This window comes from Dipteris shenzhenensis, chromosome 5 (genome assembly GCF_047967505.1).
Source record: "Dipteris shenzhenensis isolate YYH24624 ecotype China chromosome 5, Dip_SZ_1.0, whole genome shotgun sequence".
NCBI classification, from domain to species: Eukaryota; Viridiplantae; Streptophyta; class Polypodiopsida; order Gleicheniales; family Dipteridaceae; genus Dipteris; species Dipteris shenzhenensis.
The window spans coordinates 1,498,866-1,559,813 of record NC_141600.1 but is presented as its reverse complement, the minus strand read 5'-3'; the positions used below and the strand labels follow the sequence as shown (position 1 = coordinate 1,559,813).

The following is a 60,948-nucleotide window of genomic DNA, read 5'->3' as shown; positions in this document are numbered from 1 at the left end:
CACAATGATGCACAACAGTGCCAGCATTCACCAAAGCGAGCACCTTTTTTTGAGCCGCATCCCTCTCCTGCTTGGAATACTTGAGCTTCACCTCAAGCAGATCATTCTCACCTCGTAGAGCAAACAGATCTGCTCTCAGAGCCATACATGGCAGCCAACCAACTATGGACACAACATCGGTTGATGGATTGAATGCAACACAGGCTCCCCACACCCACGACTCATAGCGCCTCCATAACGGCTTCAATTGACTCCCCAAAGGAGCTCTCTAGCCACGATCCCTCTACGACAAATGGGAGACATCATGCGAGATTCCTCTCCATCGCCATGAGCAGACCTCCTTTCACAGATTCTCCTATTCATTGTCACTCCACGTGGCAGATAGCATCTAACCAGGGTTAGGTGAAGTTAGCCCATGGTTCAGAGGCTTGGTCAGTTTCTTGCCATGTGGTAGATAGATTCTAACCTTGGTTCGCATAGTGGTTAAGTTAACTCACCAGCAATAACCATGGTTAGAGTAAGATTAGTTAAGTGCCACCTAAGCACATAGCCCCTACCAAGCACAGTTTGGAATTCAGCATATGAATCCCTGTGCCACATCATCAAGCCACCTCTTCTTCAGAGAATCTTCGACAAGCCGTAACTTGCAATCCAAGAGGAATTTGCACACGCTCCAAAAAGGAAAAGTGATCGTCTTTTCGAGCTCTACACGCCTGTCAAGTCAAAATCATTGTTAGAAATTAGACATTGCTAATATTGAAGAAATCGATTGGTAATACCTTTGCAACAAATGACAAATCAAAGCATGAATGCACACATCATTGTCATAAGCATGCCGAAAGCACAAGTGCATGAGATGACCATATCACAAAACATGGCATCCACACATAAAGCATTAAGGCACATGGAAGAACAAAGCATCATGCATCATGCTACATCAAGCAAAGAAGAGAACGCCATCAACATCAAGTATTGAGAAGCAAAACCTTGCTACCTTTAGCCCACATGTTTGTAAATCAAACTTGACCACCTGAGAGTAGCTATGAAAGCACCTAGGGGAGGTATTGACATGTAGAAACCACACTTGACCACCTTAAGTAGCAATGCATGTACTAAGGGGAGGTGATGGAATGTAAACTCACATCTGATCACCTTGCAGTAGCCAATGGATCATGGCACCAAGGGTAGGTGTTGAGATATGGTGCCATGTGCACATGAATTAGAGGCTAAGGTATGGTATAAGAAAGAATTAAAGTAGTCACCCTAGGATGTGGGCTACATGATGTGGAGATGTGGATCAAGGATATCCACAAAGAGAGATGTGGATCCGAGGATCCCACAAGTGTTGACTATTCAAAGGGCACTCTTTATATAAGAGGCCTATCACGTATTGTTGAATACACATTGCAAGAGATATATATTTGCTATCTTCCTCTCATGTCTTATTCAGTGTGCTTTGAGCCTCCATAGTTCTTATGCTCATCTAGTCACAATAGGCTTAGTGAAGATCACATGTCTCTTTAACACGTAGTATTGTGGTGTTGTTATTGGGTCTTGCCGGATCAAGTTTCTTTTTTTTGTGTTTCATTATTTTTTTCTTCGTTATCTAATTTATGTTCAATTGCTTCGAAGCATTGAATCAAAGGTGCCCATTGTTTTTCTGCAACTGATAGAGTTATGAAGAATATGGGAGCACCTACTTGGTGAACCATGGCAAAGAGGTTTTTTTTAAGTTTCAATTTGTAGTCTGATGATGTTCGTAGATAGGATAAGTCACAGTACCCAATGTTTGAATCTATGTTAGTGTTCTCAAGGGCATGTCTTGCTTTCAATGTATGACCATGCAATTGTGCTTTACGCATACGCACCCATGTTGAAGACAAAATTTGGCGTACCATTATCTTCATTATTTTAAAGAAGATGTTTTCAATTGACATTGCAAATTTTTAATCCTTGTTAGTGAGTTCCCACTGCGCTATTTCTTCATATGAAGTATGCTCTGGTAAATTGTATTTGCATGTGTGGCCATAGAAGGTATTTGAAAAAGCTAGTTCTATGCAATACTCATCTTTGAAAATGCCTAGAGGAGAGAATCCTTCCGAAGGTGCAATAGCAATGGCTCGATCTTCGAAGTCAATTACTTGTTGTCCCATATAAAGACCATCATGTACAAGTGTGTCAGTTGCAATGTCATCAATGTTTTCTTGTGAATTGTCTAAGCCAATGAAGTCTTCATTTGAAATGTCTGTTTGTAAAAGAATGAATGTGCTCCAACCACATAGAATTCATTTGAATGTTATTCTGTTCATACAATGGGGCTTGCAAAAATTCTTTCAAAGCACACATTGTTAGTGTGGGGTGTACCAAGCCAGTCATGTAATTATGTGTCTATTCTAATTTCCTTTTTATGGCAACTATAGTTGTAGCACCATCGGTGATGAATCTCGGCAGAACTTTTTGAGCTCTATCAACATCTGCAAATATGTTCACAATGCTACCTTTAATGCCATATTGACCATCAAAGCTAAGCTCTCGTATTTGTGCGAATGGGATTTGTTTTGATATTAGACATGCTTCAATATCATTCAAGGCTGTTGTGAATGGTGTTTTCTTTGCTAGAACCATGTTTTTATGACAATATTTAGGAATGAGATTTTGTTTAAGAACTTTGAAGCAAATAGCACAAACTTTTTTGCCTAGGAGAGATTTCATTGGTAACAACGTTGTTTTGAATCATTAGAGTACACACTTGTGGTTTGGGTATCTTGAGCTTTGATAGAAATGTCAGAGTGTTAGAACATAGGCAAAGATGTTGTGGTGAGTCTTGGATTGCTTTTGCATACTTTGTGAGAGCTTTACTTGTTTCTCTTTTTCTCGGTTCTTAGAAGTGTTTTGTTGTGCTATTTGTTGTTCACTAATCTTGGCAATGTTCCCTTGCAAATGAAGTTGTTCTTCATGAGCATTAAGAGGTGTTGATGTTTGATTTGTGTTCGCAAGTATTGCATCTTTCATTCTCTAAACCTTGCGTATCAGTGATTGAATAGGATACTTTTGATTGCCATGGTTTGCAAAGAATATAATCCCTACTTGTTTGGCACTAAGACGGGTTAAGTTGAAGAAGGAGTGTAAGGTCTACTTCATGCTCTTTTTTCCAAGAGAAATATTAGTGTTTTTGTTTTATTTCAAGCAACGGGGATATTTCTATTGGACTTGTTGTTTCATAAAGGAGAATTGTATGCTCTTGTAGACTTTCGGCACATACTACATGATAGGTTTTGTGCAAATCAGTTGTTGTACAGCAAATAACCTTGAATGAGTGTTGCAATTCTTGGCATGTGTTATTTAAAGAGCTATATAATAGCGCTTTAGAACTAGAAATGTTGCTAACATGCTTCCAATGTACTTTATACCAATGCTCTCATCATGTTTATCAAAGTCAACACTTGTAAGGGCATTCCATGGACAACTACTTGTGTTTACTTCTTGGAAAATTGAACATGAAAGCTTGTTTAATAAAGAAGAGTACGTTTGCAAAGGTAGCAATTGAATTAAACACTTAATAATGTCTACGTTTTGTGGATTCTCATCTAGGAACCTCCTATTTGCAAGAAGATCGAATTCATCTAAAGCTCTTGTCTGCTCTTGAACTTGCTGGATAGTTGGATGTTGAATGAGGGCTGGAGGACCTCCTTTTATAGGGCACAATTCTTGCCCCAAAAAACTGACCAACAACTGGTCGACCAGGCTACTATAAAACTGCCTTAAAAGGGCTCACTTAACCAGGGCCACTGGCCCACAAAACTAGGGCTTTGGCCCTCACTTCAAGGCCTGATGCCCTCCTATATATGCAAGGTCCAGCCCCCTTTTGCCCTGCCATTTCTGGGCATGCTAGGCTGGCTGGAATCAGCCCTACCAGCCCTACACTTGGCCGACCAAGCTGCTAGTAACCCCTGCCACAGCAGGCAGTAAATAGTAAGTGGAAGAGCATTTCCATGGACTCTATTGTAGGTCTGCCTACGACACAAGGTGGATATGATTCTATCCTTGTGATAGTTGATCGTCTTACCAAGATGGCTCACTTCATTCCAACTAGGGAGTCAATCAGTGCCCTGTAAGTGGCGGATTTGTTTATTAGACATATATTTCGTCTACATGGATTACCCAGATCAATAGTGTCAGACAGAGATGTCAAATTTACTGGTCATTTTTGGACTACGGTATTTGAGACACTAAGGACTGAGTTGGGAATGAGTAGTGGGGATCATCCAGAAACGGATGGTCAGACAGAAAGAATCAACCAAATTTTAGAGGATATGCTTAGAGCATATGTGTCATTGAGGCAACATACATGGGACAAGTGGTTGCCATTGTTGGAGTTTGCCTACAATGATAGAAAATATTCCTCTACAGGGTTCAGTCCGTTTGAACTGAACTATGGTTATAGACCAGCGAATCCAACTATAGTTGGAGTACCTCCTGGAGATTTCTTTAGAGAGGAGAGTGTTGAAGCAGAGGAGCAGCAAGGTAGCGAACTGGAAGGGTAGGAGAGAAGGGCTGTTCCGAACTTAGAAGTGCGAGATAGCAGCCTGAGCTAACGGGTGGTACTAGGTGAGGGCGGGTGGAGGGTTGGCTATGCACACTCATGAACTGTGAAGTAGAGCATGCGAGATGGCTGCCTGAGCAAAGAGACCTTACTACAGGCTTATAGCAGCCTACAGGCCAAAAATAAAACAGACCTCTACTTTTGTAAGGGCTTTTGCATTTTTAAGCTGTCTAAGCCTAATTTGGACGCAGCTCTGGCACACAAAAAAAAAACAGTCCCCTACTTTTGGTAGGGCTTTTGCTTTTTTAAGCTGTCCAAGCCTAATTTAGACGCAGCTCTGGCACGCCAAAAAAAATAGTCCCCTACTTTTGGTAGGGCTTTTGCTTTTTTTAGCTGTCCAAGCCTAATTTGGATGCAGCTCTGGCATGCCAAAAAAAATAGTCCCCTACTTTTGGTAGGGCTTTTGCTTTTTTTAGCTGTCCAAGCCTAATTTGGACGCAGCTTTCCCCTGCCTGATTCACAATCCAACTAGTCCATCGAGACTGTCATTGCTGCGCACCTCCATCCTCACTCCAGCCATCAATACCCGCTCCCTAACTCTCATCTTGAAAGTTGCCCGTGGCCTTCCATCACGTCCTTGCTCTCTGCTTTTATTCTAAAACACGCTCCTACAACTAACGAACTGCTCCCAAGCTCTTCCCCTTATAGACTACCTTTCTCATGGCCTCTCTTCCACTCCACCTTGCTTCTTGCGAATTCACCTTTTCTCTCTGTCTCTCCTTCCTTCTTTCCACCATCTATCCGCCACCCTTAATGTTGAACCAATAAAACACGTGCAGGGTAATAAACATGAATTTCAAAATTAGGGCATACCTGGAGGAACAAATCATCCAAAATTCTTGGAATAGAAGCTCCTACCTCAGGAGTTAGCTCTGATACCAACTGACACGTCCCAACACTCCAAAAACCTCTAATCTGCAAGCAAACACAAGAACACACACAATGTGAGAAAATTGAGCAGGCTGCTCACCACCCAACCATGACATCTACGGGATGTGATCCTGAATCAGGAGATGTCCCCTCTGAGCCACGAGCTAAGCTACTGGCACGAACTCCCAACCAAATCCTAACCAGCCTGGTGACCCATACCACCAGGTGGTGCTGTGAAGCCTAGGATCTGCTGCTGGGCCTTCGGCTACACTAAGATGCAGGCACGCGTCCGCGACTCAATCCAGGATCAGACCTAGCACTTGGGAACGAAACTTGCTCCCGTCGGCTCTTTAAGAACTGAACCTCTGGGCCCCTTATATAGACTCGGGTCCCAAGTGCCAAAAATAGTAAAGACCTCTAACTGGTTCGTACCCTTGCCACTCAACCCGAGAATCAAGCCTGCCTAACTCTAAGCCTCCCCAGGCTACCTGAGCTAGTCTCGTGTACCCAGTACACGTCAGATACCAATCCGTGCACATGACACATAGCAGGGTGATCTTGTGTTTTGAGGTTTAGTTCTTGTGTTGGCTCTGGAACCCCAATTGTTCAGCACCGAGTCGAGTCATAGTCACTGGTATTTGAGCAATCTCTCATTCCCTTTCAATATCCTTAGTAAAGTTACTCGGGAAGAGATCTTTATGCTTGGCAATCTGCTCGTCCCTCAACTTGTTGGAAAGATCACATCCCCATCTGTAAGCCCACGTATGAGAAGAGCATGGGCGATGGATATGGCATGTAAGGGCAGGATCAGCGCTTGGAATATGAGCCAAGAGGTGCCACATGGTGGGTGTTCGTGGATAGGCACGTGGCCTGCATCAAGCCTAGAAACAGACACAACAATGGGGCTGGCAGAAGCACATGGTGGAGATATGGCACAATAGGGTCGGCCATAGACTAGCCTGGTTAGGGCTGGTTGGAGCCAGCCGACCACGGCAAGCTATGGGCAAACAAAGGGGCTGTGCCCTTGCAAAGTTATGGGCCAATTGGCCCTGGTTTTATACCCCGAGAGAGGCCAGAACAGGTCAGCCAGGAAGGGGAAAACTGACCGACTAGGTCAGCCAATCTGTGGCACCTGGGTTGGCTGGTATTCCCAGCCCTTGGGCCTATAAACAGAGGGCCTTTGTTCCCTCATAACTCATCTTTGGAGTAGCCTTTTGAGGAGCAAAAAGCAGCAGCACCATGAGCCATAGTCGGGCCTTAACTTGAAGGTGAACTAAGGCAGAAGGGCTGCAGACTTAGTACACTCATTGGTAGCCCACCTAGGCTAGTTTGCAGACAACAAGGTGGAGATATCTTTTCTCTGGTGGGACTTTGAATCTATCTCTCTTTTGTATTGTGTCCATAGCTTTGGACGGAAATATATATTCTTTTGGTAGCTTCTATATCTGGCTGGATCATTGTCTAGTGATGAGTCTGCACATCTATTTGATGCACATTAAGTAAAAAAGTTTGTGATTCCACTCCCCCTACACACTGTGTGAGCTCTTGGGCTATTCTATTAGTCTTCCGCTGTGTGTACCCTCTATTGGTCAATTTCTAACACAACTTCTGTTTTATGTCTGCAACCAAGTGAAAAATGTATCTCACCTACAGGCATGATCTGTAGCTCCATCAATCGTGACTCAACATCCTGAGGAAATGGATCTATGACCTCCAAATTCTTTGGTCGGCAACAACTCGGAACCTTCCGAGGGTTGGTTGGTATGACTCTCCGTTTTGATAATCATCTCTTCTGAACCCCAGTCATGGAGTACTTTTGCACTCTTCAGCCAAGGTCGTCCCAATAGCATAGTACCAACATTTTGCATTTTTTGCATTTGCATTGGTGTGGATGCTCATTTAGTAGCTCCACCACCACAACTCATTTGTATCAGGTTTTTCACAGTCGCATAGACCCATCAGTCTTCCGAAGACTTTAATAAACTTTCTTTCTTTCTTTTTGTTGAAGGCAGTTATGTAGTAGCAGCACATGGGATGCAGATGGTGGCGATGAAATGCTCTGAAATAGGCTTGAAGGTCCACACGTGCAGGTGCAATGATCCGACCAACAAGGAAGGATGCAATTTTGTCAAGCAAATGTGTTGGCATAAACAAAATATGGAAATTGCTTGGGTCAAAGGAACTTGCCAATGTGGAAGTGCCTAGAGCCGAGCCATAAGGCCCTGAAATGATCCCAAGTTTGGATTCCCCCACCTACTTGGGAGAGGATCACAGTATGCCACACCACCCTGACTTGAGTACGTCAAGGCATAGGGTTTGCTACTTGCTCAGGTCAATTTACAAGAAATTGAGCAAATTTTGTCTCCAAAGCCTAGGAATGTGCTTCGAGGGAAAGAGTTAACATACTTGAGCCAAAGCTACTTGAGTAGGCAGCACAAAATGCACATAGCAAGAAGCAATGGATTCAACGTAAATCCACCTTTAGAAAAGTCTTGTGACTTTTGTCACAAAACAAATGTTGTGGGTATTGAAGGGATCTAAGTGGTTAAACAAAAATCAGACCAGACATCAGATAAATTACAAGGCCAAAGGATATTCACAAACGATAATACCTTTGACCCGGCTGCTGTTTTGACCGCACAGGGCTTGTCATCTTTGGACATGGATGTAAAGTCCACCCTCCTTAATAGATATCTAGAGGGGGAGGGGAGGGAAAGGGAGGAGGGGCGGGGTGGGGTGGGGTGGGGCAGGGAAAAAATATTACTAAATATTGTTATTTAGATGGGATAACTAGGGACCACCACGACTCGACACTTGATACAGCCAAGTCAATAATTTTGGATGACAGACCACTACCAAATGTTTGTCAAAGACAAGACAGCATCCCACATCCGAGAAGTATGCTCAGGAGGTCGTCAAGTGTCGCATAGGGGATAGTATGCTAGTGCATATGCCATGAAGGCCAACTTGAAGGTGTTTGCTCAAGACATCTCAAACCTCATTCATCCCATACTTTGCAGGAGGAACTTGGTACAAATCTGTATAGCTTCATGATGGGACATGTGAGCCCATTCTAAATAGAACCTAGAGAGGCAAAATAGACCGCTCCTAAGAGGATATTGTACTATGTTTATAGCCCAAAGGATCATGGAAGTAACTTGCTTGACTTTAAGAGCTATTGGGTTGGACTTAAGATCAAGTATCCTAAATCTTAGTGATTTCTTTCGTGATGGAGCACATCAACATAGCCTTCTATCAACAAATATGCAGAAATATACCTCGTAAGAGGAGAGTCAGTTCCACTCGTCCCGCCCAAATTGGTTTTTTCCTTGGCACTTTGACCTTCCTTGTTTATGACACAAACAGCCCAAAACGTAATTGCTGCTGAGTATTACCTTCAAGATCTAATACACATTGCCAAAGGCATACACATCTCGAGATGAAAGCTCACTACATTTGTTATTTCGGTGGAAGCATTTGAGGATTACCTGACGATTTTCATTGGACGTTTGAATTGGGGCCATACGGTTATCATTTTGCTTTTCCACAAGTTGTTGCAAAAATACTTATTGTTGAGAAAACTGAGCACAATAATTCCGATCCCTCTGAGCCTCCACTTCCATAATCTACAAGCAAAATCAAGAAAGAAAGATTGACCAGTATCACCTACTCCATTACTCGGCGTTCAATCTTTGCTCTGAGTGCAGCAAGTGCAAATGAATCGTGTCAAAGATTCGACTTCTTAGACTTTGAAGACAATTCCACTCAGGCAAACACACATGTTTGGTACGAGGAGACTACCTCACTTGCTAGAATTTTCATGGCATATTTTGGTACGGAAGCAATGTCTACAATAGTCTCGCGCTTTAATCGTTGAAATACTTCTATATTCTTAGATTCATCTATCAAAGGTCTATTTTCTCCTCCCTGCAAGATTGGACTGTCTTCCCCTTTTGTCTTCTGCGAATTTAACTTTTGCAAACCGTCCGATTCTAATTCAATGAGCAATGGACCTGCTTCCATGGCAAGCCTCACAATATTTTCTAACGAGCTATGCTCTCTTTGAAGACATTGGAAGCAATAATCAACAGGAACCCGTTTTAGCAGTGGGACAATTGCCTTCGCCTCCGAGACCATTTTTTCCATATATTATGTTCTCCTTGAGATGCATGGCATTAAATGCGCAAGCTCAGAACAAGTGCTTACTTTGAAGGTCGCAATAAGGTGGGCGGTCACACCCCCATCGCTCCCAATGGCTCTCTCAGCGCTTTGTTTGAGCAGATTCACTCGATCATACAATCTGTCCACTTGATCCCTCATGTCGGGACCAATGCCATGGTTAGAGAAATTGACTGAATCTTTGAGCTGTAGAGAATTGCTCACAAGCACTAAAATGTCCTTCATTATCACGATGAGGAAAAGAAGGAACGAACACACTCTTCTTGAACGATGATCACGATGAGGAAAAGAAGGAACGAACAGTTACATTGAAGGTGGGAGATTTTCTTGTCCTTTAGAAAACAAAGAGAAAATTTCAAAAATAAATGTAAAATAATAACACGTGGCTTCATGAGAGGCCAGATTTCTCTTTTATGTCACAATGCTACCTGCCTAAACATTTTAACTTTCCTTTGAGCACGACCATCACTATACGAAAGGAGAGCAACGAATGAGAACGTGGATTGTTGTTGTGTCCTTGGAAGAAACATCCATCCGCATGGGGAGGTCTAGATTCTAGACTCGAGTGCCAAGGCCAATCAAGAAAAGGACCTACTCTTACGGCGAAGGGACACGTGCCAATCTCACGAGGCTACATTCTTCCACTCCACTCCCCATATTCTCTTCCTGCCTCCCTTCAACGCACTCACCAGCTCGATTTCTACTACACCACATCCACAGTCCCTCGCCCTGCACCTTCGCTCGCTCCTGTTGATCATCTATCGACTTTGCTCCCTGCCTCTCCTCACATTGAAACCTGATTCTCACTCTCACGTCGCTGCTCGCCTCGTTGCTTCTCCCTGCCTCGCTCCTCTCCCTCAAGTCCCTCACGCACCTCCTTCAACTGCCCACTTCCCGTACGTACTCTTTTCCGGGGCACCCCCCCTCATCTTGCACCCCGGGCCAAGGACAATGAACATCTTACGACGACGAAGGGTGAATGACAAGCACCGGGCAGCGTCTCAAGATGCACCCTCAGCTGGAAAGCCCATCCAGGAGAAAGCTGCGCCGGTGTCGTCTGTGGAACCGACCAGTGAGAGCGAGTCCAGTCAGAGAGGCCTTGACGAAGTCTCGAGCTCGCCTCCCACCGATTCTGCGGAGTCTAAGGCGTCAGCTTCTGGAAAGCCGCACTCCTCCAAGTCCAAGAAGACTGGAAAATCTCGCGGGTGGAGCTGCGTGGACACTTGTTGCTGGCTGATCGGCTACATATGCTGCTTCTGGTGGATGCTATTGGTGCTTTACAAGGCCCTGCCTTCGCTGTCCGAGGCAATCTCAGGACCACTGCCAGATCCTCCAGGTGTAATGTTGAAGAAAGAGGGTTTAAAGGCTCTGCATCCGGTTGTATTCGTGCCTGGGATTGTTACTGGAGGTTTGGAGCTGTGGGAAGGTCATCCTTGTGCTGACGGATTGTTCCGCAAGCGGTTGTGGGGTGGAACATTTGGAGAGGTCTATAAGCGGTGATTACCTTCCTATTTAAATTGCAACTTAGAAACCACATATATTCTATGTAATCCAGGAAGGGGACAGCTTCCTGGGTCGTTTCTGTTTTTTTTTTTTTTTTTGGGTCCCTCTTTTTATGCTATAATAAACTCGATTACAGCTTTTGGACAGGGTCATCTAATTCCTTGCTGGCCTCTCTGCATCTTACCCTTCTCAGGAAAATAGGGGAAGGTCATAACTTAGGCACGTTGGCCCTCTGGGTTACAACTCTTGGCGAAGTTACTTGCCAAGTCAAGCTCTTGAAATTTGTAAGTTTGTCAAAGAATCCATAAGATTATGAAGGACTCATCGTAAGCTCAATGCAGGGCAGTTTTTCAGATTAAGAGTGAGGAACTTGCCCACGGTGGATTTTTGCTCACAAGTCATCTTTTGATAAAACGAGCAAGTCAGCAGGCTTCAAGCTTCAATTGAGGTTTTGAAAGGGGTTGAAGTCCCATAGAATGCCACCCAATAGGGCAAGTCCAGTACCAATTCGTCCAACAATATGAGGGGAACGGCAAAGATACAGCCACTCATATTTTTCTCTGACAATTACTGACAGATTGTCATGCACTCAGAGATGAATAACTGGAAAGTGTTTGAAACATCATATCATAGTCTCTACATTGAGACTACATACAGTTTGTATGGTGTATATAACAGCTCACAAGGATCAATCAACTATGTCTGGGTTCCCGCACTAGCAATCTATTGACCCATCCGGATCTCCAGCAGCATCAGACAATAGGTGCAGCAGAACACTAGGAGACCCCCTTTAGATCTGCCAAGTCATAACTTTCAAACAAAATAGGAACTGGTAACAAACTGCCACTTGAGTCAACGGGAACAACTCCTCGTTGCTTGAGGTCCGCCTGAAAGCCTTACCTCGATAAATGACTCCCTTCTCGGTGCACTTGATTGGCAGGTCCAGCTGCCACAAACAAGCAAGCAATCCTGCATCTGGATCCGGAAAGCCTGCTGGCAGCTCCTGTAAAGTGCTACTAAAAGGATGGAGTAATCGTGGTCGCAGCAGTCACACTATTGACTACCTGGTTACTGGACCCCTCTTCGTTCCTTTGGGAACACTGATGCTAATAATAACCTTTCTGACCACATCGGTTACACGTACGGGATGCCTTGAGAGCTTCTCGTTCCTCAGCTGTCGACTGTTGTCTACCTTTTTGATCAACTGTCAAAGCCTCAGGCTGACTGCCGTAGGTACTATTGACGAAGCGCTCCTCTTGGTCAAGCAACATGGGGACTAGTTCCTCCCAGGTCAACTCATTCACCCTACCACTGGTGATTAGGGATGAATAGAAGGCCCCGTACTGAGAGGATAATTGGGACAGGAGAGTTATGGCCATGTCCGAGGATGAAATCTGCTTCCCTGCATGGAGGATCTCCTGCTGAAGTTCCTGTAACTTGTTGATGTGTTCCCGCATCGATGGAGATTTCTTGGGATCCAACAACCTCATCTGGACCTCCAGTGAAACGCTCTTCATGGGAGAGGTTCGGTTATACATAGACACCAAATGCTCCCAAATACTTTTGGTCACTGTCATGTGCTTCACGTGATGAATCACCTGAGGAGTACAGTTAAGAAATATAAAGGAGCATTAACACAATCCCACAACTGGGACAGAGGCTTTGCCTCCTTCCGAGCAAGGATGCCAAGGTCCGCTGCTAGGGGATCTGGTCGGGCAACAGCTATCAAGACGAAATCTGCCATGTCGTATGACTCTAGCACAGATTCCATTATCATCTGCCAAACGCTGTATTTGAGTCCATCTAACTGCCGGTCAACCAGAAATGTGGCCAACACTAGAATTCTAGTCTTGTTCTCTGCCATCTCGGACAAAGTTGCCATGTTGGTGTGAAGAGGACAATATACTGAAAGAGAAGGTGGATGGGATGGAAGGGAACTGAGGATTGAAGAAAGGAGAAGGCGGAAGAAGAGGATGAAGGGGCTGACAGCCCAATGTACCTTCACACCTCGCTTTCCGTCCCTTGGAAACACCTCCTCTCTGATCTGAAAACAACCTTCAACGTCACCCCTTTTCTGGTCACCCGAACAGTCCACTCCTCGAATACGCTCCTCCTCAAGGACACCTCCGAACAGCACCCTAATCCTCCTCTCTAACACTCCCTCTGCTCCTCAGGTCTCAAGCCAATGGCTCTGATACAATATGAGAAGTGCAGTGGAAATGAACGGAAGAGAAAGAAAGAAAGAAAGAAAGAAAGTGTATTATTGTCCACTAGAGGCCAAAATGGGCCCATGGGACATCAAGAACTCTGCATACAAGATAGCACAAAATCAACGTGCCCCAAAGAAGAGGCATCGTCGAATATCATCTAAGTGCTACGCAATATAATGCTAGTGAAAGCACATAATGTCAAATCTGAGCCTAAATACAGAGTAAACTAGACCGCCCCCGGATGCAAAATGGGGGGGATGAGCACAATATGCCAATGCAAAGATACAAGTCTAGGTGTCAATGGGTCTGAGAACCAAAATAATACTGGAAATCCTGTCCATCGACTGTGCCTCCTGCTATGAGAGTACAAATCTGGGCAAAGGTGAGGTGAGCGGCTGGTGGGGCGAGATCTCCATGAGTAAGTCTCCTCCGAAATGCTGCCATCATCCTGGATCGTCTGGAGATGAAGCGGCGAGTACGTCCCCTATGTAACAAGATCCTGCGGCGTCTACAAACCATCTCATATGTACATCCACATGGTGGAGGCATGTGTCCTGTGTGGGCTCTGCCGTCCTCGTGCTCCTCCTGGTCTCTGTCCTCTGGTATGGCGTGTGTCTGAGCTCTATGAGACTGGGCTCTATCACGCTCCGGTCTGTGCTCTCTGAGGTAGTCTCGCCGAAGCATAGTGACCTCCCTGACATAAAGGGCTAGGCAATGCTGATCCTCGTAGTCCATCACTCGTGAGAGAGGTCCAAAGCCATCCGTGAAGAGACAGTGGAATCTACCTCTGATCTCATAATATAGCGGGCATCTGCAAATGAAGTGCTCCTCTGACTCCACCTCTCCCATGGTGCAACAAGGGCAGATCCTGGTCTCTCGGCCTGGTCGCCGTCCATCCTCCATGCGTCGCATCCTACCAGCCTCTATCTCGAGCTGATGCGAAGAGACTCTAAGCTGGCCGAGGGCAATCCTCAGTGAGTGGGACATGTGGGTACCTGTATAGCCTGGTGGGATGACAAATCCATCCTCTGAGATCCGAAGGAAGTGGTCACGATATGTGGCCATCTTCACCGGAAGCTGCGTGGGATAAACCCAAGTGCGATACGTATGAAGCTGCAGCAAGTCTGCTCTCGTGACCTGGCTAAGCTCGTGGCGAGTCAACTCAAGATGAGGGGCATCTATGCTGTATCGGAACGGAGGCAGTCTATCCATGTCTAGTCCAAGGGATGTGAGCCACCTAGTGAGTCTGAAGTACCAGCAGTATCGGGTCCCTGATCGTGCCAACTCCATAGAAGATGCAAGTGCTAGCCATGGCAACCGAGCTCTGCCTGCTGCTGAGTCTCCAAACTCCCTGACCCTGTGCAGATACATGACCGACTGAAACGCTGCATCCAATGCAAGGGGAGTAGCTCCAAACTCTGCTAGTATGATCTCGTGCGGAACTGTAGCCTTGGCCCTAATGAGCCGAGAGAACATGATGATCTGTAACCTCTCTACTCGTCTCCAATCTGCAGCGCCGAGGTCTCCTGCCCAGAAAGGAGCTGCATACATCGCAGCTGGTCTCACCAATGTATCAAAAAGCAAGGATTTCGTATCGGGATGCTGAAAGTGGGACTGAAAACACTGACGCTCAAGATGAGCCAACGAAGCATACCCTTTACTAATCCTATCTCGTGCTGCATATGTCATGGTGAAGACCGGTCCCCTGAAAACTGCCCCCAAATAAGTGTACTCTCTAACAAGCTCAATGGGCTGTCCGTCATAAGTGAAGTGAAACTCATCCATGCTGTAAATACGATCAGAGGTGTTGAAAACCATAACCTTGGTCTTGCCAAGGTTTACGGTCAACCCCCTATCATGGCAAAACCTGTGGAGTGCCTCAATATGTGCCTGGAGGCCCTGAGCAGTAGAGGAAATGAGAACCACATCGTCCGCATATAGGAGGATAGGAATGGAGGATCCTGAGAGAGTAGAGCCCACACCACCTGTCATCTGTACAAACATCTCTAGCTCATCAATGTATAATCCAAAGAGAGTGGGAGAGAGCGGGCAGCCCTGCTTCACCCCAATCGTGCTGCATACCTCCTCTGAGAGCCCCTCACGTGTCCGAGCTCGACCAGTGACCCTCTCATACAAAGCCATGATAGCCCACTGTATCTCTCCACTAAAGCCCATCTGGCGAATCCTCTGAAACAATCTGAATCGCGGAACTGTGTCGAATGCCTTCCTGAAGTCCACGAAGCAACAATAAAGCCGTTGCCTTCGTGACTTCGCCTCCTCCACCAGTGCCCTAAGTGTGAGGATGTGGTCAAGTGTCGAATGATCCCTACGGAATCCAGCCTGCCCTCTGGCTCTGAGTCCTGTCGTCTCGGCATGGTCATTTATACGGCTTTCCAAAACTGATGCAAAGATCTTGGCCATAACGTGGCCGATCATGATGGTCCTGTAATTCGACGGCTCCATAGGGTCCCCCGACTTGTGGATAGGTACTATGGTATTGCCTAACCAGGACTGTGGTAGGCCTGTACAAACAGACTCATTGAAGAGTTGGGAAAGAACAAAATCTAAGGCATCAATCCCATGGATTACATACTCCGCTTGCAATCCATCATGATCCTTAGCTCTCCCGTTCTTCAATCGGTGGACTGCTGCACGGACACTCTCTGGTGTGAAAAGAATAGATGAAGCTGGCCTAGGGGAATGGGATAAATCGATGGGTGGCTGATCTGGAACATCATATAGAGCTGAAGTATATGCAGACCAGACACGTGGATCTGTAAGGGGGCTCTGAGACTTCGAGCGGAGGAATTTTCGCCAGAATTCCTTGGAGTCACAGCTGAAAAGCAAGCTTCTCAGCTCCTCCTCATTCTGGGCTAGAAATTGGCGTTTCTTGCGCCTAACCAACCACTTGTAGTCTCTCTTGGTTTCGGTAAGGAGGGGAGACTTCTCCTTGGTCTCAAGGTGAAGTTTCCTGCGGAGTTCCTTACACTCCTCGTCATACCAACCGTTGCAAGGAACAAGACCAACCGGTGGGGGACTAGACGAATGACACGTGGCAGGGAAGGACATGTGGGCAGCAGAAACGAGTGAAGAATGTACAAGTTCCCACCGGTCCTGCGTGGATGGTAGAGCATCTAATATATGAGAAAGAGAGAGAGAGACAGTATGCCTCACACACACACTCTGAGAAGGCGAGAAAGGAGAGAGAGGCACACGAGAACTGCAAGTGATCTCTGGAGAAAACCCTGCTACAATTGGGGGAAAACCACGGAAACAACGGGCTGCTCGAGAGCTCGGAGCACACAGCTCAATAACCAAGTGGAAGGGGAGCACGAGGGAGTGGATGAACTGCTCCACTACCCTGCTCCACAAGTGCACAGCAGGGCTGGCTCTGCTCCTCTGCCAGGCCCTCCAAGAGATGATGAAATGCTCAGGTGGGGGGGGGCCTATAAATAGCCACCCAGCCTCCAAGTCGGCCAGCAAGGAGCTGGGGCGACTAGCAGCCTACAGGGCGGACCCAACAGCCTACAGGGCCGACCAACCAGCCTCCTATAAAGGGCTGTGCAAGGCCCTAAAGTGGGGGCCTGCCAGCCGACCAGCAGGGCCCCAGGGCCGACTGCCCCTAGACCTACATAGGGAGCTGTACCAGCTAACCAACCTCTGCCCTCCTGGTCACAACGGGCCTGCAACAGCCAACTCCCTAGGCTCCTCAATAGGGGCTACCACACAGCAACAAAGCAGGCCTCAGGAAGGCCCTGAACAGCCTCCACATGGCCAGATCACCCTCCGGCATTGAGCATCCTGCCAAACCCTACTCTTCCTATGTCTCACAAGAGGGGCGGGCACACCCACAACACTGGCCCTCTCTCATCTACCCTAGACTCACTCACTGGGCGGGCACACCCACAATCAAGGCCCTCTCTCTAGGTTACATCAGGAGATGTTGACCTCCAACAAATAAAGGATAGACCTTTTTACATTTTGGTAGACAATGCCAGCTCTCTAGCTGTATCTGTGTGGACAACTTGCTGACTGTAAGGCTCGCAGCCAAAAAATGTGGCCACAGGCTGCTGCCAATGGACAACATATGATCAGCAATAGGTATCACAGAGTCATCTGTCAGGTGACTAGTCATGTGCAGGAGATTTGTTTGCCTTGGCCATGGGACTGACTGATATGACCTTGGGATGCAATTGTATGAGATTTTTAGAGGCGTTTTGTATGAACTTGAGTGTAGGGTTCCCACACAAAAGAAACACAATGGTGCTAAGGCAATTGGCTAGAGAGCTTAAGTTAACATAATGGTTTATTATCTACACTATAGTAGACAGACCCATACATAGGGGATACATCATACGCCTCATAAGATCTTCAAGTACTCATAGATTATGCATATTTTTCCTAATCATTCTCTTCAATTATACCCGAAGGCCAACCATTATTTTGAGATGTCTCAAGGATGGAGAAGGGAAAAGTAGCACAGAGGGTGAAGTTATTTGTCGAGAAGGTTTCAAATCATGGCTTTTGGCAAGAAGAAGGATCGCTGATACTGCATGTACACAGAATGCAGAGATCTCAAACAAGAACAGATTAGGGGAGTGAGTCCTTTGATAAGATAGACATAAGGTATACGTACCGGCAACTCTTTGTCAAGGAAGGTGATTAGCCTGAAACAACCTTCCACGTACAGAGAGGCTTGTATGAATTGAAAGGGTGCCCCTTTGATTAATTCATGCACTGGCCAATGTGAATTAGATACTGCAGCCACTTGTCTTTCAATTTGTGTTTGTTTGCCTTGACCTTCATTTTCTGTCACAGAACAGCCCTACATCATGCATGCCAAGCAGGTATTGAAAGTCAGAGGTTGCTCAGGCTATTGTAAGGCCAAAAAATGTATTTTTTTGGTAGAAAAGGTCATCCTTTGCATGTTTTGGGGCTGTTAACAGGATTAGAATTGAGTTTTTATTGTAAAATCTGAGCATTGTGGCTCCAGCCTCCAAGGCCTCTCAACTTAGCGGTTTTTGTGTCTTGCCTTATTTCACAAAAGATTCATAATTCATTTTGCCAAGTAGGCTGCAGAGAAGCACATTATAGCTGCCTGGACTAATACTCCAGGTCCAGTTCAGTGTGTTTTGACTTTTAGGCCATTCGTTGTGGAGACAGATAAGGGATTGGAAGGATATCTTTAGTCAGGAACATGGAGTAGTATCTTTTGAAAGCAGAGATTTTGATGTTAAGGAAACTGGAGTTCATGTCTATGATCAGAGATCCTACATGCTGTCTCTCACAAAAGACATTCGCTTGCTGTAGAATTCCCTTGCACCAGAAAAGTTTGTGAGAGATCACATGTCGTCACAGCAAACACCAGCTCACTCCGTGTGCATGCATGTATGGAAAGAACACTTCAGATCTAGAGAGAGAATGCTCAGATGTACAGCCAAAGAAGATGATTTGATGTAGAGAACCGAGTACAAAAAATGCCAATACCTACAGCATACTGTTGCGAAGGTAAGGTTCCCAAATCGGCCCTGTATGCTGTATCTACTGATGTGTTGATTCTTCCTCTGCCATGCACCTTCTAGGCTTCAGGAGCTGTGAATGATGAGTCCTCCTGCTCACCATCCTTGCAACACAACATGGCTGTTCTACCCGTGTGTATATGCCTAGGCCTTTGTATGCTCTTGGAAAGCCAAAACCCTAGAGACTGAACTGCCCCTAAAGGGCGCCTTTTATAAGGCCTAGTCTGCCTTAGACTTGGCAGACCAGCTCACAGATCAGCCTATCCAAACAGGGCAGACTGGCCCACAGACTGCTGACCCAGTCTGTTAACCTGCCGACTGGCAGGCTGACAGGTCTGTGGCCCTTTTTCGGTAGTGGACCTCGATGTGCTTCATCCGTGCGTGAAACATGGGATTGTTGGCGATCGCTATGCTAATCTGGCTGTCGCACATAACCACAATCGCATCTTCTTGGGCCACATTCATGTCCTCCAAGATCCACCTGAGCCACAATGCTTCCCATGCCGTTGTATAGGCAGCCATGTACTCCGTCTTTGTAGATGAAAGGGCGACAGTAGGTTGTTTCTTACTCAGCCATGACACAGCTCCTGATGAGAGTAAGAAACAATAGCCAGAGGTCAATCTCCGGGTATCAATGTCACCTGCCCAATCACTATCACAAAAACCTCCCAACTCAATGCCTCTCGTATAAGTGATGCCGTAGGTGCATGTACCCTTAAAGTACCTTAGCACCCTCATACCTGCGTCCCAATGGGCCTTCTTGGGTGTGGCGGAGAACTGATAGAGCAATCCAATTGCGTAGGAAATACTTGGTCAGGTATTGGTGAGGTAAAGCAAACTCCCCACCAAGCGTCGATACAGTGATGAATCAACCGGCTGAGATGGATCATGTACACTCAGCTTCAGACCAGTTTCCATGGGAGTCACTACTGTTTGCATTTTTCCACCTGGAAGCGTTTGAGCAGTTGCCTGCAATATTTCTCCTGTGAAATAAAGATATTGCTCTTTCCCTGCTTCACCTCAATCCCAAGAAAGTAGTGAAGTATGCCTAAGTCAGTCATCTCGAACTCCTCCATGAGAAGTCTCTTGACCTGAGCAATCTTCTTCGTATGATCCTTATCAATGATGAAGTCATCCACATATAGAATCAATACTAGCTGCAAATCCCCCTCTGTGTTGAGATAAAGATTTGCCTCTGATGGACTCCGCTGAAGCTCGATCTCATGAAAGAACATCTATCTGCTAGTACCAAGTTGTAGGGGCCTGTTTCAGCCCGTATAAGGCCTTCTTTAGTTTGCAGACTTTTGATGGGGATCCTGGAATCTGAATTCCTGGTGGGTGTGCCACGTATACCTCCTTCTCCAGCGTACCATTAAAAAATGTAGACTTGACGTCCATCTGAAAAATAGGCCAACTATGATGAGTAGCCAAGGCAATGACTGTACGAATAGTGAAGGTCTCGTTAAAGTCAAGTCCTTCTGACTGTGCATAGCCTTTCACCACCAATTTTGCTTTGTACTTGCCCAAGCTCCCATCTGACTTGAACTTAAGCTTGTACACCCATTTAGTTCCAATGACCTTCCGTTTGGTTGGTTTGGGCACTAAATCTGAGGTTTCTTTTTTCAAAATGGCATCCATCTTTGCCTGCATGGCTTCTTGCTATTCAGGAAGATCCTTCGCTTCCTAGAAAGAACGGGGCTCTATAAGTTGAGCCACCAAAGCGTAGTTCACGAAGGGAGTCTTCATGTTTTGTTTAGACCGCTACGCTCCGAAACTGCTCTCGGGAATGTCCGTGACCCGTGAGTCTGGTAAAGTCTTTAAATACCATTGAGGTAGCTTCTTCCTGATGGAGGTGCTTTTGATGGAGTAGACTTGGGAGCTGGCTCTGGAATGGCATGCTCCTTCTCCTCCTCGGGGTCTTTAGTTGGCTCCACCTCTTGGATGGTGACCTTGGGTGGGGGTAATGTCAGAAGTTCAGGAACCTCTTCTGTAGGCTGTGGCTCGGTCTCCTCAAAGATCACTTCCCGACTGATAAGGATCTTCTTCTTTTCCGGGTCAAAAAGGCGATAGGCCTTGGATTCTTCACTGTGTCCCACAAAGATACATCTTTGGCTATGGGAATCAAGCTTTGTCCGCTCATCTTTATGCACATGCACAAATGCTTTAGAACCGAAAACCCGTAAATGAGATATTGTGGGCTTCTTACCATAGTAAGCTTCATATGGAGTCTTGTCATCGACAACCTTGGTCTTGGTTTTGTTGAGGATGTGAACTGCAGTGTTCACGGCTACACCCCAGTAAGCTTTCGAGAGATTTCTCCCTTGCAACATGGTCAACCTTGTCTTTGTGCCGGTCTGTGCTTCCTCTCAGCAACTCCATTCTGCTGAGATGTGCGAGCTGTCTCTTGATCCCGTGCTTCTTGCAGAATCCATTGAACTCGGTAGAAGTGTACTCCCCCCCTCTGCCGGTGCGGAAGGCTTTGATTACCTCCTCGCTTTCCTTCTCTACCTGGGTCTTCCAGTCTTTGAATTTCTCATAACCGTGAGACTTCTTGGCTAGGCAAAATACCCATGTCATGCGACTGAAATCATCCACAAATAAAAGAGAATACCGCGATCTTGCGAATGAATTTGTTGACATTGGGCCGCAGATGTCGGTGTGAACCAACTCGAGTGGCTTCTTGGCCTGTGATGAGGCCTTCTATGGGAACTTGTCCCTGTGTTGCTTGCCTTCCACGCAAGCCCTGCAAACACGATCATTGCCTGCAATTGGTGGAAGTCCATCCATCATCTTTGTCTTCTGCATCTCGGCGAGAGTGCCATAGTTAACGTGACCGGACCGTTCATGCCACAATTAGGATCTGCCATGGTCCCCGTGACCAAGAGAGCGTAGAGCCGATATAGCCCATGCTCCTTGACACCTTTAGCCACCACTCGTTCGTTTGCCTTGGATGTGACAATTGTTAGAATTATTATTATATTCTAGCAGTGACCAATGTAATGTAATAAGTAGGTTAGGGGCACTTTTCCCTCATTTGTAGAGGTTTTTTCCCATAACCATAGTTAGTTCACTAACTACGGTTAGTGAAGGATAAGGTTTTGTCACTTAGACAAAACCTATCCCACTTCTTGTACTACTCACTTCATCTACTGCAAGCACAATGGGCAGCTCTCTAGCTCTCTCTCTTTTTCTAACATTTGGTATCAGAGCAGACACTGCTTCCTGGACCTGCACCTTGCTCCTAGCTTCCTTGCTCGCAAGCTCCCTGCTCTTCTTGCTCGTCGTCAGCAGCTGGTCGTCCGTACAGTTCTCCGTCCGTACAGTTCTCCATCCGTACAATGCACGTACTACATGCATTACTTCTTCCGTACTCGTCGGCACGTTTCTCTTGCGCTGCTGTCCGTACATCTGTCGTACGCTCGTCCGTACTGCCATACATCAAGCGCCGTATAGGTTTCGTACCTTCCGTAGTCGCCGTACAGGTTCCGCACACTCCGTAACATCGGCCGTACATATGTACACATGTCGTCCGTACTTTTGTACTCCTTGCGTACGTCCGTACAAGTTCTGTGGGATCCGTACAGGGCAGAGCGTGTACCTTCCATACACTTCTGTTGCAGAACCTTCTGTGCAAGCTCTATCCTTGTAGGTATTCTAGCAATTTTGTTTTTTTTTGGCATGCATTGTTTGCAGATAGCCATTTTTTGGCTTAGATCTTGCAAAAATTTGGGGCATTCCGTATTTGTGGATAGACATTGTAGTTGGTTTGCAGGTTGTCCATGAAATTGGGGCTTTTGCAATTACACTGCAATTTTGCAGTGAAATTTGGGGCTTTTGCAGGCAGAGTGAAATTTGTGCAACAGTTGGGGCTTTCAGACCATTTGCCCTCTTTTGACCATTTGCCCTCTTTTGTATGCAATCTCCCACAAGAAATTGGGGCTTTTGCATTTGAGTTGCAATTTTGCAGATAAAAGAGCATTGTGGAAGTTTGCAAACAGTGTTGGACTCAGTACGAGTAAAATTGCAGACTTTTGCCACTTTTTGCAGATTCTATTTGCAGATTTTTGGGCATTGAGTAGAGCTTTGTGGTGCATTTTGAGCCTTTGACAAGTTGTGACAGTATTTGTCACTTTGGGCATATTTTTCTTTGCAGATTTTACTTGTGCATTTCATATCCCAGGAAGGGATTTCACTTGGTCAGTTTGCTGTATTTTTTGAGATTATCTAGTGCAAATGGCTTAGAACAACTCAAATGAGGTGTTCGGGGTTCTCACACAGGAGGATAAGTTGGATGGCACCAACCACTCCTTGTGGAGTTTCATGGTTCGCAATATCTTGGTTGGCAGACATCTTTGGGATTATGTCGATGGAGATGAAGAAAGACCAGATACAACGCCTATACCTGCCACTCCTACTGTTGGAGGCAGGGGAAGAGATACAAATACAGCACAAGTGATTGGAGCAGCCGCTCCAGGAGCTCCCACAACAGAGCAGAAAAGATGGGACTGTAGAGATGCACAAGCTCTTTCAGTAATTTCTCTTTTTGTCAAGAGGTTCATTATACCTCATATTCGGTCATGCAAGACATCTATGGCAGCTTGGGAGATACTTGAAAGTATGTTTGCAGCAAGAAATGATGCCAGGGTTTCCTTTTTGAAGCGATAACTTTCTCATACAAATATGGAAGAGGGAGATTTCATGAATTCTCACCTCGCAAAGCTTCAGGACCTCAGGGAACAATTGCTGAATATTGATGAAGTCATTCCGCATTTAGAGATGATCACCACCACTTTGAACTCTCTTCCAGAGTCCTATCTCGGTTTCCACACATCGCTGAATCTGTCATTGAGGGAGGGCAGCAATCCTCTCCCCTTTCATGAGTTGGTAGGACTTCTGTTGCAGGAGGAACAAACACGTAGAAATATGGCAACCCGGGTTGGCGAGCATGCTATGCTCTCCAAGTTCAAACCCAAGGGTAAAGGGCAGCATAAGCCACATGCCAATCAGCCCACACATCAGCATAAAGCTGATTCTGGACAACCCTCTTATAAGGCACATGGTGACACAAATAAGCAGAAAAAGAAGGGCATCTATCATTATTGCAAGAAGCCAGGTCATTATATTGGAGAGTGCAAGAAACGCATAGCCAAAGAGAAGAAAAGGGATTCCGGTATGGCTGTGTCAGATGCATTAGTTCCACATTCTCATGATGGAGGAGATGTTGCAGCCAACTTGGTTAAAGAGCACTATGCCTTTCTATCTTGCACTTCTGATTTTGCAGTGGGTAGTTCAGATACTACAGCCACTAATGACGATGATCTATATGCTTTCTTAACTTGCAGTTACAAAGTTTTGATGAGACACTACATACTTGGTATTTTGATAGTGGTGCTTCAAAGCACATCATATCCAAGAAAAGTCTGTTTGTGACTCTGTATTCTTCACCCACCAAGAAGAAGGTGACTTGTGCAAATAATTCTTCTTATTCAGTGTGTGGAGTGGGAGACATTATTCTCACATTCACTGATGGCACAGATTTCAGAATTTCAGATGTACTCTTTGTGCCAGGCATTAAGAAGAATTTGCTTTCAGTGTCCTCTCTCAATAGAGGAGGATTTCAGGTTGTTTTTGATGATGACAAGTGTGCAGTCAGAGACAAAGAAAATGACTATGCTTTGAGGTTGTCTGGCACTTTGTATCGGGGTCTTTTTCAGCTTGATTTATATGAAAAAAGATCCCATCTTGCATTATCAGTTAGCACCCCACTGTTGCGATGCAGAATGCAGAGTTATGGCATGCCAGGTATGGGCACATGAGCTATGGCAGCTTAATGACACTTCAGAGGCATGATATGGTTGATGCATTATCTCCTTTGGAGTCGCCTCCTCCTCATGCATGTAAAGGTTGCATTCTTGGCAAAATGCATAGGCTTCCCTTCAAAAAGGATGGTTCAGTAAAAGCTACAAGGAAATTACAGCTTATTCACAGCGATGTCTGTGGTCCCATGAGGACACCTGCTTTTGGGGGTTATCTCTATTTTGTTACATTCATAGATGACCTTACCAACTACACTTGGGTCTATGGTCTCAAGGCAAAATCAAAAGTGTTTATGCATTTCAAACACTTTGTGGCTATGGTTGAGAATGAGACAGGACTCAAGGTGCAGACACTTCGCACAGATCAAGGGGGGGAGTATATGTCTCATGAATTTGAGACATTTCTGAAAGAAAAAGGCATTATGCATCAGCTTATAGTGAGGCTTACACCTCAATAGAATGGCAAAGCTGAACGGAAGAATCGCACCGCCATGGAAATGGATAGATGCATGCTTACAAGTAAGAAGTTGCCTCATAGGTTTTGGTTGGAAGGCCTCATGTGTGCCAACTATATTTTAAATCGGGCTCCTATAAAGGCTTTGAAGACAATCACTCCCTATGAGGCATGGCATGGGGGAAAGCCTTCAGTGGACCATTTGAGAGTTTTTGGCTGTGTTGCATATGCCCACGTGCCTGTGGAGTTCAGACACAAGTTGTTAGATAAGGCACACAAATGCATTTTTGTGGGATATAGCTCACAAAGCAAAGGCTATTGTCTCTACAATCCTGCTACACGTAAGATTTTTGTTAGTAGAGTTGTTATATTCTTTGAAAATTCTGCACATACACATGCTGAATTTCAGATTCCGGCCTCTTCAGATGATGTGTTTGAGGGGATGCTTCCTAGGTTCTCCCGTTGAAACTCAGAATTTACAGCAACCTCCACCAGCTCCACAAGTATAGATTCAGCCCCCAGCTGAATTGGTACAACCTCAGGGTGTGGATGAAGTTGTCAGGCAAAAAATTCAAGACATACACGCAGCCAAAACAGTCCCGCATTAGTTGCTTCAGACTCTCAGGGAGAGTAGGCTTGAAGCTCCATTGCCTGGCAGAACTCGTAGTGCAGTAAGGCACATGGAGGGAGCTCATTCAGTTGAATCAGCTTATGCAGGTACTCTTCTTGATGAGGAGGAGCCTGAGACATTTGAAGAAGCAAAGGATAATGTGCATTGGATGAATGCCATGCACGATGAGTTGCAGTCCATTCATAAAAATCAGACTTGGGATGTTGTGGATTTGCCACCAGGTAAGAATGCCATAGGTACACGGTGGGTTTTCAAAGTCAAAAGAAAGCCAAATGGGTCCATTGATCGGTACAAGGCAAGGCTGGATGCAAAGGGATATGCTCAGAAAAAGGGCATAGATTATGAGGAGACTTTTGCTCCTACATCTAGTATGACCACCATCAGGTCCGTTACAGCCATGGCTGCAAATTTTGAATGGAATGTTCATCAGTTGGACATTAAAACAGCTTTCGTTAATGGAGACTTGTTGGAAGAGGTTTATGTCAAATAATCAGGAAATGCACATCAAGTATGCAAGCTGAATAAAGCTTTGTATGGGCTGAAACAAGACCCACGTGCATGGTATGCCAAAATTGATGCCTTTCTAACCAGCAAGGGGCTGCACAATAGTCCAACTTAGAGTACCCTCTACATCAAGAAGGATGGGGGGGATCTTTTAGTCATCATTCTTTATGTAGATGACAGGCTGCTCACCGGATCAAATGAGGAAGTAATTGCAGATTTCAAAGCCCAATTGAAAGCTACATTTGATGTGTCAGACTTGGGCTTGTTTTTGGGGATTCAGTTTATTCAAGAGAAACGTGGCATTGTTATGTCTCAGTCCAAGTATGTTCAAGAACTCTTGGACAGATTCAACATGCATGATTGCAAGCCTATGTCCACTCCCATGGAGCCGGGGCTAAAGCTTACAATGCATGATGCGGGTGAATCAATTGATGTCACACTCTAGAGTGAGGCTGTTGGATGTCTCATTTATCTTTGCAATACACGACCTGATATTCAGTTTTCAGTTTCTCAAGTGAGCAGGTATATGCACAGCCCAAAGATTATGCATTGGCAGGCTGTAAAACGCATCTTCCGTTACTTGCAAGGTACAAAGTCTTTTGGCTTGATGTTTCCCAGGGGGGGTGACTTGCAAATGCATGCTTACAGTGACTCAGATTGGGTTGGAGACTATGATACTAGGCAGTCCACCAGTGGGAATTGTTTCTTTCTAGGACATGCTTGCATTTCTTGGTTGAGCAAGAAACGGTCTACAGTGGCTACCTCCTCATGTGAAGTTGAGTACAGGGCGGCTTTCACAGCGACAGTTGAATGTGTTTGGCTGCGTCATTTGTTTGCTGATCTTCATCTTTCATTGGAGGGTCCTTCTCCGATTCCCACTGATAGTCAGAGTGCTATAGCAGTGGCAAAGAATCTTGTGTTTCATGCTCGCACGAAGCACATTGAGGTTCACTATCAGTATGTCAGAGAGAAGTTGCATGCAGGAGAGATCAGTATGATCTATGTGTCAACACATGACAATGTTGCAGACATCTTCACCAAAGCACTTCCACGTGACAAGTTTGAGGCATTTCGCAGTGCCCTGAACTTATCTCCTTTTGGTGATTGATCATTTCCTTGTACATGACATTGGCACTGCAGGGGGTGTTAGAATTATTATTATATTCTAGCAGTGACCAATGTAATGTAATAAGTAGGTTAGGGGCACTTTTTCCTCATTTGTAAAGGTTTTTTCCCCTAACCACAATTAGTTCACTAACTACGATTAGTGAAGGATAAGGCTTTGTCACTTAGACAAAACCTATCCCACTTCTTGTACTACTCACTTCATCTATTGCAAGCACAAGTTTCAGCTCTCTAGCTCTCTCTCTTTTTCCAACAACAATGACTTTGCTGTTGTAAAATAAGACCAACATATCGTGCTTGTCCATCTGATTGACAGACAAAAAGGTTCTTGCACAAGATCGGTACATACAGTAGACCGGAAATCAGCTCCTCGTTTCCTGCAATCGTAATGAATGGAATACTACCAACACCCATGACTGGTTATCCCCCACAGTGACCTTAGAATTGCTATGCGTACTTTCCATGGTTTGAACCACTTCTTATTGGACCTGTGCTTTGAAGCTCCACTGTCCACATATCAACCTTTCTCTCCTTCACTGAGTGCATAAGCGGAGCAGTACTCAGTGATGATGAAGAGAGTGCTGATCGTGACGTTTGCTGATTCAGTCTTTAGCTCCTCCTTGGACTTGGACTCTTTCTTGAGATCCGCCGCCTTCTTGCGGCATTGTTTAGCAGAATGACCAAGCTTCTCACAGTAGAAGCACTTCATCTACCTCTTTTTCTGTGCATCCTCGGTCTTGCTTTTGTTCTTGGAGTCTTTGAACTTACCCTTGCCGGGCTTGTCCCTTGCCACTAGAGCCTTCTCGTCCGATTGAGTAAACAGTTTTTCCCGAGGCTCTTATTGCAATAGTAAAGGGCCAAGCTCCTCGAAGGTAAGAGGCTTGGTCCTGTGGGCATCTCTCTCTTCACAATTCTCAAGCTCTTCACCATCTACTGGAATGAGAATCTTCCCCTTATTGTCCAGCATATCTTCCGGCTTTGCCTCCATCCCCGTTGTCAACTTCCACAACTTCCGAGCCACTAAATGGCTCCGGATTTTCACCTTCCAGATCGGGTAGTTCAACCCGTCTAGCTTCCCTGACTCTCCGAAGCTCGGGATGGTGAATGAGAGAAATCTGGAGGAGGAGGAAGGGAGAGAAGGGGCTGAATCCTTGTTCTCCATTCTTGCTGTAATAAAGAACAGCAAACTGAAAACTGAATTTGCAGTGGAGAACTTGATCACGCAGCAAACCTGAGTGTCGATTGGAGTCGCCTACTTGCTGAGGTATCTGATCTAGAGCTGTAAACCTTGCTCTGATACCATGTTGGAGAATAGAGAATAGAATCACTCACACCTCACTCCCGATCTAGCTCATAACAACAAAGAGACGGAGAGAGAGATAGCAAAAAAACTCAGATATATTCCTCCACAATAGTGGGCAGACAAAAGCTCAAAAGATGAGCGTGTACAACAGCCAAGTGAAGCTGTCCAAGATGCTGAGCCTACTCCTCTCCCTGCACGCTTGCCTATGCAAGGCTTTCTGTGCAGGTGATGAGAAATGAGGGGGGGAGAGGGGGCCTTTTATAGGCCCATTGCTGGGCTGAAGAAAACTGACCAGTAGGGGGTTTGCCTTCTGCTTGGAGTACCGACTTCAAGGGCCCCTCCACTGACCAGGATGGCCGGCTTGGTCTAGTCCTATAAATAGACCCATGTGCTGGGCACATGGGCTGCTGATGCAGTCGGTAGGCCCCGCCAATACGTGCTCCATGAGTCGCATAGAAAGCCGCGCCAACCTCCCTTGCTGTGCGGGTTCAAGCCAGGTGGGTTCTCTGCCCTTTTCTTCCCCTACCCCCCTATAGTCTCCTGCCCTGTTGTCCCCTCAAAACGGGGGCTCACAGGTGGGGCAATGACTTTTCTAATAGTGACATGTCACATATTTTTATGCTTTCGAGTGAGTCCCAGGATATATAGTGGGGTAGAGGAGCAGAAGATAGCTGACATGAGGACAGCATGGATCAGCAGTAAGAGATGGCATGAAACGGTAGAGCTAGGGGCATGGAGACCACACATGATGCAGAGGTTGACCAGAGCACGCACAATGGAGGTTTAGCCCATCCCAGCTCTACTCACACCGGATTGTCCGAGATGGGGTGTCGCTATTGACATGCCTACCGGATATAGAGATCATGGAGACCACGACCCCTGCCACAGCGAGAGATGACCCTACAGCTACAGATTCGGGACATTTTTGCAGCCCATAAGAGAGCCTCCTTTGCACTTGGTTATATCTTGAGTACTAGTTTTTTTTCCCCCTCTTTGGGAGTACTAGTTTCTGAGTTTGAGCTTTCATAGCATAGCACTCAGCAAGGGCCTTAGCGAGCCACCATGGCACCTGGTTATATCTTTTGAGTACTAGTTTCTTTTTCCCTTTGGGAGTACTAGTTTTTGAGTTTGAGCTTTCATAGCATAGCACTCAGCAAGGGCCTTTGGGAGTACTAGTTTTTGAGTTTGAGCGTTCATGGCATAGCAAGGGTCTTAGCGAGCTGTTTGCTTCAGCCCACAGTGGCTTGTATGAGTTACCATTGGATTGTACTTTTATCTCATAGGCCCGCAAGGCCTCCCGAAGATGGTAATCCATCTTTCTTTCTATCTTCTCAATCTCCTCCATGTACACATCTTCTCTCATGGTATCAAAGCCTAGGGTAGCTCATTCATATCAGTGTGAGGGTACTTCATGGAGGACTTGCAAGAGTGGTTTGAGTGCTTTTGCCAAAGGTTGCTAAGTGTGCTGAGTGAGGGTGTGTCTCTCATGCAGAAGTTTTCATTTTGAAGTTTGAGAAGGTGGTTCAAAGAAGCAGCTCGCTAACAAGGAAGAGCGAGCGTGGTGTGAAGGAAAGGAATTTGGAGGCAGCCAAGAACAGCAACTTCAACAAAGCCAGCACTATGGACACACCATGACTTTGACTTGACTATAGGAAGAGAGAAAAATGGGTACATGTCATTCAGGAAGAGTACTAGCAGAGCTGAAGGGCAGACATAAGGCCAGGTTAAGGTAAACTTTTTGGCATTTTGGTAGATAAGTGGTTAAATATGTGTCAGAGTGGTTAAAAATGACTACATCCACACTCTGGTGCACTCTTAATTTAAAAAAGAAAAGAAAAGTGTCAGAGTGGTTAAAAATGACTACATCCACACTCAGGTGCAATCTTAAATGGCATTTGCAACTCAAACTTGAGAGAGATGTATGGTAACATGGACATCCAAAATAGCAAATACATATTGCAACAAAAGTAGGTCAAATCTGTTACGATAGGAGGCCCACACCTGCAGCACCTCAGCCCTCTCTAGCATCTCAGAGGGCTGCTATGCTCTTCCAAACTGTCCCCTTCTCCTGATATAGCTGCTTGCTCATGAAGGAACTTATATGTCTTCAACTGGCTGACGAGGAAAAGGGCACAATGCCCTTTATATAGTGGAAGAGCTGGTCTGCCCCCGACCGCCCAGCAGGCTGACTGCAGTTTGTACATTGCAGACCTGCTCTAGGGCTCAAACGGTCGACCCAGTAGGGACGACTTGACCAGGCAATGACCCCACTCCAGGGGCCAACTCACCCACCTGTGGTCGGCTTCTTTCTGCTGGCTTGACCAGACTAGGTCTGGGTTTGCTTGGTTGGCTGAACTGATCTTGTCTGGTTGGGTTACCCGACCTTGGTCAGGGTGGTTTGACTGGACCCTGGTCAGGGTGGTTGGCAGGCCTGTTTGGCCCCATCCCAGCTGGCAATAGCCAGCCCTAACAGCCCCTCAACCAAGACCTAACTGGACCCTCTTTCAAGCCCTAACCAGCCCACAAACTCAGCCTTTATGCCTTGGCTCAGCCTCCAACTGATTGCATAATTTACAGGAGAATTCTACCACTATCTCAGGCGGGCACACCCACAATGAAGCCCTCACTCCCTATAGTATGTACAGGAGATGACCAACTTTAACACCCAGATCTGTACCTCAGAAGACACCAACAGTAGGCGGGAAACTAAGCCTACACTCCGTACAAATGATGGGCACATTGACCTTATTTATAGAGGTGGGAATGCTGCTGACCTGGCCGACTTGGCCTGACCAGGTCTGGGTTGGCTTGGTTGGATCAGGATGCCCTGATCTGGTCTGGTCGGATTACCTGACCCTGGTCAGGGTGGTTGGCAGGCCTGTTTGGTGCCAACCCAGCTGGCAATAGCGAGCCCCATCAGCCCCTGAACCAGGCCTAAACGACCCTAACTGGGCCCTCTTACCAGGCCCTAATCAGCCTACTCAGCCTTTGTGCCCTGACTAAATGCCCTGGCTCAGCCCCCAACTGACTGCATAGTTTGCAGGCGAATGCTGCCACTATCTTGGGCGGGCACACCTACAATGAAGCCCTCACTCCCTAAACAACGAAACCTCCACACAAGATCCATAACATGTGTATGTGAAACATCAACGCCAAATAGAGCTTCAAAATATTACCTCAATGGTAAAATAATAAAAATGTAAGAACTAATATGGTGGTGTAACCAAATGTGACATGTTTTTCCAGGCATACTTATGCAAACTGTAAAAAAATTGTAGTGAGAAGCTTTTCCTTGGAGCTTGTTGAAGCTAGAGCTTCTCATCCTTTTCTTGCTGCCTTGGAAGATATTCTCTTCATGACCAATTGGTTCTGTTTCATATGAGTCTGCATCTACTAGAACAAGGCAGCATCTACAGCAAAAGTAGCAAGGTAATACTGGAGATGACTCCAGATGCTCCCCCTCATGCTCAAGATCAAGGGGCTTCTCATGCTATTATGAGAGTGATCGATATCTATGGATATTCTTGCCATCAACACACCTTAAGGGGTGGGTTATGCTTGGGGCTCCCTTTTGGACAGCTTTTAGCTCGTCGTCATGTACCTCCTGCCACTTGTCGACGATGCCAGTCCTTATGGGAGTCTATGCCTCATTTGTTTTGGTATTGCCCGGAGTTGCATGGTTTCTTGCTACTGCTACAACAGCGGCTTCAGGCTTGCTCCCCCAGTGCTTCCTTGGGGGAGAATTTTTGGCTGTTTGGTTTCCATCCTATGAGACCGGAATATGATCTGCTTTTTTACTGGGTTCATTACTGGGCACTATGGATTTTATGGAAGAACCACAATCATAGGATCTTTGGTGATCCTTCTCTTGCCAAATATCAGTTCTTCCCTGCATCTTTATGACAAGCATTTTATGATTTTCTACATGCGTGAGACTTAGATTATCCAGCTCTCTTGTCATATAATGAGGTCTCTGATACTCGTAGCAGACTGTCCCTTTCTTTGGGACTTTTTTTCATAATATAATGACATCTGGTTTTCACCAAAAATAAAAAAGTGTGTGCGCGCTCCAAACTGAAAATTGTGAGAACTATGAAGGGAATGCTTGCTATAGCCATGTTAAAGTAATTTTTGTCTGCTTTATTGTATGGGTCTGCTAATGTTATGCTTCTAACAAAATGGATTTGTTTTTACATTTGTCCCTTTACTGCTTTGAACTCCTGGATTTTGATTCTGTCCATTACTCAATGCATTCACATTGTGTAGAAAATATAGGTATCTGGAATATTGTGAGAACGAGGAATTACAAGGGGGTAATTAATGGCGTAATTTTGCATATTGGATGCTTCATCAGGCCTATTTGCTGGTTGGAGCACATGGCATTAGACAATGTAACAGGACTGGACCGTTCTGGAGTGAGAGTAAGACCCGTTTCAGGATTAGTAGCAGCTGATTATTTTGCTCCAGGATATTTTGTGTGGGCTCTCCTGATAGAAAACTTGGCAAAGATTGGCTATGAAGAGAAAAATATGCACATGGCAGCCTATGATTGGCGGCTTTCTTTCCAGAATACAGAGGTAATCTTTGGGCCTGCATGTTTTGCTACAAAGGATTCTCTCTTATTTCAATTGCACACATATGAGAAACCGATGAAAATGGGGAAGGTAAGAAACAAAGCGCTCCTGAAGACCTTATTAATAACATATGCTGTTGAAAGCAGGCTCGTGACAAGACTCTGAGTAGACTCAAAAGCACCATAGAACTTCTTGTGCAAACAAACGGTGGGAACAAGGTGGTGGCGATTCCTCACTCCATGGGGGTTCTCTACTTCTTGCATTTCATGAAATGGGTTGAAGCTCCATTGCCAATGGGTGGTGGAGGAGGTTCTGACTGGTGTGCGAAGCACATAAAGGCTGTTATGAACATTGCTGGACCTTTCTTAGGTGTTCCAAAAGCCTTTTCTGGACTTTTCTCTGCAGAAGCCAAAGATATAGCAATGGCTAGGTAAGCTTGCAGGTGAACAGCTCTATATTGTTGTTTTCTCTCAAACTGATTTCAAGGTGTGTAGGTGAGCTTGTATATGTCATCTTTTGCTTTATGCAGCGTCTATTGTACCGAAGCGGATCTTGCATTGCGTTCTATTGGTAAACATGCTTTTCTTGGTTTCCATTTTAATTGTTTGTACGAGCTCTTTGTATGAAAGTTAAAATACCCTTTGTTGGCTGCTCTTTGTTAGGATTTTTTGATTGAGGCATGAGGTAGCTAGACTGCATTGATCCCAAAAGTCATGGTTTGATGTCATGAAGGCCCTTCCTTTTGTCAATTTACAGTGAGTTCTTTTTGGCATATTATGCTGTTTAGAGGCACAAAACAATCCCGACCTTCTAGCCTTTCTCTGCGTTTGCTCAGTTGAACAAGTGCATGAACTCTTTTTGAAAAAAGGAGAGGAAACTCTAGAGTTTTCTAAGTCATAAGTCAGAGATCTACCTAAAACTGGGAAGAATTCAGGGTATTTCCAATTTATGCATGAGTTGTGCTGCTTGCTTGCCTTTGTTAAAAGCTCTTGGTGACATTGTAGTATCAAAACCTTGCTCTATCTGAGGCATATTTGGCTGCATACTTTGTTCATACTTGCGAGTTAGCATATGTTTTATTTTCATCCTATCACTATGTCACCAGGCATTTGATAAGGCCCAAACAGTTGATCAATAAGGTGCTTTGCCAGTTTTGGAGCTTACATGTTTTCTCTGATTGTTGTATATTTGCAACTCAAGTGACTATATTGACTACCCATTAAAAAACAATGGGTAATTTTTAAAGATAATCACATTATAGGGTTCAGTTGTAGGTTGTAACATTGGCAACGAGCCTTTCAGGGATCCCCAACCACTCGCTGAATTTGAGTGAGAATGGTCGTCACGTCGACAGAGTCGTTAAATTTTTATCCTGATATTCTCAAGTTTGATTTCAATATTCTCCACAAAATGTGTGTTCTCTTCTTCCATATTTTGTCCAATTCAGAATGAGCATCAACTTGAGCTCCCATATTTTGCAAATTACATGTCAACTGGAAGAAAGGTGACCAGAGTTACAGCTCGCTTCAGCCTCTTAAAAAATTGGAACACCACAGAAGCCAGTAGCACGTTAGTAGAGTTAACAGCAATTGAGCGGCCCTTCAAAACACCTGCTTCTCAGAGTCTGTGAATCTTTGAAAGTCAAATAGTGCTGCACCCTCTTGCTGTTGGAAATATCTCCATAGCCCAAATTTTCAACCATTGCTAGCTCCTTAGCTGACTTCAACAATTCCTAGCAAGGGCTTACTGTTTAACTGCAGTGCAATAGGAACTTGCGTGGTTCTTTAAGGATTCGTTTTGAAGAGCCCTATAGTAATCCATTGAAGAGCCCTGTAATTTTACAGACTATAGTGCTCTCCACACACATGCATAGGTAAAATCAGATATGTGCACAATGAATTACTTCAGTGTGCTCTCTTGGAAATGGACGAACGAAATTGCAGCAATTGAAGGCTGAGTGCATGCGTTACCTATTCAAACTTTCCTTAACAAAGGCACTGCAATTCTTTTTGCTATGCATTTCGGCTCTTGTGACATGCCATATTCCATTAGGAGGCTTAAATATTAATTCCAAAATTGGCGTCCCTTTCTGTCTTAATTACATCCTTGTGTTAGCTGCTCAACTGACCAACTACTTCTCTCAGTTTCAGTAGCAATTCCACACTAAATGCTTTCAACTCCAAGGATAGAGAGAAGCAATTGAGTCTGCACATTGCTACCATTCACCATGTGTTCTTGCAACATCAAAATGTCTAAAGATAGAGGTTGGGAAAGGGCAGGCCGTACTTCAACATGAGACCTGCAGCCATTTGGGATCGCAGTGTTCACTTCCTGCAGGTCCCATTCTTTATAATAACCATCACACTCTCTTTTGCTGTGAAGAAAGAAACGTAGCCAGATAACATATTATACAATCAACGCCTTATTTAGAAAGGCTGGTTGCTATATATGTTGCTCATTAAAGTGTTAGAATGAAGGGACTGTTTTGATAGAAATCCGAACACAGCGGAATGATCTCAAATCCTCTCTGATCTCTCTCAAGATAGATGCACTCAATCACTGAAATTCCACACAGAAAGTACAGCCTAGAAAGGAGAAGTAGAACTCAGAAAATATTCATCCCCAACTGTGGGAAAAAACTGCTCAAGCATGAGCTGAATACATCCAGCTAGAGATGCTGGCCAAAATAGCAAGCAAGGATGACTGCTTCCTACTGAGAACTACATAAGAGAAAGCTGTATCGAACTCCTTCAGTCTGTGGGGCGTTCAGAGGCTTCAATGGCTGCTAGAAGTTTACTAGAAATAGGTACCTATTTATAGGCAATGAAGAGGGCTGGAACCCTGCACTAAAATACCCGAGCCAGTTTGCAAAACACCCAACTGGTGTTCGCAGACACAGACCAGGTCTGCTAAAAAATACCCAAATGGCAAACTGCCCCGCTGTAGCTGTCAGACTGCAACATGCTGCTGCTTGAATGGCCTGCTGCTTATGCCTATGAATAGGCCCTGCCAGTGCACTTCATCTGTTGTTCTAGAGCAATACTGCCATACATGCTGCCAACCATCGCAGCCCTGCTACTTTGCCTTCTGAAGCAGCCAGTCCTCCGAAGAGTTGCAGACAGTTGCACAAATCTCCCTGTTCCAGCTAATTCTACTTTCCTATGTCCCTTGACCCCTTGTTCTCCTCATATGGAGGCTCAGAGTTGGGTCAGTGACACAATGAAGTCGTAATGAAACTTGATATGCTTTATACGAGCACTGAATATCGGGTTCTTTGCAATCGCTATGCAACTCATGTTATTGCACATGATCACCATCACCTTCTCTTGAAGAACTCTCATGTCCTCTTGTAATCATTTGAGCCAAACGGACTTGCATGCTGCTAATAAGCTGCATTGTATTCAGCCTCCGTGGAAGACATCGGCACCATAGGTTGCTTCTTTCTCAGCCAAGATATGGCACCTGATGCAAGCATGAAGCAGTAGCCTGACGTCGAGCCCTGTGTATTCCAATCTCCAGCCCAATCCTAATCACAGAATCCTCGATGCTCACTCCTGGAGCGATACGTGATCCCATAGCCAGTTGTGCCTTTGAGGTACCTCAGAATCTTGAATTCGGCCTTCATGTGATTCTCTCTTGGCTTTGACGAGAACTGACAGAGCACTGCCATTACACAATCTCTGTTGAGTATTAGTTAAATACAGCAAACTACCAACCATTACTCAATAAACCATTGCATCAACCAAGTGAGATGTATCCTCGTTGCTCAGTTTTGTCCCGACCTCCATTGGGCTTGGTGCTGCTTTTTTCTCCATCTGAAATCTCTTCAACACCTCCTAACAATACTTCTCTTGACAAATGAAGATGCTGTCATTCTTTTGCCAGACTTCTACACCAAGAAAATAGTGAAGAAGTCCTACATTGTCATCAAGAGTCCTTTTACCTCCTAGATCTTCCTTCTGTGATCACTTGTGAGGATTAAGTCATCAACATAAAAGGTCTTACCTCCTTCTGAGAGAGGTAGAGGTTAGGATCGGGGATTGACTACGAGATAGGCCTCTCTCATAGAAGTAGTCATCTATCCTTTGGTACTAGGCCTTTGGGACCTTGCAGCCCGTAAAGTGCCCTGTTAAGCCTGCACACCTTCTTCATAAACATCTTTTTGAAGCTCATCGTTCAGAAAGGCAGACTTCATGTCCATTTGAAAGATTGGCCAGCGATGGTGGGAAGCCAAAGCTATGACTATGCATAGGGTAGTCATCTTAGCTGTAGGAGCAAATCTCTCTCTGTAGTCAACTCCTCTGCCTATGCATGGCCTTTGACAACAACAAGTCTCACCTTGTACTTATCCAAAGTACCATCAGATTTGTACTTGGCACGGTAAACCACTTGATTCCTATGATCTTCCTCTTCTGGGGTCTATCAACCATGTCCCAAGTATAATTCTTCAGAATGGCCTCTATTCCTGCTTCCATGGCAGCCTGACACTCTGGATTCGGTCTGCTTCTTCAAAGGTCCTTCGTTCCACGATCTTTTGGATCTGAACCATCAAAGCATAGTTCATGATAGATGCTTTTCTCTAAGAAATCCTTTCTTCCGAATTGTTTTCTGGAATTTGTGTGACTCCTGAATCCTCCAAGGTCTTCAGGTACCATCTTGGTAGCTTTCTTTCTTTTGCCGGGGTTATTTTGTTGGCTTAGGTGCCTCAAACTCTGATTCCGAATCTTTAGTTTCTGGATAATTTCTCTCCTTCTCTTGCGTGATAGCAAGCCTTTATCTTTGCGGAACAATTGGAACTTCTACTGCGGTTGCTCGTGGCCTAGACTTCGTCTCTTGGAAAATAAGAAGCTCTTGAGGTTGAGACCAACAACACATTTCACATCCTTTCCCTCCAGAACCAGCCATGGTGCTTGATGTGGGGTATGACAGAATTTGCAGTGCTGATTATATGGAGAGTGCCTCTGCATCTCTCTGTGTCCAATCATGCACTACCACTGAATCTGTTGGTGTCACGATATTCGTTCAATCCTTTGGTGATCTCCCAGATCAGCCTCGAGCAACCAAGTGACTTCTAAGCTTGTACCTCCAGATGGGATAGTTGCTCCCATCCAAATCCCACTCTCTCCGAAGTCGGCAATAGGCATGCGTGAATCCATTTGCATGCACGAAGCCACTTGACAATCTCTGAAAAGATTGCAACACCTAAAGCAGAAAACTGACTTTTAACAGGACTTTACTGAAATGGTGTCTCCTTGTTGGAGGGACGCTTTTCTTCAGTGTGTTGGAGCAGATCATGAGGATGCCACCTTTGGCTCTGATACTATGTTAGAATGAAGGGATGCTTTTGACAGAGACCCTAATGCAGGCAGCAGCAGAATGATCTCAAATCCTCACTGATCTCAAGATAGATGCACTCACACACTGAAATTTCACACAAAATGTACTTCATAGAAAGGAGAAGTAGAACTCAGAATATATTCATTCACAACTGTGGGAAAGACTGCTCAAGGATGAGCTGAATATATCCAGCCAGAGATGCTGGGCAAAATATCAATCAAGGATTGATTGCTTCCTACTGAGAACTACAGAAAAGAAATTGTATCACACTCCTTCAGTCTGCGGGGCCTTCAAAGGCCTCAGTGCCTGCTAAAAGTGTGCTGGAAATAGACACCTATTATAGGCAATGAAGAGGGCTGAAACGTGCATTAACATAGCCGACCCAGTCTGCAAAACACCTGCCTGGTTTTGCAGACACCGACCAGGTCTGGTCAAAAGTATCCCACTGGTAAACTGCCCGACTGTACCTGTTCAGACTGCACCTGCTGCTGCTTCAGTTGCCTACTGTGAGGCCTATATATAGGCCCTGGCAGTGCAGTTTATCAGTTGTTCTGCAGTCATACTGCCACACAGACTTTGCTGCCAACATCGCAGCTCTGCTACTATGATTCTGATGCAGCCAGTCCTTCAAACAGTTGCAGACAGGTGCACAATTATCTGCTCCAGCTAATCCTACTTTCCTATGACCCCTGACCCCTAGTCCTCCTGATATGGGCCTCACAGGTGGATCAGTGACTCTTCGAACCTGAAGGCTATTTACTGAGTTATATTTCTATTTCTGACAACTTATTCTCTGTCCAATACATGATATATTGCTCAACAGACCCCTTGGCATATGCCCATATCAAATCATCCTTTAATATCCACCAAAACATGGTACATACCCAGCAGATGTCACAATTTATGACCACCGAAATTATCCCTTTTTTTTCAAAAAATATCCTTTAATTCGTTAACACACTGTGCATTCTAAAACTCACAACATATTACTCTCTCAGTTGCCACAAGCATCAAAAGTGATAATCAATAAACAATGGCAATTGACAGGGATATTTTGATTAAGTGGAGTTGGTTTCACACCATAAAAATACTCATCACTGCAGATCATGGGTTGCAAAGTCAAGTGGGCAGTGGGAACGGCCTTAGACAACTTCAACTAACTAGAGATTCTGATATTGACCACATTTGAAGGCACCATCTGGGACAAACTGTCAAAAAATAAAGCTAGTACAAGCTCACTTTTGCGCATGGACGTCACGTGTAAATCTATGGTCTAGCCTAGTTTAGTAGACAGACGCTTATCATACCATAAATGCTTCCCCATTTGCGATATCTTTAATTAGCTGGCAACCCAAGTCCACCATGACCCAAAAATGTTATGCCAAATACCAAGGTGAATATTACTAAGTTTCTAATCTAGCTAACCTATATTCTAAATAGCTCAAACTTTCATCTTTAGCCTAAGGGAACCCCACGTTCTGTTATTAGCCTCACCCTCTAGAGTCTTCTCTATAACCCCAGGGTTGGCTTTGCCTTCTGTTGCTTTTGTTGCAACAGACATTGGGTTGTACAAGAGGTTGAATGTTAAGGGCTGTGTGTGTTAAACTTCATGGTTTAAACCTGTAGGGTGCACGTACTTGCATGCGTTGCTTCTGGAATTCATATGAGGGATGTAGAAACCCTCTTTTTCATGTGCACCATCATGCAGTCAAGCTATGGGAGACACTATGATACTTGAGAAATTTCACGTTACATGGCCTAAGTTTGTGATGTTAGCGCTCAGTCATACTGACTTTGCGATTATTCTGCACGAGAGGAGAAGCATTTACAGGGTGTTTCCATCGTATGCGTGGATGGTTTTCTGCCTTTTTCCCAGGCCGTGCATTCTTCCAAATCATAGTGGAGTTAAATTTCTTATTTACCTCCAGTAGTGAAGGTTTTGTGTTTTCAGAACCTTCCAGAAATAGAGCCTTGTAGATTTGTTTTTTGTACGGGAAACTGCTGTGGTTCTTGGGAATAAGATCGGAGAGTACACAAGGAGCATGAAATTGTAAGAAAACAGTACTTGCTATGTTCGGCTTGTAGGCAGGGAGTACTGAGTTACCGGATTTTGTGATTGTTGGGCTAAAAGCACTCATGTTTGTCTACCTTGTTTGGTTGTGTAGATGTGACCAGGAGAATAATGGTCATGGCACTTTCTAGTAGCATTTTCTGATTAGGCATGTAAAGGTGATTGATCCAACAATTTTGGTGAGTTTTCACAGGAGTCAAGCGGGAGGTTGTCATTCACTTCCTTTCATCCACTTGTGGCATTAAAATATGCATGTGGTCTGGGGATCTTGAAGATGCCTTCTCAATGTCAATTGTACCATCACATGCCCTAATTTGCGCTGTATCTCTGTAAATGGTATGTGCCTGAAATGACCACCCCAACATGCATATAGGGCTCAGTGGAATAATCGAATTGAAGCACTGGTAATGTTTTGGAAAGCTTTAGTGTTTCTACATCAGTTTTGGAAAGCTGTAATGTTTTGGAAGCTATAGTGTTATCTACGTCAGTGTCTTCATGGGCACTAAAAATTCTGCAAAAATATTTCAGCTAACTCTGTCGTGAAGCAGAGTTGAAGTTTATAATTTGCTTTGCTTCTCTCTTATCAACTCTCTTCTCCTTACGCATGCCTTTCTAGAGGGTTAGCTACTTTCTGTAAAGTTTCTTCTGTAATATAATGATGATCAAAGGGGAACGCATACTCAGTCTGAGTATCCAATTAAAGCTGTAGTATATTTAATAGAAGACTTGAATCGATCCTTATTGTGAGGATCCCTTATCAGATTGAAGTTTCTCATTTTGGTAGTCATATATTTGATCTAGATGCCCTATTAGTGGCTATGGGTATGCCGCCCAACTTGACTTCCCATCTGGATTTGTTAGTGAGGAAATCCTAGCAAATTTGTTTCCTGGTTTATTCTGTGGAGTTGAGATAACTGTCATTTGAAGCTGCAAAAGTATCTAATTTTAGATTTAATTTGGTCTTTTCAAATTGTGATATTGTATGAATGAAGAGTTTTGCAGAGACTTAGGTTCTTTAAGGGCAGAATTTATCTTTTAAAGTTCAAACAAATGTGTAGGCCAGGGACTTATTTCCTTAGAGAATGCTTTGTTTTTTATCTTCTTTTGCATCTCAACAGGGCTATTGCTCCAGGGGTGATGGATTCTGAGATGTTCGGATTGCAAACTCTACAGCACATCATGCGTGTAACACGGACTTGGGATTCAACTATGTCCATGATTCCTAAAGGTGGTGATACAATCTGGGGAGGCTTGGATTGGTCACCAGAAGAGGGATATGAATGCAATTCAAAGAAAAAAGAACGTGAGGAAAATGAACATGATGTACGGGAGATACAGGAGCCAATCAAGAAGTCACATATTGAGGAGTTGGGCCCACATGGGAAGCCATTGGCCCATTATGGAAGAATCGTTTCTTTTGGGAAGAAAATGGCTGAATTGCCGTCACATAAATTAGAAAGGAAACCTCTAAAGGTATGTAGGCCCTTTGTCTACCAAGCATAGAAGTTGATGGCTTTATACTTTATTTTCTTAAAAAATGAGTTAATCTTTGAATAACATCTCTGACAAGGCTTGTTTCCTTGTAGAATGAGAGACAAGGAATTCCAGTCAGTGCAAATGTTTCTTGTGGAGATGTGTGGACAGAATACCATGAGAGCAGCTGGGAAAGTATTCAAGAAATCGCAGAGCATCAAGTGTACACTGCAGATGAGATCCCCGATCTTCTTAGATTTGTAGCTCCTCAAATGATGCAGCGTGGGGATGCTCATTTTTCTCATGGGTTAGCCGATGACCTCAATGATACTAAATATGACCATTTCAAGTACTGGTCCAACCCTCTTGAAACACGGTAAAGATGAAGTTCATCACAGCAATTTGCACACATATGCAGATGTATACATTCACATGAGAGAGAGAGAGAGAGAGAGAGAGAGAGAGAGAGAGAGATTAACGTCCTCGGGAGGCCTCGCAGGCCTATGGGACAAATTAATCCAAGTGAAAAAAGCTCATACAAGCCTCGAAGGGCTGAAGCAAAGGCCTGCTATGGCCCTCGCTGAGTACTATGATAAGCTAAAACTAAAGCTAAAGAGATTAAGAGCTGAGACAAAACTCAGATCTCAAATACAGAATGAAAGCTGAGGCTCAAAAACCGAAACCCGGCACTGTAGTGTCTCTCTAGAGAGAGGGAGATGATATGATATGAGATGATTGTATTAAAGTCCTCTTGAGACCTCGGGATCTATGGGACTGGTGACTACTATTGATTACTAGTGGTCTTTCACATCTATTGAAAGAAACCTTTACAAACTTTCTAGGTTGTGAGTACTTGCTTGGCTAGCTTGTGCGGGAACCTGAGGACTTTATTGCGGTGCTCCAAGGCTTCCTTTAGGTAGCTTCCAAGCTTTTCCGCTGGCTGTTGCAGCATATTTTTCAGGTTACTCCTGCTGCTATTGTTTTTTTCTGTGATGTGTGCATAGGCTCGGCATTTTAGGAGCTTCCTGCCTTGTGGGGCCCTCTCTACCTCTAGCTCGTGTGAACTGGTTCTTAGATTAAATGACTTTTGAGCATTGATATCATCCCACCAATATATTTTTGCATTCCCTACTGCTTGTAAAACTGCATTTTTGTACAAGCCATTGGTCTTTGTAGCCTCCATTGCTTTATGTGATATCTGACTTGCATCCATCTTCCCAAGCTTGTTGAGGTACCCCATGTATTAGCATTCTGCTTCTCCCTCCATTGGTATCGTACCAGTCTCAGCTAGTACTAAGTAGGATGCAATAGGGTGTCTATGTCTTGACCCCAAGTTCTCTACGAGAAAGCATTTATGCATTGTTTCCATTCTTGTCCAATATGCTCTGGAGAGCCGGTGTGCCCGGGGTGGGTAACCATATACGATCACTGTTTGCACAAACATACAGAACCTTTCTCATCTCCCAATGAGAGGGAACAGCCTTGCTTGACCCCTATGTTCTTGCTTATGATGATCTTTTCCCTGGGTCAGGATCCATGTATTAACTTGACCATCACCTTCTCGTATAGTCTGTATGTTGCTTCGCTGAGTTCTAGAGAAACTTGGACCCTTTCAAGTATCTCCCATAATTTTTTTCTTGGTACTGTGTCAAAGGCTTTTTTGGATCTACAAAGAACAATAGACAACCCCTCTCTTGTTCTTTGCTCCGATGCCTCGCTTATGGTCATTGGTGACTAGATGATCCATCGTCGAGTGCTTGGGACGGAACCTGCCTGAGATGGTTCCCTATCTACTTGTGCCTCTGCCCACCTGTTGAGTTTTTGCTCAAGGATGGTTCGAGATAATTTGGCCATTAGACTAGTCACCACGATTGTTCTGTGGTTTTTTGCCACCTTGCTATCCCCTCCTTTGTGGATTGGCAAAGTCTTGTTAAGTTGACATTCTCAGGGGAAGCCATCCTCTAAAGCCTTGTTCATGAGCTGGTTGAGCATTCCCTTTGTTTCTCTCCACCACATTTTATCATCTCAGCCACTAATCCTTGTGTACTGGGGTCTTTCCATTTGCTAGCTTCTTCATACCTCTTTCCACATCTTTTTCTTTTATGGTATCCTTTGTTGCTGTGGTAGAGTAATTATGGCCAGCAGCATGTCCTTTGGCCTTACCTCCACTCCCATTGTGATCTCTTAAATCATCCTTAACCACAAGCTGACTACGGATCTTCATCTTCCAGAGAGGATAATTTGTTTCGTTGAACTTTCCTGAGTCCACAAAGCTTGGGATGGAGGGTTAGGGCTATAGTTAGCCCTTCAGCCTCTTCGATGTGTCAGTAGGCTAAGCATGCAATTTAATCTTTTGGAAATTGCTTGGCCTGGCTGGATGGTCGTTGTAGGAGATGCACTACGTCTTAGATTATTTTTGATGCCTCTAATGTGGGTTGGGTAAGATAAATTCCCATGCAAAATGTCCTACCTATCGGGTCTCTCCCAACAGATGCATCCTCCAACATGCAGGGGAGGGCGACTTTTCTGAAATTGAAAATTGAACTCTCCTCCTGAATGTCCTACCTATCGGGTCTCTCCCAACAGGTGCATCCTCCAACATGCAGGGGAGGGCGACTTTTCTGAAATTGAAAATTGAACTCTCCTCCTGAAAGGGGGGTCACCTCTTTCTCATGAGAGGGCCTTTCCTTCAGGGTGAAGGGGTATCACAAGAGTTGCTGATGTGGCTCTGATACCATGTTGAATTCAAGTGCTGAGGTATGCACCTGTGCATAGCGGATGATGAAGACAACTCTCTCCATTACACAACAGAAAATTTGTCTCCACAGACTGTAAATGAAACAGAGAAATAGAGCAGCAAAGGTACTTCCAAAATATATCAGTTTAGAAACCCAGTATAGCTGCTTATGCTTAGGCACTGATGACGATGTAAGTGTTGCTTTGCTTGCGAAGTATGTGTTCGTTTTGCTTTTCAAAAAGGTCTTGTTACCTCTTTTTTCTTGTCTTTCGTTTTCTCTTTTATTTTCTGTGTAGATTTTTGGACTGTAGGAGAACATAAAATCCAAATTTGTATGATTGGATATATTCTAGTCTACAAGGTATATATATCAGTTTAGGTCACAAAAAGTGTGGCTGAACTGCTTCAGGATGAAGCCACAAACATCCAACAAAGTGCTGGGCAAAATACAATCAAGGTAGACTGCGCAAAACTGAGATATAGATGCAAAGGGAAGGCTCCAGAAAGTCTTCTCCTGTGTGCCTTTGAAAGAGCTTAGTGGGATGCAGACAATGGGGCAAGGCCCTCATATCTATAGACCCAGAACTGGCCGACTGGAATCCACTGACTAGGTCTTCCAGCCGACGCGAACTGCCGAGCAGGCCAGGCCGACCTGGTCTGGTGTTTGATCCGCCATCTGGTTGATTGACTGCCAGATGAGCCGACTTGGAACAGTCCCAAAATCTGCCCAACTGATCTTATACTGACACTGGTTGCAGACAGCAACCCCAATCTGCTGACCACTACTCAGATGCAGCTCAGCCTACCCTCCCCTGCCTACTGATGCATTATTCTGACGTCCTCCTGATATGGGGCACAAGTGGGTCAGTGATCCTTTCTAACACCCATATCCTGAGATACCCTTCAGGTATCGTAAAACCTACAGGCAAGCTTGCCATTGATTCCCTTGCGGTTTTGATGAGAACTGGCAATGTAGTCCCATTGAGAATGCAATGTCAGTTAAGTGTTTGTGAGGGACAACAAGCTCCCCACAAGATGCCGATGCTTGCTTGAATCCACCAGCTGAGAAACATCTTCTTCCGTGAGTTTGTTTCCCAACTTCCCTGGGTGTCATTGCCTCCTTTGACTCTCTATTTGGAACTACTACTTTTTCTGAGAGATGAAAGTCTTCTCTTCCTCCTGCCATATCTCTATCCCCAAAAAGTAATGCAACAGACCAAGGTCAATCATTTCAAACTTGTCATGCAAGAGACATTTTACCTTCCTTGAGTAATGCAAGTACATAGGCTCTTACGTTGTCTAATAGGGCTCAAGTCTCTTGGAAGACTACATCCATATTGTCCAACACCTTCTTTATTTATTTGTCCTACAGTTGCTAAGCCTTAACCCGTCACCGTATCCGATGAACATGCATTTCCTGCTCCTTGCATCTAGTTTGCTTCAAGTGTGCTTGTGGGCATGCATCCGTTTTTCAGAACCAAGAATTAAATGTTTCATTTACCAGAGTAGGTCTCCAAAGGTGTCTTCCCACAATTTCTTTAGTCATCGTCCCTTTAAGGATGTGGACAGCCGTATTTACTGCCTCTGCCCAGAAGAACCTTTGGATATTCTTTCCCCTCAGCATGTTCAACCCATCTCCACTATTGTTTGATTCTTCCTCTCTGCCACTCCATTTGCTACATGTTGTCAACAACTGCTGTTTGATGCCAAGTAACCACTGAATTAATCTGATGTGAATTCTCCCCTTTGGTCTGTTCTGAAAGCCTTGATTCTCTTTCCAGTTTCTTGCTCCACCTTTGCCGTCCAATCTTTGAATCTCTTAAGGGTTTGTAACTTTTTAGAAAGGCAATACGCCTAAGTCATTCTACTGAAATTGACTCTCAGGTGAGAAAATACACTGACCCTGAAAGTGATGTGGTAGGCATGGGCCCACAGACATCTAAATGAACCACCTCCTGTGGCTCAGTAGTGCACTTCATGTTCTCCATTTCGAATGTTGCTCGGTGTTACTTGCCTTCCATGCAAGCTCTGCAAACTTCTTGCTTGTTTGACAGTTGTGGGGTTGCAGACTGCAACCCTAATCTATTGAGAGCTTCTCTGGTACAGCTCAGCCTACTCTTCCCTGCCTACAGATCCATGGCCTCATTTCCTCCTTATATGGTGCTCATAATGATCTTTTATATCATAAACATTTAAGGTGACTCTGATTATTGTTTGCTAAAAGAAAGAGAATTTCGTAATTGTTGTTTTTACGATAGCCGATCCGTTAGGGAAGCTTGTGGACAACTTTAATCTCAAGTTCTTTGCTGTTGCAGCAAACATGTAACAATCGATTTATCATTGAGTTACGAGTTTTGACTTCGTGATACTTTTCTTTATTGTGAAGGTTACCAAACGCACCAGATATGGAGATTTATTGCATGTATGGAGTTGGCATATTGACGGAACGGTCCTACATATATAAAGTTTCACCCCATGCTGAAACTTGCCATATACCATTTCGCATTGATACCACAGCTGAAGGGCACTCTGAGGGATGTTTGAAGGGGGGTGTACAGTTTGTGGACGGTGATGAAACTGTACCAGCCTTGAGTGCAGGTTTGATGTGTGCAAAAGGATGGCGTGGCACTACCCGTTTTAATCCCTCTGGAGCTGCAACGTTTGTTAGGGAATATTCCCATGCTCCTCCTGCCAACTTGCTGGAGGGACGGGGTACGCAAAGTGGTGCACATGTTGATATCATGGGTAATTTTGCCTTGATTGAAGATGTATTGAGGGTTGCTGCAGGTTCGTCAGGAGAGAAGATTGGTGGTGATAAAGTGTATTCAGACCTTTTGAAGTGGTCACAGCGGATTCCTCTGAAACTTTAAGGCATTTAACCTCATGTTGTATCCAAGGTAGAATGCTCATGTGTTCGAATAGAGCTGCTAGAATGCTCATTTTATATGAAATTTCTGTCCCGGAGTGTCTGCAAATATTGATTTGTTTTAATATTTTATCATGTCTGCAATATTGATTTGTTTTAATATTTGCAACAACAGTGGTATGGGTGTGGTAGCTCTATAGTTGGATCAACTCGCGTGCTTAAGGTTCCCTTAAGGTTTAGATTCGCTAGAGACGCTAGGTATAAAGACCTGCTTAAGATACGTGACCAAAAAACCCGACGTTGCTTTATATGACTATGATCCTTGTTTCACCATTATCTAAATCAAAATTCAATATACCTACGATCTATGCTCTATCATTTGAGATGTATCATACTCGATGGATATTTTCAGACTCCAGTATCTCGCTGCCATTTTTGGGAATGGGCACTTGGTCACGTATCTTAGTGAGACTTCAGTTCTGTTGCTTGTCTACCGTGATTCATATCTAGTCACTATTGTAGCATGTGCATTGTAATTGCGAATAATTTATAACTATGTAGTTTTTGGTATGTACAGTGTAAATTTGTATTCGTATCTCTCTTTCTATGTGTGTGTGTTTGGTCTCTTCAGGATGCTCATTCCCTTGGACACCTTCCTCAGGCCCAGTTGGAAGTCTTTTATTACTGTTTTTAGTTTTGAGTAGTAGCATCCCACTCTGGCACAGTTATGAATGTACATTCTTCTTAATGCAGAGTTTCTTTTACCCCAAAAAAAAAAGTGTGTGTGAGAGAGAGAGAGAGAGAGAGAGAGAGAGAGGAAGCAGCCAAGGTGACCCTCCAAGCCTGTGCTCCCCCTTGGGGGTACCCTTGGTCTCCTGGTATCCCTCAGCAAGCATACCCTGCAGACGCAATTCCTGGTTGACCTCTAATTGCTGCCCGTACTGCCATACGACCTGCTCCACGTTTGCTTTGGACTGTGTGCAGCCTGTTCGCAGCCCTTACCTCTGCTCGCGGGAGATTTCGTCTCTGTTTGCCGTCCTGCGTGCTCTCTACAGCCACCTTCAGCGCCTCGTTATTGGATTTCTCTCTGCTTTTGCCCACTCTGTGAGTGCATTGGGTTTGTGTATGTTGTGTGGGGGCAATTTTCCTTCTATTTTGCTTGGCTTTGGTGCTTTGCTATTTTGAATTTCCTCCTAGCTGCTGTTACTCGTACTCGTTAGCACAAGGATAGCCAATATCTGCATGTGGGATCTCTATTTTCTACAACTTTTTGAGGATATTTTCTGTGTGTTTATTTGTTCACATGTGACTTTTAAAATATTCTTTTTGTGAGTAGATGTGTTATCACGATTGAGTAAATTCTATTTTATGTGGATGATGTCACAAGTTAAATGACGCATATGATTAGGTCTATAATATTATATAGTAAAAAAGATGAATTGAAATTGGTACAATTGATTTTAACATGTTAGATATAATGTTCTTTAACTACATATCTTAGATACATCAAGATTAGGCATTTGTGTTGGTAAGAAGTATGCTATACCTATGGGAAAGTATTAGTCCAACAAGATAGGAGAATTTGTCCAAATGTGATCTAGTTGTGATTCATACTTTATTGTGGGGTTTAAGATTATGAAGTCCATATGGTGTTGTTCCATGAGTTTACTTCATTGATGTTTTGTTTGAAGAACTTTTGGTTTTGTTTCAAGTATTTGTCCCAAGGGTTTTGTGAAATTTTTGATGTTTTGGGCCTATAAAGAGTATGAGAAGTATGCATTGTCGGATATTAGGTTGCTAGTGAGCTAGGATTAATTCAAGCACACTACTTATTTTTGTGTATTGTTAACATAAATCTAAGTTTTGTTAATACACGAATGATGTTTGGACTTGTCTTTGATTGTTTGTACATTAAATCATGTATTGTTTGTCCTTGATTCATTATACATAGTGTCTGAGATGTTTCATTAAGTCAAGTGTTAGTCGTAATGAGTGTGTAATAATCATGTGTGTTTCTTCATGTTTTGCGAGAGTTTTTTTTAATAGTGACATGATTTGTGAGAGTTGTTTGGAGAATTTCCTGGCAAATGTTATACGAGATCCATGCATTCTTTCTACATGCAATTGTTGAGCTGTAGTGACTTTAAGTAGATGCTATTCTTTGGTTTGTACTCGTGAAAATGTTGTATATGTAGGTCCATGCTCTATTACTGTGGTGGGATTAAAAGCTGCCGTCTGAAGGGTTGTTCCTTGTACTAAAGTGAAATTCCTAGTAGATTTGTAGAAATTAATATGAGCCATGAAGCATTAAATTTATCTAGATTGAGTAGAAATTTTGCAAAAACATGAAATTATGGAACTTGATCATGGGAATAAAGAGAAACATATATTCCTAATAATGCAATTCTTTAGATAGAGGCTCTTCATAGCCTACTGTTTCTCATGGCAAGTTCTATAATCTCTAGTATGGGGGGTTTGAAACCCCAAGTACATTCCTAGATGTAAGTCTACGAAAAGTAGCTTTAGGAGTGTATGGTTCGGTAGTAAAAGCCATGGCTATTATTGTAATTTCCATGCTATGTGTTCTATATGCAGAAGTATTAGGTTAACAATGCAATGGATTTAGAATTTCATTGTTGTAACTGCCATGCCAAGTATTTTTTATGCAAAGGATTGAGGTAAACAATGCAATGGATTGGAATTGCTTTTTTAGCATCCCAATGAAAGTTGGAATGTCCAATCACATCCGATAGGGCCTTGCGTTAAGCCAGCTCCATTGGTCAAAATGGTGGGGACAATTTGTTGTGAATATGACCATGGTCCCAAGGGGTGGGAACCTGATGTAGTGTGCTAATGAGTTATCATGACTGAAGGGGTTGCAAAGGTCTCCTTTCAATTCCAAACACAATATAACATGTAGCTCCACCATAGAGTTGACGTATTGCTCTTGGAAGCCTTCTATCAATTTGTCAATGCTTGCTAGATTGCAGAGCCTCTTCACTTATCTTCAAATTTCGATGGTAAGCTCCTTTCTTCAACATTCGATGGTAAGCTCCTCTCTTTTAATCACTCTCAAAAACCTTGATAGACCCCCTAATGCTAGTGTTAGTGATCTAGGAACATTTTTAGGAGGATGATTTTATGTGGCTCATGGAAGAATGGCAATAGAAATGATAATGCTTTCTAGTAATGATGTGAGTTGTCATATATTAGAGGTAAAACGAAGAGTGGGGAAGAGTAGTGAACTGCTCTCCAATTTGAATGAAGGACCTTAAACCTGAATAGAACTTGTATCTTCTTGATTTTCGCAATAGCAAAGGGACCATTAAGAAGAAGTTGTACCCTAGTCTGGTGCAACTGTAGTGTTGGAGCTACATCCAACATCATCTTCAACTAGAATGCTCTCTCTTGTTTTGCCATCCAAACATATGGGGTGTCCTTCTTGGTCAGCTTAGTGAGTGGTGTGCAAATGTAAGATAAATACCTTAAAAAGCGATTATGCTACTTTTGGCTTTGCGGCGATGCCCTCCTTCAGCTTTCTTGCAGCATCTTTTGCTATTATTCAACTTTGGGAAGTTCGACCGCCATAAGGGCATGGAGAATGGCTAAATCATTGTCAAAGACATGGTCTTTAAATTTAGCATTTTTCAGCCTCTGTTTCAAGGTCCCAAGGAAAATTTGAATCCTTATTGGAATGGGTATCTTCTTCAGGTTCATTATTCCACTCAAGGTCAACCATAAAGAATGGCACCTCTGGATTGGCTCTTCATGTGTGAGTGGAGGTTTAACTTATATGGCCTTAGCATCAATTTGCAATAAGATGGGATCTAGTGTATGGCAGTTGTCAATGGTCCGCCAATGCTTGGTCCAATTGTTGACATTGCTTTGTGTATCACCCGCTAAGGCATGTTGTTGTAGGGGGCTGATTTGCTTGAGATCATCGTTGAAGAGGTTTCATCCAACGCTCTAGGCACAATTGGTTTTATTGCTCCTATTCCCACATTGACTCTTACTGAGGTGTTACAATTTTGGATTGTCAATCTATCAGTTCCCCAATCATGGAGGACTGATGCCTCACACAACCAAGGACATCCAATCAAGATTTGATAAGATTTCTTGGGGAGATCCAAGATTGTGAATTGAAGAGAAAAGCGGACTCCTGCGACTTTTGTTAACACTCCATTCAATATTCCCAAGGGCTTTGCACGTGAATTATCTGCAAGGCGTATGTTGAAATTAGCGTTGTGCATTGGTGGAAGACCCCATTCATTGTAGAGATCCTTGGATAGGACATTCACACCTACACCATCCACTATGGCCTGGACTTCCTCATATGCTTTATGGATCAAAGGCATGGTGATGTTGTGTATGTCATCTCTCTCACCCATCTGCACAGGGATATCTTCTATATCTTCCATAGGTGGAGGGGGGTTTGCTAGTTGAATCCATCCTTTGAAACTCTCCCAGAGATTGGGACAATTCCGTAAGAGGATTCCAATGGGAATTAACACAGAGTAACTTAGAATGCTAGAGAGTGCGACATCTTCAAGTTGGCGTGGCAGTACATTATGTTGTGGATTTTGTTGTTGGAACAGAGGCTCAAGTATAGTGTCAATACTTGGTGGGGCCAAGTCAAGGAGTGGATCTTGTGCTTGCTTCTCAGCCTCAAATTGAGCTTGTTCTTTTTGCACCCATTGTTGAAGTGCTTGAAATCGAGTCTTCTCCACTTCTGCATTAGGGTATGGAGCTTCTTTAATTTGAGAATTGGGAGCTGATGTGGATGAGCTTGGTTGCTCATTGCTTGGCGGAGGTATATGTACTTGTGCTTTCTTTTGAAGAGGTCTTCTTGATTGAATTGGAATTTTAGGATCCTTGGTGGCCTCTTTTGCTGGCGTGTAATTACATTCACAGGTAGTGATAATATGCTTGCTGGCCCTAGATTTTGATGGTCCAATCCAATAATGCCGATTGGGACATCAGGCTTAGCCTCATTTTGTTGTGGGACCTTATTTTTCATGGGACAATCCGTACAAGCATGGCCAATGCCACAATCTTTGTAGAGTGGTTGGAAAGTAGTGGGGCTACCACGATGAGGGCACTCTGCAATCCGGTGATTCTCTCCATAACCATAGCACTTGATTAGCGCTCGATATGTGTTGGGCCGAACTTGATTCGCATAGATAGGTATTAAACCTTCTGCTCCTTCCACATAGCACACTGGGTACTCAGCTTTATACTCAAATTGTGAATCCACTTTCTCGGCTTGAAGTTGTTGTATTGGAACTACCGGAGGAGTTGGATTTGGCGCTCTTAGATATGATCGTAGATTTGGATTCTTGAGTAATTGCGAGACTTGGGTCCGCTCGGACGGGAGCAAGATTCAACCTCAAAGTTGGGGGTGCTTATGCAAGTGCCAGTTTCCTGTACACAGGGATGGGTGCTGGTTGTGGTATTGTTGACGTCGGGGCGGATTATTGCGCATGTTGAAGATGCAACTATTTTTGTCACATGTCCGTCGACTACACGGATGTGGCACCACAACCTTGGTGGTGGATTGCAATTATCCTAGCTCTTAGGACACAACATTCATTTGCTGTATGATTGGCCATGCAATGTGGACACCATGCATTTTCTCGCCTTGGATAAGTCTGAGGTGGTGGTTGAGACATATGAATCTTTTGTTATATGGGCTTCATCATTTCTTCTCTTAGCTTCATGGTCATGGCCTCTAGGCGATCTTCATTAGATGCTTCTGCAGTGAACTTAGATTTTACATTATTAGAGCGCTTATCTTACGCACTGGCTCTTCCATCATCAGTACTGGTGTCAGAGTCCGTCATGCCATCCTCATGATGTCAATGGCTGCCGCATGAGTAGCATTGAATATTTTGTAACTGCTAATCTTTTTCATGTCTTTGTGAATTTTCTTTCTTAGGGTCTACAAGGCCATGAGGTACTTATCATTGGGGCATGGGTCACATTTGGTAATTAAGCATTTCAACTTGCCCAGGTACGTGCGTACATCTTCTCGCCGACCTTGTTCGAGCTTGCTTAGTTGGAGAGTGAAATCATCTTGTAGTCTCTCTGTTTGAAAGCGCCTCTTGAATTCAGTTTGCAGTAGGTCCCATGTGGCTCTTTCTTTCACTAGGAGGTCTAGGTACCATTTTGAGGCTTCATCGGTTAAGGCCATGGGGAACCATGCGACCATGGGTTCATTTGATTGATCTCCTCCAGCTCGGCATGCGGCATCAAAATGCTGTAGGAATCTTGTTGGATCGCCCCAACCATTGTATTTGGGAAGTTCGAGTTTGCCCAGGGGGCGCCTGCCTTGATTGTTATTGTGCGAGGGTTAAAGAAATTATTCCCATGCAATTTTAGTTCAAGGTTACCATCATTGCGATGGCGTATGTCATGTCATGGAGGAGTCAAAGGGATTGGCTGAATTTCAAGGGGAAAATTTGGGATAGAGGGTTGTAGGAGGCATTAGCCAGAACGTAGTTGCAAGTATCCATGTACCGTAGGTAGTTCATTTCCACAAAGGTCCATTCCTGGAAAGACTTTTGACAATGCATGGTATGGAGTAGGTCCCCTTATCATGTTTACTAGTGAATGTGCATGCCAATAGAACGCTGACCCCTTGGAGAATGGGAATGGGAAAATGAGGCTCATGGATTTGGAAAGCTTCATGTTGACTTCCATTAGCGTCAAGATTGGCTTGGTTTGAAGATGAAGAGGTGGAACGGGTGCCTCTTCCGCAAGTCCGAGTGGTGATGTATGTATGGTAGGGGAGTTAGAGATGCATTAGTATATTAGGGACCTTCATCTTAATAATGTGCCTAGGATTGTCCCACGAGTGGGAAAATGTGTCGGTGCAGATGGATCGTCAATTCGAGGTCATGGTAGAGATTTATGAGTAAATTAGTGCAAAAAGGGGCCCACACGGGGGCATGAATTAGAGAGTTATATGGATGCCAGAATTGTGTACAATGGGCTGTAAAAATGCCCTATAGCATGGTGTTTTCGTATGTGAAATGGCAGTTCAATCAGGGTCCAGTTTGGGTCCCAAATGGATGAGTTATGGTGAACGAGGGGCAAAATTAGGCCTTTTTTAGGGAGGGGGGAATCTTTGACCTTAAGGGTGGTGTGAATGGCCTTTATTTTGAAGGGCCTACTAACATATTCTAGTTTAGTTACTCTAACTGGTTTAGTGAGCCTCGCAATGACGTTATGCTCTACTCTCACAAGCCTAAAAGCTCGACTTACTACAATGTTCAAACTCCCATTTTCCCAAGGTTGGAGAGGCACGTAACACTGGCTAAGTGGAGAGTGAGAATATTACTTGCTCTACTTGGGACTTCATCTAATGATAGTTATCTTTTTGTGCTATCCAGACTCTACTGAACGATTTAAGAATATTGGAGTCATCCCGCTCAAGGACACACGCAGAGCCTCTTAGGCTCACATTGGCAAGTTTTTGGGATATTGTCTCTAAGATCAAAGAAATCGCCAAAAGATGATGATAATTTGAATTTTGCCTATCGCGCAGCTCGTAGTGATTTTATCGTCTGCATTTGACTACAATTACAACTATTGACATTCAGGTAATATGCCAGTCTCTTATCCATTTGTGAGACTTATCCTCCGTGCTAATATTCTTGGCGTTATATTCTCGGTGTTATCTCAGCACCCAGGGAAGGGCCTGTTCCCTCGGATTATAACTCTTTGGCAAGGAAGCACGCTGCCCTGTCCACAATATGTGTGGTTATAATAATTATATATTATATATTATCATATAAGTTGACAAGGGATTCCCTTGGCTTGGAATCCACATCACCCACTCTCCTTTGAAAATATCAACACACCCGCCAGCTTGTCTGGCCACTTGGAGAACGCGTGGCACACTGGCCATATCGAATGGACTCGCATGAGTCTCGGAACTGCATGGAGATGGACACATGGCACAGCACGACCTGGTAGTCTGAACAGCACAACGGCAGCGGCTAGCACATTGATACACCTCGTGGACCCGCATAGCTCCACGTGGGCACCGATGCCACATAGCCAGAGTAGAATCACTGACAGCACTATAGATGGCGTGGGATGTGATGGACATGTGATTTTAATGAAGTGCTCGTGGAAGGCACACACGGGTCACAATGTAGATCTTAGGTGAGTTCTTGGTAGGATGCATGGCACCTTGGACCATGAGTATATCTATACCGAACCACACGCCGATGCCTAGGGGTACTATAGATGGCGGGGACCCTAGTTTGCAATAGACCGCCCAGCTAGCTCATTGGAGGTGTTCACATAACAGAACTAGGCCACGTGGTTCGACGAGCAGAGCCATGTCAGTGGTCAAGGCAGAGTGGGCGACGCTTTATCTTCTTATGGGGAGAAGACAAGGTCACCCATAGGGACACTTGCAAGGATAGTTAGCGCGTTAATCAAAAACTCTCTCCACCCAGGTGACACGGGTTCATGACTCCCCTCCGAGGATAGGTAGGTATGTGGGACCGTAAAAAGAATGCATGCATGTAGGAGTTCCATGTAGAAGTTGCATGTAGAACATGCATGTAGGAGTTGCATGTAGGAGTCACATGTAGAACATGCGTGTAGGAGTTGCATGTAGAACTCACATGTAGAAGTTGCATGTAGAACTCGCATGTAGGACTTGCATCTAGATCATGCATGTAGAACTTGCATGTAGGAATCACATGTAGAACTTGCATGTTGGATTCCTAAGAGACATTATTCCTAGCCTTATGCAAGTACAAGCAGAGCTTTGCCACCACTATACACACACATTTTGTGCTACCTAAGTCCATGTTGGCACAGAGACATTCTATGCTACCTAAGTCCATGTTGGCACAGAGACAGCAATATGGAACCAAGTAATCCATATCCAAGGTTTGCTTTTCTGCATTTTTTGGGTGGTTCTGGAAATGGAAGAAAGTGATATGCCGTATTCCATGTTATTGGGATGACCAGGGTTTAGGGCAGCTACAATCAAGACTAGTACGCATCTACAATTATTGTCCATATTGGAAAAGAGAAGTTTAAGCTGTAAATGATTTTGAAGGTAGTCTTGAAGAAAGCGGTGTGCTCGGTCATTGTCAACATGGGATGATGACGAACAACAGTTCCCGAAGGCAAATCCACCGGTCATCCGAATTTTCAAAGTTGGCATTATTCAAATTATTTAATAGTATACGATGGGCAGGTATGCCATATTGGTAATAAGTCAAGTTCTACCAGAAACTGAGGAAGTGTCTAGTAGAAATGGTGTGTCTCATCACTAAAACAGAAGCGGCTTATCAAGACCAGATGTAGTGAACCTCTCGAAAGATGACCTTGAGGAGTTAAATTTTGGTACGAAAGAAAACCCAAAAACCATGAAGATTAGTATTCATCTTGAAGGTCAGTTTTGAGATGATTTGGTTGCCTTTCTAAACATTATCGCCTGAGAGTAAACTGACATGCAAGGTGCCGACCCAAATTTGTATGTTCATTGGATAAATTTAAAGAAAGAAGATAAACCAATTGTCCGACAGTGGTAACTGATGAACCCAAACTTTGCCAAGCAAGTGAAACATGAGAAAGATAAATTGTTGAGAGTGGGTTTCATCTACCCGATTGATAAAGTCACGTGTCTCCTCTGATTGTCATTGTCACAAAGAAGAATGATAAGCTCCGAATTTGTGTGGATTATCGAAAATGAAAATGCTACCACCGTCACATATCCGTTCCGGTTCCCATTTTGTGACACAATGTTGGATGTTGTCATGGGGCATGCAGTATATTCTGGATGGCGTTAGTGGTATATTCTGGATGGTGTTAGTGGCTATATTCAAACTTAGTTGGCTAAGGAGGAGAAGGAAAAAACATCCTTTGTAACTGAGTGGGAAGTCTTTACAAGCTGTAAAAAATGCCAAAGTACGAGAAGGAGGAGAAGGACAAAACATCCCTCAAAGATGACATCTATACAAAATGCCAAAGTACCTCAGAAAGTGAAAGACTTGATGCAGTTTATTAGCCAAGGCCGACCTTTTCAATAAATTCGAACGAATCCAAACTAGGATCGTCAAGTTATATCTTACCAAGCCAGCTCCCCCAAAATTTGAGCCACCTCCTCTTGAATGGTCCCTTGATGGACTTGAAGAAGTTTGCATAGCAAATGAACCATTACTTGGGATACTTTGCAAGTGAAAAAGTTACCCCACAATTCCCAAGGTAAGAAGTTTCGAAAGTTTCAGCCACATGTGCAGATGAAGCTTGATACTGAGACTTCATAAAAAGAAAGTCCACAAGAGCCTCAAAAATTGGTTAATGATCCTACGCCAGTGCCTATAGCCCATGTTAGGCTAGCTCAACACCATCAGAGGCTGATCTCCGAGAAGTGCCAAAGTACTTCAAAAACTAGACAAGAAACTGGTAACATTAGAGAGACTCCAATCTATGAGGGACCGGTTAAAACTCGCACAATAAACCTCACCCTTGAAGGGGAGGAAGAAAATTTTGTATTCATTGGGAAACAACTTACATAGGAAGATGAAACAAAGCTCAAGGCACTCCTAATGGAATACCGAGACTGCCTAGCATGGTCGTACAAGGAAATGAAGGGAATTTCACCAGAAGTGGCAGTACACACGATACCTATTAGGGAAGGTGCTCACCCTAAGGTATGTGGCCTTATCGAACAAATCCAAAATATGGCACCATGGTCTATGACGAACTGGAAAAGCTCTTAGATGTCGGATTCATCTATGAGATAGAGCACACTGATTGGGTTTCACCCATCATCATCATGCCTAAATGCAATAAGAATCTAAAGAATATGAGTTAACGTAAAGAATGTGAATGCCACCACAATCAAGGATCACTATCCCCTACCCTTAATAGAAATAGTGTTGGAAAAGGTGGCTGGATCAGAGATATTGGATCAGAGATATATAGCTTATTGGATGGCTTCGGTGGCTATAACCAAGTACAAATTGCTCCTAGTAACTAATCAAAAATAGCATTTGCTATACAAAATGGGGTATCTTTGCATATAGAGTCATGCCCTTCGGCCTATGTAATGCCTCGGTCACATTCCAAAGAGTCATGTTCACCACTTTCAAGTCATTTTTGAATAAGTTCCTATAAGTATTCTTGGATGATTTGTGCATCCACTCAAACAAGAAAGACCACATAAAATGTATGAAGTCGATGCTTATCTCCTGTGTAGGTGAGGTTTTCCATTCTGATTCCTCATCAAAGATTACATCTCTGGAGATGATGACCTTGCGGTTGATGGGATCATACAATTTGTATGCTTTGCTTTCTTCACTGTAGCCAACCATGATGCATTTGCATGACTTCATATCCAATTTTCTGCTATGATCATCATGTATGTGGGCATATGCTATGCAACCAAATATGCAGAGATGCCCAATGTGTGGCTTGTGTCTAGTGAATGCTTCATAAGGAGTCATACCTTGTATCGGTTCTATAGGAAGCCGATTAAGCAAATAGTTTGCAGTGGCTATTGCTTCTGCCCAATACTAATTGGGAAGATGCTTTTCACTATGCATTGCTCTAGCACTGTCTGCTAAAGTCCCATTCTTCCTTTCTGCTCTTGCATTCTGTTGAGGAGTATCTGCACATGTGAATTGTCTTCATATGCCGTGACTTCTGCAAAAGTTCATGGATGCTAAAAACATGTATTCACCTCCTCTATCTGATCTCATGTACTTGATCTTTCTACCTGTTTGGTTTTCTACCATGGCTTTGAATTCTTGAAATCTGGAAAACACTTCAGATTTCTCTTTCAGAAAGTAGACCCAACAATATCTACTGTAGTCATTGATGAAAGACAAGTGGTAAAGTGAACCATTGATGTTGCGGGTTTGGGCATAACCCCATACATCTGTATGTATCAAATCAAGAATACCTCGTGTAGGAGAGGTACTTCTGACAAAGTTGGTTCGCTTTTGTTTATCGAAGCAGCATGCTTTGCAAACTTTTCCAAGAAAATGTAGCTTCGAAATCCCAATTGCCATATTCTGATTCCTAAGATCTAACAAGTACTTGAAGTTGACATGACCATATCTCTTGTGCCATTTTGCAGATAGTGCAATTTGTTACGGTTGAGCTGACATGGCATGCTTATCTAGTACTATAGCTAGCATTTTGTATAAGTGTCCTTCCTTGACACCATTTGCTACTAGCTGACATCTTTTGGATTTATCTCTGATAGTGCATTCATCACCGTTGAAGATGACTTTGTAATTGTGTTTCATCATTTGGCCTACTGATAAAAGGTTCTTGCTGAGCTTCGAAACATAGAGCACATCTTTCACCAATCCTTTTGTACCAGTGAAATTGTTCATAGGGATAACACCTGTCCCTTGAACTGGATTTGGTGTATGATCTTTTGTGTAGATGACATTTTTCTATCCTTCTAATGGCTTCATTTCTGTGAACCATTCCTGATGATTTGTCATGTGAGATGATGCACCGCTGTCGATATACCAAGGATCCTGTTCCACTTGGTTGACTTGATAGCTAAAATCCTCTTTGGGATTGAAATCAGTGTCTGGGTACACTGTATCAATCTGATGCATTTCCTCTCTTGCAAGAAACATATTCCCATGTTCATTTGCAAAATGACTGTGACTAGAATGTCCACCATGATGATTTCCTTTGCCTCGGAAATTCCCTTGATTATTGCTGGATTGATCACCTTGGTCGTACTGCTTCTTGCGGCAATCTCTTTCATAGTGTCCAAACTTGTGACAGTAGTTGCACTGAATGTTTGACACATTGGTCGATGCATTCCCTCGTCCTTGGAATCTTTCTCGGTTGGAATGATTTCCTCTTTGTTGATTCTGATGTTGCTGAGGATGATGCTAAACCTGCAAATTGCCTTGTTTAATGACCTCTGAAATCTTGCCTTCCTCAAGCACAAATATGGAATTGTCACAATGTTTGGAACCGTGTATTAATACGTTGTTCCTTAGCCAACAAATCATTGCCTAAGACACATCATTCTTGCCAACAAATCACCTCAATGGAGAACTGAAAAAGGCAAACTATAAAATATTTGTAGCATGAGACAATGATACAACATTTGAAAAAATGCAAGATTTAAAGGTTTTCCATCTACTAGAGCTCAATCTCCCTGGGAAG

General features: G+C 44.1%; 1 protein-coding gene across 2 annotated transcripts; it reads left to right on the top strand.

Annotated features, from left to right (window-relative positions):
- The first annotated feature begins 10,344 nt into the window (after positions 1-10,344).
- On the top strand, positions 10,345-47,884 carry LOC147901472 (phospholipid:diacylglycerol acyltransferase 1-like). Of its 2 annotated transcripts, none has more exons than XM_087374563.1 (6): positions 10,345-11,148; positions 33,072-33,294; positions 33,438-33,721; positions 41,818-42,172; positions 42,286-42,521; positions 47,296-47,884. In XM_087374563.1, the coding sequence occupies exons 1-6, from the start codon at positions 10,604-10,606 to the stop codon at positions 47,777-47,779; spliced, it is 2,127 nt and encodes a 708-aa protein (XP_087230689.1). In that variant the 5' UTR covers positions 10,345-10,603; the 3' UTR covers positions 47,780-47,884. The 2 variants fall into 2 exon arrangements, with proteins under 2 accessions (XP_087230689.1, XP_087230688.1); XM_087374562.1 differs by having other exon boundaries at positions 42,286-42,548.
- The last annotated feature ends 13,064 nt before the right edge of the window (positions 47,885-60,948 follow it).

Bases quoted from the DNA above. Each gene is read 5' to 3' on its own strand.
- LOC147901472 (XM_087374562.1), top strand. From the start codon at position 10,604: ATGAACATCTTACGACGACGAAGGGTGAATGACAAGCACCGGGCAGCG. The intron at 11,149-33,071 runs GTGATTACCTTC...ATGCTTCATCAG, and splicing joins TTTGGAGAGGTCTATAAGCG to GCCTATTTGCTGGTTGGAGC. The intron at 42,173-42,285 runs GTATGTAGGCCC...GTTTCCTTGTAG, and splicing joins TAGAAAGGAAACCTCTAAAG to AATGAGAGACAAGGAATTCC.